The 65,365-nt window shown below is 37.4% G+C and overlaps 1 protein-coding gene across 1 annotated transcript; it reads left to right on the forward strand.

Moving 5' to 3' along the window:
- Window positions 1-25,483: 25,483 nt before the first annotated feature.
- On the forward strand, window positions 25,484-40,512 carry LOC107185482 (heparan sulfate glucosamine 3-O-sulfotransferase 5). Its single transcript, XM_015573172.1, has 3 exons — window positions 25,484-25,542; window positions 35,455-35,956; window positions 39,901-40,512. Exons 1-3 carry the CDS (start codon window positions 25,484-25,486, stop codon window positions 40,510-40,512), a joined length of 1,173 nt encoding a protein of 390 aa, XP_015428658.1.
- Window positions 40,513-65,365: the final 24,853 nt, after the last annotated feature.

Here is a 65,365-nt window from a genome sequence, read left to right on the forward strand (position 1 = left end):
AAATTAATGCATAGCTATAGAGATAGGTATACCACATAGAGAATTTCGAGGTTAGAAAGCATTCGAAATGCGTCAAAATGACACGTCCCGTAAACCTAATGTTAAGGTTTTAGTTGGGGGTTGCCGTTTGTGAAAAATTTATTATCAAAGAAATTTTATTTGCGAAAATTTCGCGAATATTTCGCGTTGGTTTGTGCGAGCCTTAATATAATAATTCATGTTTCTTCGTACAATGCAAAAATGTCCTCGTACAGTTATTATTGAAAAATTTCGTTCGCCAGAAGAATAAGGAACGCTCGAAACTTTTAAGCGACAACGAAGCTCCGTAGGGGATGGGACACGGTTTATTGTAACACGTGGCCGCCTTATAGAGATTGCTGGTCAATGCGAGGACCGATTCGAGTGGATACGGGAACTGAACAATGCAGGAATTCCCGCGGGCAAGTCGTGCCCGTTAGTAGTTAATCGAATATCGACTAGGTCGAACAAGTAGAATCTCAGGTGATTATCGAGTAGAGTCCCGATCGGTAAGAGTTTTCCCCCCTCTCCTCGATATACCTACGCGCTTTTCGGTGTAACTCTGAACGTTCTTTCGTGATGTCAGTGCATAATTGAACGACTTCAGCTTGTCAATTTTTAGAAATTTGGAGGTCTCGTAGCCATTCGATAAAAGCCCCCTTTCGATAATACAGGATGGTCCATTTAAATAAGGCCATCTAAATAGACCACTCCGTATAGGGAAAGAAAACAAAAAGGATACCTCCAGTTCTAGATTAAGGGAACGTTTTGTATTGTTACACTAGAAAATGAGAAATCTTGTGTGCGTTCTGTAGTTCCCTTAGCACATATTAAAAGTGCAGAACCGTAAGTGCCCGTTTTTGATTTAGCCAAGATACAGGGTATCGAAATTGGAAAACATGTTAGGGTGAAGTAATAATAATATTTTAGTTGCTGTAATAATATAAGTATGCTTATTTCAAGCAAAAAGAAGCAATTATATTTCTGAATACAACTAATATTTTAGAATTGTTTTAATACTTTAGCTATTCGATGCGACTATCCGTTAACGATTTACTCGCACTTAGGCTCGCGTGAACGTCGGAAACGACAAATCTCGCTTCTAGTATATTGAATCCTGACAATATTCATAAAATACAATTTTTTGACGGGAGGAATTGATTTTTGTTGGATATTTTTCCGGAGGAATTGATTTTTTTATGGTAATAGAAAGATCAAATAAAAATTGTCATTTTGGTTTTATTGTAATTCGTTTTTTGACACAGTCTCGCCCAATATTCCACGTACGTCATTTTTTTTATAAAAAAAGGAACGTGATGCATAGTACTTTTCGGCATTCGAGCCATGCACATTGTACGACGATGTAACGACGATTTCAGCGACATGTGATACTATGACCTTGAATTGACCTTAGATTCAGAAATCTGGGTTCAATCAACGGAAACATTAACGTATGTTATTTAGTTCCTCAAGCATCAGGTTTTATTGAAATTTGAATTGATTTACGCATTTGAAATTGAAACAACACCTCACAGCCATAGAAAATGTTTAACAGCACTTTGAACATATAATTTGATCTACATAAAATAATTTTTCGTATTATTGTTTATGTTGTTCGATCAAGCACACGAACGCATAAAAAGAAAAAAAAAATAAATTCTCAATCAGACCAGGCCCAGACATTCTTCGGTTTCGATCACATAATACTTACGATTGTTATAAACATTCACGCGCATCTTTCATCGTCTGCAGTTACAATCTGATGGCAATTTTAAACAGTCACTCGTGTTTCTGTTCACTATCGATGAATGAAGCGCGCCTGGACACCCGTGAGTTACGTTTTGTTAGAAACGATCTATCGAATCACGTTAATTATTGTTCACTTGACAGGAATAATTAAGTGAAAGAGAAGAATTGATAGGAATATTATTTACGGGTCGACTTTTTTGTCTCTAATGGGACGAGATTTGATTTCAGTGGTTAAGGCAAAGCGTATCCCGGTCAGTCGATGCAGGTCTGACATATGCCGGTAATTACTACTGACAGTGGAGACGAATGTCTATTAATCAGTCACTGAATATCTTTCATTTTCTTTTCTGCTTTTGTTTCTTGGTAATAAAATATCTCTAATTCATATACACAATCAGTAGTCATTTTTATCACTCTTAACAGAAGTTAAGTAGTCATTTTTATCACTCTTAACAGAAGTTAAGTAGTCATTTTTATCACTCTTAACTAGAACTACCAAACCCGTCAAATTGACGAATTTTAGATTTCTAATTTTACAATTACTGACGTAATAAATATTAATAAAAATTATATGTTCTCTTTTCAAGAATAATAAGGATAATAGTAATACCTGTTCATTACATGTATAGTACAACAGTTACAAAAAAAAAAAAAGAAGATTAAGAGAATATTAAAAATAGTGAAAGAAACGGTATTTTTACCCTACTACACCGATTAATAATTAATAGCAATTTTAGTATTTATGTACTGTAATTAGACACGTTTGAAGCAACCTTTATGAAAACCGGTTTATTATAGAATTCTTTGTAAATACGATACTTAACAAGAATTTGTACAAAATGAGTTCAGAAGCAATATTTTATCTATTTATTTATTCATGATGAACTGTACAAGCGAGGTTTATAGGACAACGACATTGCTCAGCCAATAATACCGTGCTACATGAAAGGAAAGTCGATCCTATTTGGATTTCTAGAGGCTGGCTATAAGCGAGGACGTTTAACAAGTCTATAAGTGAATTTCAAATATGTACTTTGCATACATCAGGGAGTACTTTGTAATAGTATCAGGCCAGTTTGTATGCCAACGCGCAAAGAAACACTTTCAAGTGCTCGGTTCGAGAGATGGTACACTTTTTACTTGACATTCAAAGAACACTCATTTATTTAAATCACTCTCCGGGTATTACTAAATATTCCGTTTGATAAGAACATCCACCTTACATAATTTTACAAAATGAAATATCATTTTCCAATTCCATATGGAGTGGAAATTAGCTAAGTAACAAGTAATTTTTCTTTTTTATTATTAAGTCCTCACCTGAAATATGATAAACAAATAGTCAAATGATTATTAGAAAACGTTAGGTCTGGGTTAGGTGCTCATTGTAAATAGAAACAGCGAATACGAATAGTTCAACGATTTTTATAAAATGAAGACTTAGTTTCACGTTATCTCGCTATACGGATATAAATTCATGCCAACGTCCGTAGTTTATTAGCGAGTAGACTGCGAATTTTAAAATTCTATATAGGGTAAAAGATCCATTTTAAGTAAAAGATCAATTTATTGCCATCTATCGAATTACTGTCATCCCGTACTGTATTACTTAAAATAAAAAATAAACGTTGTGAAGTTAAAATTATAATTCATACGATAGAAAATGCAGCACATACTTTTTTTTCCATTAATTTTTGTTTAACATACTAACGACAGAGAAACCAAGGTACTAAAGAAAAGGTACAATTGTAATATTTGAGCTAGTAACATAATAAAATGTAATGTTTTAGATAGTATAAAGATCATAGAAAATAATACCGATCAGAATTCAAGGTTTCGTTAAGTTTTTTAGTTTAATATTTGGGTGATAGTGATTAGAACAAGCGTTCAAGAATTTAGAAAACAAAGCCTTAGACTATTAATGTCACCAGTACCGTCTACAGTAACGTGGAACCTAACCTAAAAAAGTGACAGTATTTAGGGACATGAGGTGACATGATTTGGTAAGTTTTTTTTATTAGAGGGGGAAAATTCATTACGAACCATCAGAAGGCTCATGCTTATTACTTCGGGTTGGAACCATTTGGTTTCACTGCTAGGGTGTCATCAAAAATAACGCTGAAGATCAGCGCCTCCTCAGTAATCTTCTGGCGAATGTCTGTCTCGACAAAGACGGCAACCTTCGCCCAGGCGTCAGGACTTTGTGGCATCAGCCGGACAATGTTGTCCGACGTGACTTGTCCAATGTCCTCCTCGAGTAGTGGTCTATCTGTTTTCCACCTTTCACAGTGAAAGAAAGTGAAGAGAGCATCGTCTATATGCAAAGGGTTAATGAGTTTCAGCACACTGATAGTGCTTGAAATTTGGAAGCCAATGATATTTGTTTCAGCCGCATATGGCCAGTAGTTTTTGAAATATTTAATGTTCAGTGCCGAGGAGCCTTCGAGTACTCATCGAGGATTTACTGTACATTCACATTCATATCGCCCTAGCGTCCTGATCAGCTTTGAAGCCGTTCGAAACGTAAGGTATTTCGTGCCCACAAGTTCCCATATCCATCCTCCTGTAGAAACGAACGGGGCAGCTGAACCGTTCCAAGTAGAAATTCCAGAGACGCCTCGCTGTCTGCCTGAGATCCTTCGTCGTCCGCGACCTCTATATACACGACTGCACACGCACAGCCGCGTGTGTGGTACTCTATCGCTGTGGGGCGTGTGTGTCGATGTTTGCGCTGGTTTTAAGGAGCAAACCGAGGTCAGGTCGATTGTCAGCTCGCGGGACCTTGACTCGGTGGCCGTAGTCGAGGAGTGCGCGTGCGCGCTACCACGGCCGGGGTTCTCTTAGCAGTCCTTCGTTGGCGCCAACCGGGCCAGGTTAACCCACCTCCACCCCTAATCCCCGATGTTTCCACGCTACTACCGTTACTACACTACTACGTCTCTCTCGTCCCCCCTCTCGCAGCAACTCCTCTGTGCTCCCCTCCTAGCCAGGGTTTACTCCTTCCGTCCGATGGATGAATCCACCACCACCCGTCCCACGTGCACGGCTCGATTCTCCTACGCAACCGATTAATGAACATGTGACGTGGCGGACGGGACGCAAGGCAGAAGCTGCGCGCGCATCCGTCGCCGAAACCCGACGACGGACTAACATGCCGCCCGAACGTGCGTGGATAGCTAGAGGGATATATGTGTGTATGTTCGATTAGAGTTTTCGTGGACTGATTCGGTCGGACTGGTGATTCGAGTTCGGGTGTTCGGTTGGTAGGGTGACCCGTGAATGAATAAAATATTTTTTCAGAGGGTTGGCGAGGGGCAGCGGCATGTGGGTGTGGGGGAATTGTTTTGGCGGAAACGGGGGCAAGTCGGTCAGCAGGGCGACACTCGGAATTGGGACGACGAGGATCGAGAATGTATGCTGGGTTCATACTGGCGTGTTCGTAAGTATTGGAACCTGGTCCGTACGAAGAATGTACGATATTTCGTGAAAATTAGACGGGGTGTACCGTAATGTGTAGTAGTATCGAGCAAGGTGTGGCTCTGCATGGAAAAATTAATCGTAGATGATGAATGACATTTTTTTAAATAATGCCACGGTTTCGAGAAAATCGATTTTTAACGGGTATCAAGTATGGGTGCGTTTTATTTGTAACAAAGGAACGCCGCACATGCTGACTTGTGGATTGGAATGAAACTTTGTGAGTTTGTATATGGTATATTATATTCGGGCCCAATCACCCTTTAAGGGTGTCAAAACTAACCTCAAAGTCAAATAGGCACTGCCACTTTTTCGCGTATAACTATTACAGCATAATTCTTCATACGTTACGTTTTTATTCAGTAAAGTAAATAATTTATCCTCCTGGGCCACCCTGCATATTCCTTTTAATCATAAAGTTAAATGTAATAAAGAAATTAGTACAGTTCACCTCTAGGACATTTATTAAAAAAAAACACTATAACTGAAAATCTTGTATATTTATTTATAAATAAGATGCAAGTTCAATAGTCCCGTAGACTTCACCTCAGATTTTAGGTCTCGACAGTAGGGGTTTAACTTACTTTCGACTAACGCCATATGACGCAACTTCAAACAAATGTAGGAAGAATTTTCTTTACATAATATTACTAAATGCCGTAACTTGCACGCCTTACGATGCAACATTTATCCGTCCATGAAACTCGAGTACTTATTCGTCCGTTTCATCTAGGAAAGCCCCGGAACTATCACCGCCCGGCCGTAGTTTGTACGCACTGGCGGCGCATATGAATTAATCAAATGCACCTTGTTGAAGGCATTACACTCTTGAATAATGGTCTTTCGAGATACATACGTCTGCCACTCTTTAGGCTATCCCATTTGCATAGGAAGTAAACATCGTACATATGAATTAATGAAACTCGAATTTTCTGGAGTATCACTCTTTTCAGCGAACTCTGTAACTCACTGTAATATCTCCTGTTGAAGGAAAAAACTGAACTTTAGACGTTGGTCTAGTTGATCTCGACCATCGACGGACAATCTAACTAAGGGATGTTTATGGAAATTCACAATTTTATAAGTAAATTTGCGAAGATGAGAATTAAAAGAATAATTAAATTTCTCCATTTGTGGCGGTATGATCCATAAAGAGTAAATATTAATTTCTTTTTAAAAATACAAATGTATTTTAAATTACAAATTTCTGTTTTTGTAAGTAAGAAGAAAGGACAACTGTGGTTTTTTTACACGCAATTCGTTCTGTTATTTTATTAACTTCGAAGTAAGATAAATGATTATATTAATAATTAGAAGTTCCTACTTTTTTATGCATTGGATATTCACACTGTCTTCTTCAGTTCGATTGTCCTAACTACTATTTTCAAGCATACAAGAAAAATAAAGGTTTCATAATTATCTTTGTGTCGTTCCTATTTTTCATCACAAGATATATGGGAGGATGTATGATGGATCGAAACTTCGAGGAGTGGTTTCACCCCTTAAAGTCGCGTCTCAGCTAATAAAAAAAAATACGTATCCCCTATTTTTGACTGTTTAATAGACGTACGAAATTTCATCAAAATCGCAGGACACTTCCGTGCCTTCCCTTGTAAGTCCGTGTTACTATATTTTTTTCCCAGAAACAAAAAACCAATTCCGAGTTAGCCATTTGGGAACTGTAGACAATATTCGAAAGACTGTGACCAATCAACTAAAGACACTGTTTATCGAAAACTTCCAGCACTGTTCCTAGCGCTAATAACATCTCAAACGGTCTCCAGCTTCCTACGAGTATTATTTCGAACAAGATACACTGAATTTGTATATAAATTAACAATACATATTTCTCGTTAATAGTGACAAATTATCGTTATTTCATTCATATTCTGTCAAAAGTGAACAAGTGTCCGGCTACTTTCGAGCACTACCCTACACAATCTTCAGTGATCCAGTTACGGTATTTCATCAATTAATAAATCATCATTTCCGGTGATTGTCATAGTGTGGGAGGTATCCACGAGGTCCTGACAGCGCTAACAATAACGAATGTCCGATACGAAAACCGTGAACCGCGTTATTTCGCTGACCCGGCGTTGATGTTCGTGTTTTCAGGGACTCTTTCACCGGCTCGCCACATACATCCCACACGCCAATCCTCCCTTCCGCCCACGTAGGTATGCATAACCTATTTTTTCTTCCTCTTTTTCTCTGGCGCTCTCTATAGCCCCTTTTCGCCACCCTCTGGTTGGGTCGTTTCTATGCTCCCACGTGAATCGAATAATGAAAGCCATCGGCTGGAGAGCGGTCTGAATGTTTTAGCCGACGGTAGTTCGATGCTACGTGTGTATGTACATACGCGGGGCAGCTTCAATTTCTCCGATGCGTTACGTAACACCAGCAGAATGACCGGCTTTTGAAACAACCCACGTTATTTAATCTTTATCCTGTCGTTTCGAAATCACGTGGGTCGGGTTACGACGACATAATTTGGCTGCGCCTTTGTCGAACTACCTTCCCACGGGGGTTGACAGTAACGGGGTTGCTCCGTATAAAGACTCAGAGGGTAGGCACTTGTTAGAGACTTTTTTTCACGGAACTAGTAAGAGATAATTAGACGGGAGTCTTCAGGATCAATGAGGAATGTTTTGAGATGAAAATCATAAGACGGTAAATCTTCGATTAATGCTCGAAACTCGGGACCGATTGAAACAGTTATCGTAGAGGGACACGATTTCCGCAGCTCATAAATTTCAGACCGAGCCCCGGTAGTTCGCGTTTGTATTTTGCTGGCTGTCGACGAAGATTGAAAACAATAGTGTGGATGATGCATAAACATTTAACCTAGAGATCTTTGCGAGCATTTATCCGGAATTTACTGTATTAAGGTATGAAAAAGCATCAATTCATATATATTATATACAGTAAATTCGCATTCAGTGTTCGAAGGCTCCTAGGCACTGACAAGGAGAGGTCCCCAGGTGTAACACTGACTTTGTAATGAGGTTTAGGACAGTGATAAACTTGGAATTGTAAAGCCAATGATATTTATGTCAGACGCATATGGCCATTTTGTGAAATATTTTATTAGGATTTACTGTCACCGCAAATCTACAGAAACTTACGGAAATCCCTCGCGGCGTAGTAGATCACTCCTCCTGAAGAAGATATGGAAGAAAAATTCACGCGTTGTTATGACGTATACAGGGTGAACCACGAATCGTGATCAATAGAGATTATTCTGTTATTTGCAGTCCGATCGAAAATGTTTTTTCCACAAAGAATTGTGTATGCATGCTCAGCTATCAGTGCAGAGGTCATAGAAGGTGCTAAACACTCTTTTATTCACCGTCTACGCGAGTACATTGCAGCTGACGGACACCATTTTGAACAACGCTCAAATTAAGGTAAAAGTTATGTTATGATACATACCGAATTCGTCTTGAAATCCTATAACAGATAGGCGTAAAAAAATTATAGGTGTATTTGCAAAAGATTGAAGGTGACCTTGAAAAATCATGAGAAAAAAGAGGTGACAAAAAATTTGCTATAATCACGTTAATGCTCTCTTGAAAGCATGATATCGGACTGCTAATAACAGAGTAATCTCTACTGATCACAATTCGTGGTTCACCCTGTATATGGTCCATAATAGCGCAAACTAAAAAAATTGAAAGATCTTAATAATTATGGAAATAACGTCGGTTAAGAAATACATTCGTATTTCTGATAAAAATCAGACGCTGTTTCGAACACCAAAGAGAAGTTAAAGAAACGTAGCCTATACTTAAAATGGAACGATCGAGTAACTGATGCTCCATATCCTGATGTACAGGGTTCCAATAACACAGGCGGGTATAACAAAGCTCGTCGTATATTTGTAATTGCCCTGACGTTTCCACGAAGCCAACTATATCTGGTATACACAAAGCTGGACTGAAACCGTCCGAGTACATTGGGGGCAGCTTAGCCCCCTAGAAAGAGTTAGCAAGAGTCACTTGCTGCCGCCCTAAAGCACAGGTCCATTAGCGAACGAATCATGTCAATCGATTTCACGAGCCACTGAAGGCGCCTTCGCCTTTCCATCGAGATTGCATCCGACCTTGTGAGGGATGCATGACGAAGGAGACAGATTATGACAGATAAATGACTCGATACTTCTATAGGGAATGCAAACTGCGTCAATTAATGCGTTAAAAAACATTTGATTCCAATTTATAACAAAAGAATTAATTTGTTCGTCATATTTCACCCCCATAAAGAATGTGTGAGAATCATGCCGGAAATACTGAAGTTCGATTTATGACATTTTTCTGGACGGTGGACCCAGGTGTTAGAAGATATTTCACGCAATAAAATGAAAATTTAAAATTGTTTACTTGCGGCACTTTTCTTCATGGGGTGCGATATTTCCTCCACGCGTCCACCTACGAAAAAAATTATGTCCACCTCGAAACCGTTCAAGTTAAATTATTCTATAAACTCTCCCGAATAAAATGGTATACGTTGTTATCGCATTATCAACATTTAAACATGTTTAAACAGCCATCAAAGGGAAACGGACACCCAAAATGCACCAATTTTTACAGATATTTTTCAATTTATTGATTCTAACATAACTTATCGATTGAAAATTTGCAGTTCCTGAAACGATGTTTGTTATACAACAACGAATAAAACTGTTCACCAAAGAACTGTTTCCAGATTTTTTTAATTGACTACATTTGAAATTGTTTTAATGTAGCAATAAAAAATCTGTTTGTAGCATAGTCTTTTGGGATAATAAGTAAATGTAACAACAAAGAGTGTTAGGGTAGCAAAAAATGACGATAATAGAAGTTCAGCAAATAAAGGTTGTACCGTATTTTAGGCATTCATGGACACGCCTTGGTAGACAAAGAAGATATGTGAAGAAGTTCAATGTCGTTATCGAGGACGCTATTGTCCTGCGGTTATCGTTTTTACACCCTTTCCCCTTGACCCCGGTTCTTGCACAACGCATGATGAACCGAGTGTGCACTCAATAATGACAATGGTGACCCCGAAAATCGTGTCAAGAATACTCGATCGCGACATTGAACGAACAAAGACGAACGGCACCTTGGAGGGCACGGTGACAAATTTAGTAAGTAAGAATTCAGTTCGATCTCGCAAGGTATAAAGTATAAAGCCAGTAAAATTACGTCTTTCTTGCAACCATACCAATTTTGTAAATAATATTTTCGCCTGTTACTTAAAATAATGGAGACACTTGAGGTGGACTTCATTTCACGCAATATTTATAATTAATCCATTCACAGTTGTCCACTGAAAAATACAAAAAATTGGGTGTCTGGTTATAAAAAAACATGCAAACTACTGGGAAACTATCCACTGTATGAAGAAATGGTCTGAACAAGAAGTGAATGATTTTAAAGGGGACATAATGTGATATAAATAATTTTCTTGTAGATTTTTATATATAATATAAAAAAACAGTGGTCGCTAGAATATTAATTATTAATCTATTTTGGCGTAAACTCATCAGTTTAGAAGATATTTTCATCTCAATATTGCCAAGTAATACAAGTACACATGTTTGCATCTTTCCTGAAATGACAATCACTTTGCAATACATATTGAGATTAAGATCTATCCTAAACTAATAATTTTTCAACATAAATAGGTTAATACTTTTTTGTGGGGAGTGCCGAGGCGGGGTGACTACTGTATTTAAAACTATACAGGGTGTAACAAAAATGTTGGAGGATCCGGAAATGAGGGACTCGTGAGATTATTTTTAAACAATTTCTTCCGTAGCAGAAATGTTATCTCGTTAACAAAGCCTCAGATAACATTTTTGCTAAGGAAACACTTGTTTCAAATCACCCCACGAGTGTCCCATTTCCGGGTCCTTCAACACTTTTGTTACCATAGCGCTATTTAAAACTTAAAAAACGCGGTTAATTTTATAGTTGTGAATTCATGCGCCAGTGTATTTTTTCATATTCTGAATGTCAGTCGACTGGTAAACGCTCTATTGTGTAGTCGTGCTACTTATCAAGACATCTAATTGCCGAAACGTAAGACTTGTTACTTGTGTCCTGTAAAAAAATAAAAAAAAGCATCGCATGGTTGCATAACTTGCCATAAACCTGTGTGCTCACAATGCTCGAGACATATTTGCAAGGAATGCATATGAAATTTTCAGCTTTACCATTTTTGTATCTAATACGATTATGTTTACAATAAATTCTATAATTTTGACAATTTGTTCTATTTACTTATTTATTTCATCTTAGGAATGAAGGGGAGGGGTGTGGTCAAACAAATACATATTATAAGAAAAAATTTAAGGATGTAAATGATGGTAATTATTAACCTTTAATGTACTGAAAATACATATAGAAAAAATACGATTTTAGCGTGCCGGTCAATTTTATCGACTAGCAATGTGAACGTACCTATAATAGCTTAGCAGCAGGTACGGATTAAAAGAACTTTGTCACCGTAATTCAATATCTACCTGGCCATTTACAAAAAAACCAATTACACCAGATAATGTCCCCTTTGAAATCATTTACTTCTTATCTGAACCATTTTTTCATACAATGGATAGTTTTACAGCAGTTTGCACGTTTTTTTTATAACCGGACACCCTGTACGTAATGACCAGAAACATCTAGTATGGTAATTCGAACTCGTGGATCAATAAAGTACTGTTGTAAAAATAATAATCCAATTTGTCACCGTGATGAAACGTACGATTTTTACATATACCATAGAACGGACTGCACGCAAAAAAGGGTATTATAAAAGGCTGAAAGAATTGTTCTTCGGTAAAGTATGAACGTTAGGTACTCGCCCAGGTATGATGTAGTTCGAAGTTTCTTGGAAATTATCGATTCGGTTCAACGGGTTCGGCTGGCAAATAGCAAAAGTTTCCGCAAATTTCGCATGTTCCGGGAACATTGAACGTTAAGTCTTTAAAGTAGCCATTCTGCCCCTAGGAAAACGATCGAATCCCATCCTCTTCGGGGCTGAACTCTTTTTGGTTACGCTTCCTTCTAGCTGTACGTGTAAAACGAACATCGGTTGTAAAATCGGTATAGTTCGACAGAGCGCATATTACGGGACGATGGAGAATCACGTGATTTAACGATTCGAAAGGAATTTGAATTCTTCTTTCACTGTCACAAAAAAGAACTCTAACATTTTAATACTTTCCATTCGCATTAAGGGGGTATTCTTACTGTAGCCGATCAAAAAAACTAATTTTCATTTTCTTGCATTTTCTTATAGCTAGGGGCCCTGACAACTGATTCACGAAGCATTATGGCGAAATTTATAAAATTATCAAACCTATAGAAGAATAAGGAAAATGGTTGCCACGATATCTTAAATTCAACTTGACCGATCGGGCTCATCTTTCACACACATCGTCCTACACATATCGTCCCTACCAGAATTGAGCCAAAATATTTTTCTTTTTTTTATTTTAAAGCCTGAAAAAGACGACAAATAATCGCAAAAATCGATACTCAATTTGCAAATTACAGCCATTTCAAATATTGTTAATATTTTAACCTAAATCTACTACTGGCGATAGCCATATCCGAATAATTTATAAATCATTTTAGTTTCTTTTAGTTTAACTAATCAGAATGACCAGAATCATGGCAATCGATTGAGAAATTTTTTTCGAGGTGGTCAATTTTCATGAGCTGCATCGACATTTTTATTTCATATTTCCAACTAAACAAAAATGTTATTTATAGTTTAAAATATAGTAAATATACAGAAGAAACGTTCAGGACAAAAATCTTTCATTAAACCCTTAAAACAAATTCCTGAAGAAATTTACTAAGATTGCAGATCACAGTAGAATAGTCCCTTAAGTGTCGTACCACCTATAGAAAGTGAGTCTAGTAACTGGACCGGTCTATAAGTCTGTTCCGATTGCAGATGGAAACAATTATGAGGAGAAGTTTGCATTGTTTATCAAGTTCTATCATTGTGCACTGCGATTTTTTACAGAAGTGCATCGATGCATTTACAAAGTGCAATTGTACTTTTTTTATAAACAGAACACCACGATGTTTTTTTGCATTAATTGATTCCTCCTCTTATTAAAGAATTCGAAACAAAATATTTTTGTTCTTTTTATACGCATCATAAAAACCTTATTTTTAATAAAGTTCATCATTCATAAGGTGATATCTAAATGTACACAAACATGCTTGTCAACAAGCTACAAGACTGTACAGTTTGTTATGCTCACCGAATAATTGCAGTAGCGTACTAGTTTATGGATATACGTTTAACAATGCATTACTCCAAAAAAAAAAGAAGCATTGTCCTAAATCTGTTGGTTCAAGGTGATTTCAAGGTCACAATATCCATATCAACAAAAGCACCTTGATATAAGCTACTATGCTCTGAAGCCAAAACTATATCGCGCCATTTGAAAAAACAACGACAAAAGACAAACAACCATCTATTACCATTAAAGAACCTCGAAGATAACAACAATCAAAAGATCTGTTGATTTCATCATATTTGCCCCCTTGATCAGTACCTCTTTTTCCCTTAACTATTTTCTCCTCTCTTCAATCCTCACAGAGATATTTAGGTGTTCCGTTTCTCGTAATTTCTGTATATTCTCACCCTATGATAAGAAGAAGATGCTATGCCTATGATAAGAGCTCGGATTTTGGGCAAAATAAGGGTGACTAAAATTGTTCAGGACAGATCAACCCGGTCGTAGTTATTCATAGATTGAATCTAACAAGGAGTGTATTTTAGGTGTCCGCCTCCGATTGCTTTGGTTTTCGGATATGTTTTAGAGGACCGAAAAATAAGAGATACGTATTTTTTTATAGCGGCCCGTTTTCATATTTAGGGGGTGAAACCACCCCTCAAAGTTTCGACCCGGAAGTACTATCTCGAAAACCAGAGGAGATACATGAAAACTTTCAATTGGTGGCTTTCATGGTTTTTAAACAAAATTTTTTATAGAAATTTCGAGTGGTGGTTTCACCCCTTGAAGTCGCGTCTCAGCCGATAAAAAAAAATACGTGAACTTTATTTTTGACTGCTTAACAGACATACGAAGTTTCATCAAAATCGGAGGGGGACACTTCCGTGCCTTTCCTTGTGAGATATACACGTAGTTTCCTCCAAAAAGGTTCTCAAAATGATATTCTTTTGTTACAATAAATTGTATTTTTGACAATTTGTTGACACCAGTTTATTGTACATAAAAAACCATGAAAGCCACCAATTGAAAGTGTTCATGTATCTCCTCTGGTTTTCGAGATAGTACTTCCGGGTCGAAACTTTGAGGGGTTGTTTCACCCCCTAAATATGAAAACGGGCCGCTATAAAAAAATACAGTATCTCTTATTTTTCGGTCCTCTAAAACATATCGGAAAACCAAAGGAATCGGAGGCGGACACCTGAAATACACTCCTTGTAAGTAAATATGTTGGTCATCCAACAAGGAATCAGCTGCGAGGAGCGACGCATGGCTCCGTCGATCAAGAACGAAACTTTACGGGCAACATCGACTCACGCGTTCAAGAAAAACTTCCCGACGTGTCTCGCGTGTTACGGGCGCATCGCGGCTCGCATGGTCGGCCGTTTTAACACACCTAAAACCGGGCGCAACACCGTGAAACGTTGTTCCCCGTGCATTTGCTGATCGCTAGATAACGGTTCCAGTTTAGGGGTTTGAATAATGCACCTAGAAGTGTTCTTAAATCAAGGCAAATAAGAATAGCCCCCAGAGCCTTTCCCTCAATGCGCCACGCTACGAAACTCCGTTCGTGGCCTGAATCCTTATTTCTTGCTTCAGTACGACCCGTTGGTTGGAATTACGGACGCTGGACATTTTTTATTTAGCCCGCTGTTTTTAATTGATCGCATTAAAGATACTAGGTCGTTGCACGTGAAATGGGCGATTTTCCTGTTAGATGCGTTTTATAACAAATTTATTTTGTAAATTTACACACTGTACGCTACTCGTATCACGATACAGTGACTCCTCGATGAATGCGACACGAGTAACGATGTTATTCCGACCACTGGGGGGTCGCCCTCTGAATCCAATCAAAACAGAGTAAACAGAACTTAACCAGAGACTCGGCTTCGGGTAAAAAACAAAGGGTCTAGCCGGGTAAGCATGGGAAAACGGCCCCAGCATCAATTTTAGTATTTATGTTTATCAAATAATGCTCTTTGTCTAAAAAACAACTGTGAGTAATTTCAAATCTCTATTCCGCCTCGTAAGGGTGATATGGGGATAATAACCTTAAACTTTACCATTTTTTTTTCTCAACAATTAGTTAAGATATTTGAATACTTGAAAATGCAGAGAGTAGGTAATTTTAAGCTCTAAAACATATATTTTTTTTGAAATTGTAAATTAATTATTAAGGGTAGAAATAAAGGAATTAATTTTTTGGGGGTGGTTTTTGCAAACATCCCTTCGAGTGACATCTACCAAAAAGATCAGAAGTAACGCGTCACTATTTAGTTTATTATCTGTATAAGTTGCGGGAGGGTCGGATTGGTGAAACACATTTAAAAAAAAAATGAAACCAATATAGCACCTCTAGCAGATTATATTAAAGGGACCGCATGATCAATTCGAAGGCCAAAAAAACGTGCATGTTTGGGAATTTTTTTTAGGAAAACCTAGAAAACTGTATCGATAAATATCATTGCGTTGTAAAGTTACGTATTTAGTAAGTTTCAGCAATTTTTTATCCAACAATAATACATAGTATTCACGAAGCGCATTTTTGAAATGAATCATTTGAAATACAAAATTTGAAAAGTTTCACATAGATAATATGTTAAAATATTTAGGAGAAAAACTGGTTAAAAGTTTCGCGCGTCGTTTTCACTTTAATAAAAAAGTAATTTTTAACTTACATGTTATCGATTCTTGGTCTTCGAGTTCTTTAACTTAATCTTCTTTCGGCAGTTATCTTCAGTGCCTCACATAAATCCATCAATATTTCTGCTGGCTTAACAAATTTAGAGCTTATTGATGGTACAACAAACTAAAAACCACTGTTAGGTCGCGCAATGCTCGCACTTAATCGCCGAACTGTTACACGATCCTTAGAAATGAAACCAAAGATAAAGCACACTTTGATTGGTTCTTAATGACTGTATTTATGTATGTGTGATGTTCACCGGGTGAGTTCTGGTTTCAGTCTGATATTTATGCACTTCACCCTCGTTGGCGATATGCTTTATCAACAACGTTTTCTTAATGACGAATTCCTATTGGTTGAACCCTGACAGAGTAGGGATATACCTCGAATTTCCTTAGGTTTGTGGTGGAAGAAAAGGTTCCTTCAGGAAAAAACATACGCCTGCAAATAATTAATACCACGTGGCTAAGTTTGGCTTGACCGCGCCGAGGTTGCGAGAGTCACCGAACGGTAAAAGTTTATGGCAATATTGTTCTTCGCCTCGGTGGTACTAGGCGACCAGGACCGGCTACTGAGCAAATATTGGAACCATCGTCTATTGTATAAGGGTGTCGAAAAGATTAAAATCATTTAAGTGAAACGGACAAGAAATAAACGCATAGATTATTACGGGAAATTGAATAGCTAAATTCGAATTTTGTGGTACGGTAGGGAAACCGCCCTGGATAGCCATTGGCCCTGGCATATTCCCACCCCGTCTCTTGGTATGAAGAATGGGCAGTTGGAGGGGTCGTTCGGGGCCTCTCCGGTTTTTAGCTATTAAGAAGAAGGCAGAAACAAATTGAAAGTCAAAGAAACAGTACTAAGAGTCTGGAAGCATCATAGAGCCGTTTTGTTCACTTATTTAGAACCTGTTCGGTTGTGAGTTTTATTACCAAAATACAGTGTTAATAGTTTGTATTATAGTTTACATTATAGAGCCGTTTTGTTCACTTATTTAGAACCTGTTCGGTTGTGAGTTTTATTACCAAAATACAGTGTTAATAGTTTGTGAGCAATAAAATTTGTTATTTATTGCCAAATATAAAAACTCTCGAAGAACTTCGTGGGAGATTTAACAGCTCCTAAATTTCCACAAAAATTGTGTATTCTTACGCGATTCGCCACATGAGAAACATCTCGAAGCAGCAAGAATCAATATTCAAAATCAGTAAAGGTAACCAAAGCAGTCGAGTGTCGGAGTCGTTCATGGCTTTTCCAAGAGGAACACATTCGATTTACGAATATCACTCTGCTGGGAATTACAAAGTTGCGATTCAAAAAAAAAAAAACAAAAAGAAATTTCTAAACGCAAATTACCGAACGATCCGAAGAAAGAAGGAACCCGCAATCATCCTTGGTGGGGAGAAGGGAAGCGGATTGATCGCGAACTAAAAAACATACGGGGCGAACGTTGCGTGTTACGTTTGCATGTCAGGGATCTAAAGAGCGGACGGCTTCGAGGCGGGCGAGAAAACCGCACACGGCCTTGCGGGAGCAAGCCATTATGCAAGCGGAAGAATGTCGTGTGTTACATCGTACGGGGCGATCGTGTACACCGATTCTCCTCCACCGTGCATCATTAACCCTTCCTGCTCGATTTATCGATCTCGGTGTCCTGGGCTCTTCAGATAGAAAAACGGTACCGAACATGAGACATATGAAAAAATAGTGCTGGATTCCTGCATTATAGGTTATGCCTACCTATAAATTTGGAAAAAATCGATTTTTGGGTTTTTAGATTTTTTTTACAGTACGTCATTTTAGAAATAGTTTGTGGAAGTTTGAAGTTGATTCGACAAACATTGGCGGGGTTACGCCCGTTATATACGGCTTTGGAAGTTTCGGAGCAGATACAAAGTGGTAGAATACCTTTTTAGGGCTGCGTTTGTCATGAATACTGTGCCTCAATGCAATTTATGGTTGTGTTAGTACTACTAAGAATAACTATATATACAAAATTTGCATTGATTCGGTTGCAAACCTGACTTGAAGCTTTAAACGTGTTTTTCTGAAAACCACATTTTCCAAATCGGTGACCAAAATATCTCGGGAATCGCTGCACCGAATTGATTCAGCTTTGGTGGACTGATTCTATACATAAAAATCTAGTGCCTGATCGTGGCTTTTTATATTTCAGTGCGTATCTTTTATTTTATAAATCACAATTGAACGATTTTTTTTTTGGCGAAAATCGATACTTCGATTTTCAATAGCCGCCATTTTGTGGTGAATTAAGTTTCAGGATAGTGTCTTTTCGATACATTGACTTATAGCGAATGTTTTGACGTCTGGCGTGTTATACACAAATCTGTAAAAATTCATATAACTAATGTGTAGCATAGAATGCATTAAATAATGATGTATTAGAACATTTAATGACCGATGAACGAGATACCTTAAGAGAAGATATCTAATGAAATATCTCTTACTTTGAATCGTTTACCTTATAGGATGTGCCACTTACAAGGAGTGTATTTTAGTTGTCCGCCTCCGATTGCTTTGGTTTTCGGATATGTTTTAGAGGACCAAAAAATAAGAGATACGTATTTTTTTATAGAGGCCCGTTTTCATATTTAGGGGGTGAAACCACCCCTCAAAGTTTCGACCGAAAGTACTATCTCGAAAACCAGAGGAGATACATGAAAACTTCTAATGGACGAGGTCTGCGGTTTTTTATGTAGAATAATATGGTGCCAACAAATTGTCCAAAATATAATTTGTTTATAACAACAAAATTTTTTATAGAAATTTCGAGTGGTGGTTTCACCCCTTGAAGTCGCGTCTCAGCCGATAAAAAAAATACGTGTCCTTTATTTTTGACTGCTTAACAGACATACGAAGTTTCATCAAAATCGAAGGGGGACACCTCCGTGCCTTCCCTTGTGAGATATACACGTAGTTTCCTCCAAAAAGGTTCTCAAAATGATATTAATTTTTTTTTATAAACAAATTGTATTTTTGACAATTTGTTAACACCAGTTTATTGTACATAAAAAACCATGAAAGCCACCAATTGAAAGTTTTCATGTATCTCCTCTGGTTTTCGAGATAGTACTTCCGGGTCGAAACTTTGAGGGGTGGTTTCACCCCCTAAATATGAAAACGGGCCGCTATAAAAAACGGAGGCGGACACCTAAAATACACTCCTTGTTAGTGCCATTTAAGTTCCACGCCTCAAAATTTTCATGAAGTGTATCGTTAAGTCATTATTCGAGATGATCAAGTTAGCTGAGACACCCTGTATATCAGTCTCATAATTTTGAAATAACGATTTAAAGATCTGGGCGTTCACGTTAACGAGCTAAAGGGAAGCTCCTCAATTATGCAAATTCCTGCTCGACAGTGCGTTCACCTTTTCTTCGACTACGAACGAGCGTTCTTTGACATTTCATATCACGCCTCCACCCCATCCCACCGTGAAACGCGACGCCCTTTTTGGCCTTGATCTCCCTCGAAATGCGCCATACGGATTTCCGCGCGAGCTTGCGTTCCGCGGAACGCGAAAGGAATGCCAACGAGATTAACTGGTCGTGCTTGCGGATGCTTTTCGGCGGGGGTCACGAGGTAGCCGAATGGGTTACGGAAGATCGATCAGCTGGCCGGGGAACAATTTCCGTCGTGATAGATCGGATTTTCGCTTTGTATGCGACATTTGGCATCGTTTAGTTAACGTCGCAATAACGGACAGACGTGATTACTAATTACTGAAATGTCAATAACAAATGGATTTCAGATTGACGAAGGTACATGGTGGGTCAATAAAAACTACTAACTAAAATAACTAATTACCTATTAGTTGTATCAAAAAACGATTTAATGAATTATATGGCATGCAATGCATTTTTTTTTTTAATTCTGCCATACTATACGTCGTCAAATTCGTTCTTCTATTGGTAACAATGTGGTATTACAAAAAAAGGTGAATTGACCTTGAAAAAGTTCAAGGTCACCTTGATATTTCAAAAAAATAAGATACGTAAAAATAAAATTCTAGCGTTCGGTGCATCCCTCAAAATGCTACATAATTCATTAAAACGTTTTCTGATACAATCAATAGGTGATGAATTATTTTAGATAGTAATTCTTATACACTCATCCTGTATATAAAAATAAATGTTTAATTGTAAGTATATAGAGTGTTCACCTTATTGCAAGCCTGCGTTTTTTCATGAACAGTAATTATTAAAAAAAATGAAACAGGACAAAATTTTACACAGTAATCAATACAGGTACATATTCAATAACTGACAGACAGTAATGAATACAGGCATTTAGTAATTGATACACGGTAACTGAATTTTCTTTTTTTTTTCAAAAATTATATTTCCATTTCCATTACTATCGCACATTACTTATAATACTTAAATACAAAAAAAAATGCTACTATATAAGGTATATAAGAGATAATACTATATAAGAGGCATCAAAATATAATTTAAAAATGTTCCGAAGAGCAAAATATAAAAAACAGTGTTTTAATTGATGGAAAACTTTGAACTTCTTGGGAACTCTTTGAACCCTTAATGGGCACAGTAACCAACACACCTTACCCTATGAACCCCCAAAAATTTTGCAAAAATTCCTCAATAACTCCAAAACAAAAAGACACTATTCTGTATCGATGAACTGAAATTTACAGGGTGATACGATCGATTGTCCCGTTGGAAGATGGATGCACGTGGGGTTGATCGATTATAAGTTACAGAGGATTCGTTTTCGAAATGGACGGCGCGGCCGGAAACGGGCGACCGGAAGGGAAAATCCCGAGCTAAAGGCGCCGGTAAGCGATCGTCGTGTCGACGACGGTTTGCAAACAACGACAACGATGATCGATAACAGGGGCAAACAATGCTCGTCAAACTTTCTCTTCCGGCGCACGTATCACTGCGGAAGAACCCGGAGAAATTCTTCGCGTTCTGTTTCGAAACTATTCTCCCCCTGGTTCACCTTGGTATTGTCTCCGTATTCTCTCGCATCCAGCCCTCCCCATTGTCTTTTGTTTGCCTTATTTTTCCGAAGGTTAACCATGCCGACCAGCGAACTGTCTAAAGTTTTCCTCGATTCGTGGTTTGTAAACTCTTAGGCGAATCTATTATAAATTTTCCATTCGTCTTTATTCTTCTACAGGAATTCGTTGGTGAAATTTTATCAGCTGCAGAGAATAAATTTTTAATCATTTACTGACTATCCGAATGTTGAATACAGAGGAACATATAGGTACTACTTTAAACTTATTATGATATTAAAAATATTGATGATATTTTTATGCATGATTGCGTATAGAGGATTTGAATGTTAAAGGTGATTAGAACAAGATATTTCAAAATTTTTGCTGAATTCTGTATAGGAACTTTAATCAATGAGGGAGACATTTTCTGAAGAGGGTATTACAACTGTGAGAGTATAGTTCTCATAAAAATATTTGACACGTATTTTTTTTAGCTGCTCTTATCCACGTTAAAGGGGTGAAAACAACCCTCAATGTTAGGGGTGTGAACTGTATTCTGTCGAATATCTCGGAAACTTTTAGACATATCAAAACGGTACAAATTGACATATTGTGTGTTTTTTTATGAGGAATCCAGTTATATAATTGGATTTCAGAATAATCCATTTGTTTGAACAACACATTTAAGAAAGAGCATTTTTTGTTAATTTTTCTTGTCACATGTTAATCGATTTTCTTGTACATTTGTATGTGAAAAGTATATACCCAAATATAAAATACGAATAAATTGGAATTTGGATTTTTGCATTATTAAAAAAGTTAATGTTTTTGAAATTTTCTGACATTTTGTGTAAGAGAACATACTTGAATGCGTATAATCAAATAGATAGTACACTTTTACGATTTTTATGTATTTATATTACGATATATTTTGTTACGATAGATTTTAAAGCCTTTATTAAATAGACAGTTGAACCAGAATTACTTTGAATATTTAAAAAAACAAGAAAAATATACAAAAATTTTATAATTATAATAGTTTAATTATATATATAGCAATATTGCAATTTATACCATTTTTATATCTAAAAGTTTCCGAGATATTCGACAGAATACAATTCACACCCCCAACTTTGAGGGTCGTTTTCACCCCTTTAACGTGGATAAGAGCAGTTAAAAAAAAATACGTGTCCAATATTTTTATGAGAACTATAATCTCACACAGTTGCATCGAAATCGTCGATTGTCAATTCGGTATGTTTCCTTGTAAGAATTAAAAACTAAGAACTGTTTTATGTAATCTATTTATGTATGCGTAGGTTGATATCGGCATCATTAACAGGAAAGAAAATTTTACCTGGTCTAAAATAACTTATTAAATATATTTTATTATAAGAGTAATAAACTATTTGAAAAATAGCATGCAATCTTTAATTATTGCGAAACACGTTAGTTCATTGAGAAGTGGCGCCACGAACCGGTACAAATGACCGTCGGTCGGGATTTATTGCCATTTCTATTGTTTCAACATCTTCGTGCTATACTTCGACCAATCTATTATACATTCCACCGTTCGCCATCTATCGCTTTTTTTCTCCCCGATTTCACGTCGCGCAACACGACGGCGCGATGAATAGATAACGAACGAACAATTCATACTGTCGTTCTCGCGTCAACGGAATTAATCGGATTTCAAGAAACAGAACGAACGACGCTTTTCGCCCCGCGCATACGAAGATGCCGCGTATCGATCCGGTGGATTTTGTTAACGTTTTTTCTTGTATTGTTTTTGACCATTCCTTTTTTGTTTTTTAACTTGGCTCGATCGAATCCAACAATCCACACGCGTCGAACGGAATACATACTCAGGTGTTCCGGACGAAAATTCAATTTTAGAAGCCGTTCCCGTGTGATCTGACGCGAAATACCATTGAAACGACCTCTAAATAAATCCAGGAATATTAACCAATTTTTGAAATTGTGACTGGAAAGTTTCAAATTTTTTTAATTATCGAAAGATTTTGATTTTATTTTTTAACCCTCCGTTCAACGATACGTTCAATGTAATTGGGAGAAATAAGAAGTATATAAAACGTGATGGCAAGTTCCTTCCTTTCCATATACAGGGTATTTCACCTAACTTGATCACCTTAAATATATCGCTTATTTTGTATGATAGAAAAAATATCAGGGGAGAAAAATATTCTGTTCGAAGGCGCCAATACGGTGATGGGCCGAATTTTTTTCTAAAGGTCAGTTTTTTCGAAATTTCAAGGTCATCAAATTTTTTTTTAATGGGACTACATATTTTCACTACAACACTCTTATAGCATGTAAAAAAACAAATCCAACGAGTTGCAATATGTTGATCTTCACGTGACCTTTAGCGAAAAAATCATGAAATGTTTGTCAGTAAGCTCAGTACGCGTTCGGGGACGGTAAATGAAGGAATTTCAATTTCATTGCAACAGTTTTTAGTTAAATCTTTATTTTAGAAGGTGTTCAAAATGTGCACCATGAACCTGAATACATTTTTGGAGGCGGTAAATAAATTCTTGCTGTACATTTTTAAGTTGCTCTGCAGTAATTGATCTACATTCATGTAGAACCCTTTGTCGCATGTTTTCTGCTGTTGTGGGAACATCATTGTAAACTTTACTTTTTAGGTGTCCCCACAGAAAGAAATCAAGTGGCTTACCTTAACCCTAAGATTTACTTTGATAATAATGCTTGTAAACATACTTCAGCCGATGAAAAGAGAATACGAATGTCTGTTTACAAGCACAAGGGACAATTACACGGTAGACTGTTCCAATGAAATTGAAATTCCTTCATTTACCGTCCCCGAACGCGTACTGAGCTTACTGACAAACATTTCATGATTTTTTCGCTAAAGGTCACGTGAAGATCAACATTTTGCACCTCGTTGGATTTGTTTTTTTATATGCTATAAGAGTGTTGTAGTGAAAATATGTAGTCCCATTTAAAAAAAATTCGATGACCTTGAAATCTCGAAAAAAAATGACCTTGAGAAAAAAATTCGGCCCATCACCGTATTGGCGCCTTCGAACAGAATATTTTTCTCACCTGATATTTTCTCTATCATACAAAATAAGCGATATATTTAAGGTGGTCAAGTTAGGTGAAATACCCTGTATAATACACTTATGGTTGTCAGTGTGTTAAGAGTCTCAGCGTGATGCACACACCGTGAATGAATTAATGCCCAAAGGAACCAAAGTGTGGCCCGAAGTATGAAGGAACTGACGACAAAGACTTCGCGATGACGGTGAAAAGGAGAGGAGGGATTAGCCGAGACAGATTCAGTTAAAGACGTTCCGCGGTGAATTGTTATGCGAATTCGAAAGTTTCCGAGCCGTAGCGGCGTCCGGTCCACGATGACTGTGGCAGCGAACAGCGATGTGCTCTTAACTCTCGCGGAAACCGTTAGCGAACATCAAACCACAGAACGAAGAAAGTTGCATTGTTCGCCAGTGTGAATTTTCATTCTTCCTTGGGAATAACGTAGCCGACGAATTATTTTCGGGATCGTTTGATTTTTCATAACCACGGGAAACCAGCGTGCTTGTGAAACTGCATTTTCGTGGACCTACTCGACCACTAGTCATATAAGTGGTCTTCTCAAGTGAAGAATTATGGAATGACGTATGTACACTAGGGTGGCTTTTATTTCCGACTTTCAAATTTTTTTTTCTCACGGCACAACGCAGAATAGTTCCAATTAATAACAAAAATAATCTGTGCAAAATTTGAGCTCGATAGGATAACGGGAAAACATGCCCCCAGGCTCTTAAACATTAAAATAATTAATGAAATACACATAAAATCGGTTGGTTCGAAACTGTTGATTCTATCAGAAAACGTATGAGACAAAACTTGTAGATCTAGACAGGACGCATCTTTTATGTTTTATTAAATTTTTTTATTTTTGCGGTGGCTTACAAACCTGCAATGTTTAAAAAAAAAATCGGAATTTTTGAGTTAACGAAGTTTCCTTATAAGAACATCAACTACCACAACTTTAAATTAAACAATAGAACCGCCTTTTTGAGAATTTATAAAAAAAATGTTTGAGAGGTCGAAAGTAGGTTACACGCTGACTCCACTTGTCTCTGCATATTCTTTCCGCGGATATTCCTTCCCTTAGAATCAAAGTGGAAGCAAAATATAGTTAGGTAGCAATTTGTACCTACTTTCATCCCGAAATCCTTTTTCGAAAAATTTCCAAGCGACATTATCTAATATGTTTCTCGGTTTCTGCTTCGCAGATATATCAAGGATGTGAACAATTAAACCAGTGCAAATGCCCAACAAGGCACGGCCTCGTCGAGAGTGGTCTCCCCAGTCCCCCATAGATGTATTGTAAGTATTATTTTAATATATAAAGTTATAGTTTAATATTTAAAATTAACTTGTTCTATTAAAAGGAAATTATTCTTCACTTAATGTTATAGGGAAAATGGTACTGTCGATTCATAAAAAATGTCACTAGTGTATGAATACTTTTTTCTTGGACTGTACGTATGTACAGGTCCACACATTTATGGATTAGTTTACAAAAACACCAATTAAATAGACATTCATTTCCTATTTAAATTATGTTGGACTGAAAATAAAATGAAAGGCCTACTGGGTATTCTTAATGTTTTATTTTTCTCCACTTTAGTATTTTTATAGATTTCAAATAACCTACAAAAAGTAATCTATAGGAGTTAAATCATGACTTCTTGGAGGCCAACTAACAGTGCATTTCTTGAAACTATCCTTTCTCCAAACTGTTCTTGCAATATGTCGATAGTGGCAATAGCCACAAATCACGTTCTCAACAAATTATAACTAATTCCAGAACTTAAAAACGTGCAGATTTTTCCGCCATCTTGGATTCAGAAAAGTGCCGGAAAAATTTGGGAATTTATAGAACATTTAGTGGCGCCCCCACCACTTTGGTGGCGAAAATTGGAACGAATTCCAGAACTTCTTCCAAAACTTAAAAGTTTTAGAATGAATTATTTTGTTATTATTTATTATTTATTATTACTTTTTTGGTTAATTGATATTAGGAATAGGAGTGGAGATCGTGCGGGATTAAAATCGTAAGAAAATATACAATTTACAATAGTATTTATATAAATTTAATAACAATTGCTTTAAATACTACTTATACATATACTACTTAATGTAAAGGCACCATTTTCGCGTGGCCGACACAAGATCAGGATGCTTCTATCTGTTTTGAATAAAAAGAAACATAAATGATTATTAATCTATACGAGTGATACGCTAGTTTAGATAAAATGTGCGAGAAGGGTCAAGGAATCCCAATACGCAAATATCTCGTTACGTTTCCTGCCTCGGTTGCCCATGACTGAGTTAACCCAACGTTATAGCGATATAAAGAGCACTTGGAAATTTTTTTAAAGTTTTATTCTTTATTAAGATTGTGGCTTTTTATACAAAAAATTCTAGCTAAATTACTTATAATATATTTGACATCTAGTTAAAAGAACGTTCTGGGTTACGCCAACACATGTGCAGTCGAATTGGTAGGATAATATGTATAGCGTGGTCTTTGAGGATTAAAAACCATAAGTTCCCTATGCTCGTCGTTAACTCGTAACAGAAGAATTCCTCAGCTCGTGAAAAACTATTATCGTTACACGCGAGACGAAATCCACACGGTGGCTTTTCAGTTACACCGGCACTTTTCGATGTAATACACGGGCAAATTACAGCGGTTATGCTATAAGTACAGTTTTTCGGGAAAGCTGGTACACCGTTTCGGGCTTCAAATTGCGTCCGGTCCTCCGTCGACCGATTCGTGACTTCTCGCCATGTCCGTTCCGTTTAAAATTAAAGGCCTTATCTCACGAACTGGTTCAATAATTAGAATCCGCGGAAAGCGACGATCTTCTTGTCACGGAGATTCCACCGGGAACTTTAATTAGCTAATTACGTGTACCTGCATACTTTGGCCAACGGTCGCTTGTTACACCTTTACTCGGGCACTTTTCCCGCTTTCAATTTGTCGAAGAGGGTATCGGACAGGTACAGGATGTGATACAGGAAAAATCTGACATTGTATCGTGTCGGCTTGTTCGGAAAGTTTCTCGAATTTTTAATGTATAATTTTTTTACAGATATACTATTAGCCCCGTCTCTGAAATCGAGACGATACTAAATAATTTAGACCTTTCTTAGTGCCCTATAATTTTCGAAACTTACCAACTTACTTCACCAATCAGATACGATCACGAAAAATCACGAATCATTACACTATTATTAAATTATAAATATAATTATTAGTAGTCTACTATTCTGGAACAAAACCCATCGGAACTTTTGCACTCATATAATAGAATACACATTAAAATGAGAACTTGAACATGGAAAAATAAAATTTTTCTTTTATTCTTCATTTAACAAGTTTTGTAATATTTGTGCGCCTGCATAAATATCCACGGTTTATAATTACCAATACTAGGTGTGTTTCTAAAGTTCTGAGAATAAAAACACAAATTAGATAATAAAAAATAACTAAAAATAAATATAACTAATGCTTTCAAGTACAGGGAATTCTGACTGGTTCTCCCAACGATGTTGATCAATCTTGATCAGAATGATTTAGTCGCTTGACACGTACAGATGTCATTTTAAAACGTTCAATGACCTTGAATGACCTTCAATAATTATAGTCACTGAATTCCTAATGAAAGGGACTATCATTGTAGGTGTTTAAAAACGGGTGATTCTAATTTAAAAAATGAAGGTGACCTTGATATATCTAAAAGTGACAAAAATAAAAATTTTGTAGGTATCGTGTGAGCCCCATTGAACCATTCAACTTTGTCCATAAGACAGTTGACGTATCTTTAAAAAGAACAAAGGTATTTGCGGTACAAACGTTAGGTGACTCACCCTGTATATTAAAAAATTCATGATAGTTATATTTTATTTCATAATTTAATATACGTAGCCATATAACAACAGTGGGAACGAAAGGGTTAAACAGAAATTACATTGAAAAATTACAATAATATGTAGGCGAAAATTAATAAAATCTTAAATATATAACACAATTCCCAGAGCTTTGGAAACACTCCTCGTAGAATCGGTTCACCGCAAGAAAATGGCGTCCGAACACTTGACGATCGGTGGTTCGCGCGTAAGTTAACCCACGGAACTGCGATTTGTTGCAGTAATACGGTCATTGGGCTTTCAAAGAGGGATTCCGACGATGCAAGATAGGTACATAAATATTTGGCGTTCCGCCGAACGCCGACCGACTCTGCTCTATATTTCTTTCTATCTTTCGCTCGACTCTCGGTCGCCCAGAATCAACCGATCGAAACCAGAAAGCAGAACGGTACTGCGGTTTTTCAACGCCGCTTGTTACCCTCGAATTGCCTTCCAGCCGGCCAATAACATCCTTCTTGCCTCCTTGAAAATGATTGGCAAATTCTGGGCTTTTTAGAGAACCGGGGAAATTAGGATAAACTTAGACTTGCTGTTTTTTTCTGATTTGCGTTCGAGGGTATTGTTAATGAAATTATTAGTTGGAAAAATATGATAAGGTTCTCAACAGCTTATTTTAAAGTGATGTAAGTGTATAATAACTAGTAACAAAGCGAGAAAAAATTTTAACTGAAACAAAATCGTTTTGAGTTATAGGACGCTAACGACAGATTTGTATCGATGGATTTACTAAAGACAGGAAAAAGTGAGGTTAGAACCACGGTCATATACAGGGTATCTCGCTAAACTCTGCCACCCTTAATTATTCTCTTATTTGTCACAGTAGAAAAAAATAATTCGGGGGAAAGTTAGTGTATTTTAGGGGGGGGGGAATATGCTATGAGATTGAAGGTCATCTCAAAGTCATATCTTCTGATATTTGTCTAATAGTAACGTTTTTTTAAATGGAATGCTCTATTTTTTTGTTTGCCATTATAAAGAGGAGCTCAAAACGTTTCCAACAAAGTATCACACTATGACCTTGGAATGACCTTGGACTAAAAATTTCGCACGTAACTGGTTGAGGTAGAAGATCACAGAAAATTAATTGCATAAACAAAATAAACGCCATAATCGCATTTATTATTTTAGTGTATGTTCAAAGTGTTGTCACCCCATAGTGCGATACATTGTTTGATACGTTTTGATCCCCTTTTTGTAATGGCAGACAAAAAATAGGGCATTCCATTTAAAAAAAACGTTACCATTAGAGAAATCTCAGAAGATATGACCTTGAGATGACCTTCAGTCTCATAGCCTAATTTCACCCCTAAAATACACTAACTTACTTCCAAACGGTTTTTTTGTATTTAAGTGTGGCAGAGTTAGGTGGGAAACCCTGTCTACAGGTCTGGAAACTCTCGTTGTAAAAGTGATCCCGTAAGAAAGAACAAAAGTTTCGTGAATTTTCCGCTAGCCACACAGCGCTGCAATCGTATTGTACGTACATCAAATTTTAAAAGGAAGAATAGGCGCATTTAAATTGACACATGAAAATATAAGAACAAAGCATTTCATAGAAATGTGTTTTAGACAAAAATTGCTCGGTTTTGAGGAGAAAAGAGAATGGCATTATTTATTTTTAATCTGTTGAACGTTTCGAAGGTCATTCGAAGATCCACTTCGTTTTCTTAAATGGATAAAAAAAATTTGTTTAAACTAAAATAAAAAAAAACGTTTCAGACAAAAATTGTTTATTTTTGTTTGCGTGGATTAACGATCTGTTTAAAAAATATAGTGCACCAGATTAAAAATAAATAATGTCATTCTCTTTCCCCCTCAAAACCAAACAACTTCTGTCTAAAATACTTTCTTATGAAATGCTTTGTTTTTACGATATTTCCATATGTCAACTTCAATGCCGCACCCTGTATATATACATATACAGATTCTTTCAGCCAGGAGAACAAAATTACAACCAAAAATACACTAATATATTGCCGGCAATAAGTTCAAATAAAAATAAATAGATTATAAATGATTTTGTTACAATTAATACATTGTCGTCTATTTACATAAATCGTTTCTATTCGCCTTAACAATATTTTAACAAAACATTATTGATATGTCAAGATATCATCAACACTTCGATATTGTCGATACGTATCAATAACTTTATCGATAGTTGCACCCCTAATTCGAATAACTGACCTTCTATTGTGCACAATATCTTTACGATTACATGGAGGAAGAGATTCCCAGCCGCGGCAACCTAATACATTATCGGTGGAATTATCTAAGTCGATTGTTTTTCACACGATTATCCTCGACCGATACGGCGTATCCCGATGTAGTATGTTGCGGTTTGTTCTTGGTTCGCCCAAGGCGGGAAGACCGTACGATGGGGGGCTGATTTATCGATTCCAGCGGAAGCAATGAAACCAACGTTTCCCGAAGTTGCAGCTACCGTTCCCCGGGCGAAATGTGTTCGGTTCAGTTACGCGATCACGTATACTTATGTGGAAGTTCAGTTTGTCATAGGTTCCAGACTTTTCCCTTATCGGCGTCAAAGTGTCCGCATGCTGCAATATAGTTTTTTGAGCAATCATTTCTTCGTGGCCACACTGGACACGTTACGGGACACTCTGGCGGTATTACGAGCAATGTCCCTCATATTTCGTTGAATTTCTTGTCGCTGGTGGAATTTAACACTAGAATTATCGAAGTGACGGATTCCAAAGTTTTTATTTTACAATTATCAAAATTATAGAGATACTTTCATCGGAACTTATATTAACCTGTAACTTTTTATACAATATACAGGGTGAACCACGAATCGTAACCAGTAGATATCATTAGATGTGTTCCAATGTACAGAACGATATGTTTACAAACTATAGGCAAGAGCTCAACGTCGGAACGCGTACAATGGCGTAGCATACGATACTCTTTGTAATATTACAGTTCGAATATTTCTTTAATCTTTTCTCGACCCAGATGAAAAAAAAAGTAACACATGTTATGTTATGATACTTACCGAATTCGTCTTGAAATCCTCTAACAGATAGGCGTAAAAAAATTATAGATGTATTTGCAAAAAATTGAAGGTGACCTTGAAAAATCATGAAAAAGAAAGAGTTGACAAAAAATTTGCTATAATCACGTTAAAGCTTTCTTGAAACCATGCTATGCCTGATAAAAACATTTTCGATCGGACTGCTGATAACAGAGTAATCTCTCCTGATCACGATTCGAGGTTCACCCTGTATATTGTAGTATACTAAGCTGTTTTGCATTATACATGGTGTAAGAAAAGTATTGTAGGTCCCTGAAATGGGTCACGCCTACGGTGATTTGGAACAAGTTTTTCCTCGGCTAAAATGTTATCCGAGGCTTTGTTAACGCGATATTAACGAAAAATCCCGACCAATCAGAGCGGGAGTTCGGCGGGTCATTTTTATATAGATTAAGGTTATCTTTGATTTTCTTTCCAATGAATACAATAATGTACGCTACAAAAAAAACACGTAGTAATTTTTTTAATATGAAAGATAATAAAATTTTACTATACTTTCTTGAAATTTAAAAAAATATGTACGAAAACTTACAAGTTCTTTGGTCCATTGATTCTTAGCTTAAAAAATCACTTAAATATGACACCTCCAAGTGGGAATGCCCACCTTAAAAAAATGATGAGCGGCAGAAATTTGTGCTGTAAAATAAATGCTGGAATTTTGTTCCATTGCCTGACGGAGTGGCAAATACTAATAATCTACAGACCGAACTGGTATATTATTCTCGGTCTTGCGCCGTAATTTCGTACGAAAATGATTAATTAATCCCACTTAACAGACACTTATATCATGCAGCTAATGTCAGCGTTTTCGACGTGATTATTCTTATCTGGATGTACACTTTTCTTCATCCCGAAAGATTCCTTCGTTCCGCGTGAGTGCATGCGGGCTTACTCACTTGATTTATTGTTGCCAGCAATATCGATAAAACTTGCGCCGTGTTCGAGATGCAATTTGTGAAAACGCGCCACTATTAATTCCGTCGGTTCGTTAATCATTGAGGAGACTTCTTCCTCCATCCCTCCACCCCCTCTTACAATTAGTTACGTTAGATGTTTAGCCTTTCATTTCTCACGTTCGAAGACGTTCTTCCTATCGGCCCTCGGTGAAAATAATTGATAGTGAAACAGTGTTCGCGAAACGTGACTGATTTGCGACAATTAAAATTATCTGGATCGTGTTTTCGCAATGAGTGAACGATTCAGGTAACGTGTACAGTTTTGTTCTACAGCGTGCTAATAAAAATGTGGGACACTTTCACAGAGTGGATTCTGTATATAAGACGAATATCAACGATAACGAATTTGCGTTCGATTCACATTGCAAGCACTTCATAGATAGTTTCTTTATGTTTTTCGTAACGAAATATTAGGTTTCTAAACATTGTACATTAATATTTTTTCACGCAGGATGTTCCGAACTATTGTTACAAATAAAGAAAAATATATAATTCCATTTTAAAAAAGGGGCATTTGCATTTGTAGGGTTGCACCATTGTGTTAATGAAGAGAGTGAAATCTTAGAAAAACAGACCGTACAATACCATTTAATTATATTGTATACTGTCCTCAACCAACCAATGAATGTCCCCGTATCTAAAGGTCATTTGTTTTTGAACCATGCTATACCTGATAAAAACATTTTCGATCGGATTGCTAATGACAGAGTAATTTCTACTGATCACAATTCGTGGTTCACCCTGTATACATTTTTAAATGACTTTCAACCCACCATGTAGTTAGAGAACCCTTTCTTCGATCGTTTCCGATGACGGCAATTGTACGCGGAAGGCGAACGCGAATGAAATTCGATGAAGTTGTAGCTGACAGCGTGCACGCACACCGGACACATGCCAATGAGCGTGTAACCCGTGTACTTATCAGTATGCATGTAATGATCAATAAGTACGACGGTCTTAATAATTTCTGCAGTGTGGAAAGTATAAATTATAGGGGACTCGTGCAACTAATGTCGATATTGCGTGACGCCGACACACTTTGCCGCCGAATTTAAAGGAGCATAGGGTGTCTTGGAGTTGAATTATTCCGATGGTCTGACAAAAGGCATAGTATCAGGTGTATAAAATTTTTCTGGTCAAAGTATCCAAGTAATCCGACAAAAAAAAAATGTGTACTTTGGTCATCTGGAAACATTTGGTATCAATTATTTTTTTTTATTTTCAAACAATTATATTACAATATAATAGGAAATGAAAGTCGAGCTAGGCCTCATGGTTTCCTACATGGTTCACAATGAACTCATCTGAGAAAAGAAATTAAACAATTTTTTAAACCTAAGTGTATTAGTGCAGTTTCACTTAAGTTTATGAACACAAAATGTACTCATTTTTTATCGAAGTATTAAAATCTTTTGCTTCATAGTCTGCCATTTTTCTAGAAATATTAATAATTTAATTTCCATACGCTTAACAGAAACTGCGCTAATACAGATTTAAAAAATGTTTCAATTTTTTTCCAGACGAGCTCAACGAGAACAAAGTTACCACACGCTCCAAAATTAGCCAATTTGTACCATTGTCCTGATATAAAAGAATACAGATAAATGTATGAACACATAAAGGAATATGAAATGTCGATTTCGAAAAATTTGCAATAGGTCAGTTGGTTCAATCTAAGAACCATAGTGCTCACGGGGGTACATCTCACAGGTTCTTCTTGGTCAATTTGCAGCGCCATAGGTGACAAGGGCCAGTACTAAAACGGGTGCCGGAAATCCGGGACGCATTTGAATTTCGGAACGATTTATAATAGACAAGACAGTGAATGACTGGCGGCTACTGTATGAGATCGTGTATGATAAATTTGAGTTATAATAAATTTGATATTAGGTGTTCACAATTTAATAAACATGTTTAAAACAGCAAACTAACAAAATTTATTACAACACAAATTTATCATACACGATCCCACACAGTAGTCGCCAGTCACTCACAAGGAGTGTATTTTAGGTGTCCGCCTCCGATTGCTTTGGTTTTCGGATATGTTTTAGAGGACCGAAAAATAAGAGATACGTATTTTTTTATAGCGGCCCGTTTTCATATTTAGGGGGTGAAACCACCCCTCAAAGTTTCGACCCGGAAGTACTATCTCGAAAACCAGAGGAGATACATGAAAACTTTCAATTGGTGGCTTTCATGGTTTTTTATGTACAATAAACTGGTGTTAACAAATTGTCAAAAATACAATTTGTTTATAACAAAAAAATATCATTTTGAGGACCTTTTTGGAGGAAACTACGTGTATATCTCACAAGGGAAGGCACGGAAGTGTCCCCCTCCGATTTTGATGAAACTTCGTATGTCTGTTAAGCAGTCAAAAATAAAGGACACGTATTTTTTTTATCGGCTGAGACGCAACTTCAAGGGGTCAAACCACCACTCGAAATTTCTATCCGAAATTTTGTTGTTATAAACAAATTATATTTTGGACAATTTGTTGGCACCATATTATTCTACATAAAAAACCGCAGACCTCGTCCATTAGAAGTTTTCATGTATCTCCTCTGGTTTTCGAGATAGTACTTCCGGGTCGAAACTTTGAGGGGTGGTTTCACCCCCTAAATATGAAAATGGGCCGCTATAAAAAAATACGTATCTCTTATTTTTTGGTCCTCTAAAACATATCCGAAAACCAAAGCAATCGGAGGCGGACACCTAAAATACACTCCTTGTCAGTGTCACCACAGACGAGGTATAGGAGTATAGACATTTCATTCAATGTATTTTTGCGGCCCACTTTTCTGGGGTTACGTAGCCCATTTCCATTTTAGTGTCACTACCCACCGCAGATTCAACGTTCTCAAAACGTAGAGGTCGCTAAAATCATAGGCTTTTTAAGGTGTCGGTACTAAGTTTAGGTGGGCCACCAACTCCCATAAGATAAAAGATCTATTCTTATACCTCGTCAGTGGTGTCACGCTAAAAATGTTCCATTATATAGGGATACAGCATACAATAAATTTAATAAATATTGATAAATACCCCTCCAACGCCAACATGTGTTGTATCCGTCGACTACATAGCACTACATAGAAGTATACGTTATCTATCGAAAAATGTGACATTAGCGCCATTGGTGACGAGGCTCGGTAGCTTATGACTGACCATACAATTCTAATGAAAGTTAACAGGCCCTGATAATGCTAGAGATTTTCTCATGAGCTGGACACCTTTGCGTTAGGCGGTTGGTCCTTCAAATCTTGCTAAACATTACCTACAACCTGTTAACAGGTGGATGTCCCGCTCTGCCATGAGGCCGGCTGAGGGCGACGCTTCAGACTGTATCCTGGTGGTCGGCATATCCAGACCGAAGATGGCCGCCGCGTTTCTCACGGTCGTCCTCCTCTCCCTCTTTCTGACCTTCCATATACTCTACGACAGCGCTGTCTACAGCCTGCACGCGGCCTCGGCTGTCGAGGGTCGTACCGTCGAGCTTGTCTCCCAAGTCCGAGCCACACCGCCCCTCCTCTTCTCCAGCAAGGTCCACTTCCCGCGAACCAGTCGACATCTACCTCAGGCGATCATCATCGGCGTACGGAAGTGCGGCACCAGGGCCCTACTCGAGATGCTCTTCCTCCATCCGCAGATCCAAAAAGCAGCCGGCGAAGTACACTTCTTCGACCGGGACGACAACTATGGGAAGGGCCTCGAATGGTATCGACGGAAAATGCCGTACTCGTTTCGGGGGCAGATCACCATCGAGAAAAGTCCTAGCTACTTCGTCACGCCAGAGGTGAGCAGAGGTGGAGAAGTTGGTATAATGTGCTAAAAATATTAGGGCCTTTGATTTGTAAAAGAACTACGCTCCTTCGAGGTTCTCGGGTAAGTTCCTTGCGGTTAATGACAGTCCTCTTACTATGGTCTGTTTTTCGAAAGATGATGCCTGGGAGGTAGGCCCGAGTTTTCGCGGTGTTGCCGCGATCGCGAGACACCTATGGTACTTGTGTCTCTCTCACTTCTCGCATCTTGGCCAATGACGTGCGACCGTCGACGTGAGTCCCTCGCCTACGATCGTCTGTCTCTATCACACGTATTACAAACCTGTCGAGAAGGACCTACCTACAATCTCAAGGAGTGGGGCCTGCGTTCGGCACGTGGCCGCCAATCATCCATTGTCTGGAAATGGCGGAGAATGTTGACGAGACGCTGAACGTTTTCACACGTCAAAAGTTAAAATTCATGAATAAGGAAAAGTTTATTTCTTTTAAAAGAATGTGTTGTACCCAAATATTGAGCAACATATTAAAAGGAGATTAAATTAACACGTAGGTTATTAAACGCTACACGTAGAAATCGCAGGGTAAAGAAGGAAGTTTGTTTACCGAGCGTCTGAGCGAGAGGCTCTCGTACCGAAGTGCCGGAGGATGGAAAGAGACACACAGTGGCATTGAGACCGTGCAACGTCCCACGAAATACGCAGCTCGCGTTGGATCTCCGCCAGGCCACGCGCCGAGGCAGGCCAATCTCCCAGGCATCATCTTTCGAAAAACAGACCATAAAAGCCATCGCTGCCCTCCCCACTCCTTGAGATTGTATTTAGGTAGGTCCTTCTCGAGAGGTTTGTAATACGTGTGATAGAGACCGTAGGCGAGGACTCACGTCGACGGTCGGACGTCGTTGGCCAAGATGCGAAGAGTGAAAGAGACAGACGACCGTAGGCGAGGACTCACGTCGACGGTCGCACGTCATTGGCCAAGGCGGGAGGAGGGAGAGAGACACAAGTGCCGTAGGTGTCTCGCGATCGCGGCAACACCGCGAAAACTCGGGCCTACCTCCCAGGCATCATCTTTCGAAAAACAGACTATAGGAACGATGTCCTTATTCGTAAGGCAACGTAACGTTGGCCTGATTGTTATCTTTAACCCCTTCGTATCCCTGGACGAGATATCTCGCCACCCGGTACTGTCCGATTAACGCTTTTGACAATAAATCCTGCTAACACTAATGTTTTGACACTATAGACGAACATATTTTTGTGCAGCTTTTTATATAAAACGGGAGATGAGTACCAGTTGTCGAAAAACGTAGTTCTTCCTTGATGTAATATATTTTTAGATAAATCCATTACAACTTCCCTGCAACAATACGACAAACGGTAAAGAAAAAATCCACAACAAAACGCGTCGTGTGCAAACAAAACGGAGAACGTAGAAAACACGGTATTTTTGTCAGAAGTGTAATGTTGCTTTATGTGTACACCATGTTTTGAATTATCGTGTCGAAAGTAAATTAAATTAATTTCAACAAATTAATAAAAATATTTATTTCTTCCTTTTAGCCGTAAGAATAGAATTAGTTGTGTAAAATATATTCGTCTATAGTGTCAAAATATTGGTGTTAGGTAGCGAGATTTATTGTCAAAAGCGTTAATTGGCCAGTAATGGGCCAGGTAAGGTAAAATAAGTAAAATAGGTAAAATAGGTAAAAGGGGTAAAATAGGTAAAATAGGTCAATATCCTTGTTTTTTGAGAAAAATAAGTTCGAAAACTTGATTGAAGAGGATTCGGCTAATGTGTCTCTTTATTACCTGCCGTTTCAATTTATTGCACGTAGAAATATACGCGTATCAGATAAATATTGAAATTCTTTTAAAATTTATTCCGCATTTTCAATTTATTTCTTCATGAGTAATCACACCTCGGCCAGTTGTGTTACAAATACCATTATTTGTAGTCGTATTTTATTCATCGGCATACCAATTACTTATTATTAATATCGAACAGATATAAGTCGTTCTGATACGCTTATTTTTATCTATTCTAACAATGCAGTTTTAAATAAAGTGAATAATAAGTCTTGTTCGTTTTGTAATGCAATGAATTATATTTAGAAAAATTAATTTCTTTCGTTTGGTGTACTTTTCCGAACATTATATAGGTAGCAAAATAACTTTTGTAGATAGTTTATATGAAGTTTTATTCCAACATTTAATCTGTTATTCATCTGTCAAGTTGTACTTAGGATTCAATTAAAAAAGGAAAACAATAATTGTATTATCTATTTATGAGTTTAAACAATTTTAAGCATATAGGAAATCGATGTTTCTATTTGAAAAGTTTAGTCATAAAATTCTGTGGTAACAAAATCCATCTTTGCGTTACTTATTTAAATATTTGTTATGGAAAATTTTCATATTTGAGTTGCTTTCAACTATTCTTATTAAAAAAATTCAAAAAGGAGGAAAAACACTGTTTTGTTCGAGTAATTATCATCTCATGCAATCTTATAATTAAGTTAATATCCTCAACCCAGGACAGCGGAGGAACACGGTAATGGTAGCGAACACTTAAGGGTATGCATTGGTAATTGTAATATGCATTACTACGTCAGTAAATTTAAATAAATGCCACTTAAAGGCTCGTTATATCGATTCAAGTAACACTCACCTGAAAACGTAGTAGATTCTTAATATTTCTCACTTCCACTTAACTGTCTATATTAATCATCATTTTGCATGAAGGCACTTAAAAAATTATTTAAAGCTCATAATATAATACTATATGAATTGATAATATTTTGTGTTAACAAAAGTTTTAACACTTCACTACCAGTGTTACGTACAGTAAATCCTCGCTAAGTGTTCGAACACACCTCGACACTGACAGAAAGAAATTTCAGGGTGTAGCATTGACTTTTTAATGAGGTTTAACACCGTGATAGAGCTTGGAATTCCGAAGTCAATGATATTTGTTTCAACCGCATGTGGCCATTAATTTATGAAATATTTAATATTCAGTGCCGAGGACCCTTCAAACACTCATCGTGGATTTACTGTACTTAACACTAGGTTTACGGACACTTATCGTGTAGGTATCTCCACGGCACGCATCAACGAACCCGCAGATTTTCTTTAAAAAACAACTTATTTTATATAATACACAATTTATGATCTCTGAAATTAATGCATAGCTATAGAGATAGGTATACCACATAGAGAACTTCGAGATTAGAAAACATTCGAAATGCGTCAAAATGACGCGTCCCGTAAACCTAGTGTTAAGTATGTATGACGCTCCAATGTCTAAGTTAGCATACTTTATTCGATAAAAACAGAATGTGTTTTACAATATTCAATATTTCGGTTATTCCTTATCTCTGTTATATGTCTTTTAAATACTTAATCAAAAAGATAAGAACATTCTACTGAATAAAATTATAGAAACCTACGGTGGTCTATGATGAAAGTTTTCGAAACAATGCGATGGTAATGGAAGTATTAAGTCAGGAACCATCAGAATCTGTACAAGTACAATAATTTCAATTAATACAGTATTCAGATAACAACAAATTTCAATAGAAAAAAATTGATAAAAAACGTTTCATTCAATAAAAAATTAAAGATCGCCTCAATTGTTTCAATCCAGTAGTATATTTTGTTATGCACCCTTCAATGCATCTTTGTATACTCTCTAAGTAGAAGTATTAGGGTATAAAATCGAAAATTAGTTAAAAAGTTATAATTTTCATCGTGAACGCCCATCTACCCAAAGAATTATGGGACAGCCTGAAACGTTACCCGTAGCGTTAACTGTTAAACAGTGCTGTTCTAAAAAGAAACAAATACGCCCGATTTAGAGTCATTCTAAAAAAAAAAAACGGCATTGTTCCCTTTCGATCGCGTCATAAACCCAAGGCACGTGGCTCTAATAACCGCCCTTATCTTCCCGGCTGTTTCAGGTACCTGAAAGGATTCGCGCGATGAACGCCAGCGTGAAGCTTCTCTTAATAGTCCGAGAGCCTGTAACCAGAGCAATATCGGATTACACTCAGCTACGAACGCACGCTGCAACCGCGTCCACCATAACGAACGGTACGCCCCGTAGCGTGCAGCAACAGCAACAGCAACAGCTGCAACAACAGCAGGCCGCCCGAAGTTTCGAGGAGCTGGTGATACGACCAGACGGCAGCATAAACGAGTCGTACAGGCCAGTCGCGATCTCCCTGTACCATACGTACATGCACAGGTGGCTGGAGGTGTTCTCCAGGGAGCAGATCCTCATAGTGAACGGCGACCAGCTAATCGAGGATCCGGTGCCGCAGCTACGAAGAATAGAGAGCTTCCTCGGCCTGGAGCCCAGAATCGGTAGACACAACTTCTACTTCAACCACACGAAGGGCTTCTACTGTTTGCGCAACGAGACCTCGGAGAAATGCCTGAAGGAGAGCAAAGGCAGACGCCATCCACGGGTTAGCCCGATGGTGGTAACGAAGCTGAGGCGGTTCTTCAACGAACACAACCAACGATTCTACGAGCTCGTGGGTGAGGATCTCGGCTGGCCCGAAGAATAACCATCGTAGAAGGGAGGGGGCGGTTCGATCGTCTGACGTGGAGGGAGAAGAAGGTCCTACGCGCAGACACGATGGATCGTCGAGGCAAGACTGAATGATCCGTTCCTGGATGAATCGGTTCTCATGAAAGTCTTCAACGTTGCTATTTCTACCGAACCAGTTTAGTTGATTTCTGAAAGGGATTTAGAAGATTATCCCTTGCCCCTGGATCTGTAGAAAGATACGATGAAGGTAGATCTGGTAATCGAGGTGGTGACGTTTGGCGACAACTCGGCTGGCCCGATGGATGTCGCTGATAATGTCAACTTGAACATGGTTCCTGTGCCCGACAAGCTCGAAGAAAGGTTGTGATCGCCATGTCCGTGCCTCAGAAAGCAAGATCTAATCGTGGATACAAGAGAATATGTAGAATTTAGGGAAACAGATTCCAGGGGAAGGTATCGAGGAACATTGTTGCTTCGGAAGATTTAACAGCGACCGAAGAGGATTGAGCAACATCGGAGTATCTTCGTAGTTCGAAGACGAGAAGATCTCGAGGAACAGGTTTGGATGGAAGAGTTTCGTTGAAGATGATTAATTGTTTTCTTTTTTTTTTTTTTTTCGTTCGAAAATTGGCGCGCTCGCAATTGTGACACCCGGAAGTGCACCGTTGCCCGCGCGCTTGTTGTTTTAACCGATGAAGAAGATTCTTGAGGAACGGAATACTTCGCAGCTGGATTGCCTCGTCGTGGAGAGAATCACAAGGCTGATCAGGATGAGTACCTTTTATATTTTACTGGTTAGCTGTAAGATCGAAATGGGTAACAGATCGATGGGTGGCTGGTGATGTTAGCGGTAGATTGTCAATGTGCTCGAAGACGTTACACTGTAGATACACAGATGATTGAAGGAATCATATGATGATATCTCGATGATAATGGTGACGGATCGATGATAATCTTTAAGATTACGTTCGCAAGAAATCTCTGAACAAACCTACATTCGTCAGGGAAATGAAACGTACCCCAATTTCAGGCAAATTTAACACCGTTCGTAAAATGCTACTGCTACAAATTTAGGAATGTTTCATCTATTAGCAAATTTTTAAATTGAGCTTTCGACACGTTTTCAGAGGCACGAAAGTTTAATACTGAATTAACAATTTCATTGTGAGATAAATATCGCCGTACTCAGGATATTATTCTTGAGAAAAATATTCAGGGTAATTAACTACAACATAAATGGACTTATCTAGTTTTGGATATGTTACTGCTACTATCTTAAGAATTTTTCCATTTTAGGAATTATGTTGTTTACGTATTTTCATAGGCACGAATGTTCAACATTCAATCAACAGTTTGATGGAAAAAGAGAAGTTGATATTGTCAGGACGTGTTTTATGAAAAAAATATTTGGATCTGATCGAGTGAAGAGTAACGCGATATTTTACAATCTGCAGCGATAGAGTATTAAAATTCATTGGTGTTTTACGTTCAATTACGCAGACTGTATTAATAGACTCGAGCGTGCACGGTTCGATATCTAATTAATGGAAGGAATCTGATATTTAATTACACTGTCAAATGAAGAGTTACTCTTTAGCGAATTAATGAAATTACAATTTTTATCTTTCATCGGTGGCTGCAATGTATTCTCAATGTTAATATGATTATACAAGGATAATGAATTGCAAGTATTTAAAATCAAAGTCAAATCGTAAGATATACATTAGGATTTGAAAAACAGAATAAAATTACTGCAGACAAAATAAAATTACATTTGGTTACACTTAGATACCGAATGAAAAATATCAATACTAACATTTAAAATTATATTCGATGTTTATATAAATTCATATCTTTCAAGAGTCACGAATTGACAGAAGTCGAATTAAAGGGCGAATTAACTTTTCTATTAACTCGTTGATGCACAAATTTCTTCTTCCAACAAAATTTATTTCATATTTTATATTCAAAATTGAGAACTAAATGAATTTAAATAGAACCAACATGCCTAGGAGTATGCAAGGTTTTATTAGGTTGCAAAGAAAAGACAAATTTTATAATGATTCATTAAGACTTTTTTAGTTATCAGAAACCTGTAAACTGTCATTTTTTTTTAAAAGTGGACTTAGTACACTCTGGCTCTGGGGTCAACAGTAGAAAGTCGCAAAAGGGCGGGAAAATATTCAAATATAAAACGCAGATGTAACTGTTCAATTATAAAGGCATCAAATTAATTTGTACACCTAATATCTAATTATTTCCTCGATTATACTCCGTTTTCTGGTACGTTCGGCAGAATAATACACGAGGAACGCGTGAAAGGCTCAATCGAATCGGGGCTGCGAAAGGGACAAGAGGGCGGAAACGGCTCGATTCCTTAAAAGTGCAACAATCGTGTGGGCTCCTCGTGGAAGGGCGCTCGAGCACGCGAACTCGAGCGCTCGGCGAAGAGCTCGTGGCAACGAGTCAAGCCATTAAATCGAGTGTATGGCGATTTAATTGATATAGTATGACCCGGCACAGGACTCTCTTCGTTATTATTGGAGGATCCTGGGTACCCTCTCGCGTCCACTTGCTCGTCCTCGCGTGCTAATTCCTCGGAATTGCTCCTTCGATGCAGCCTCGAGGTTCGATCGATCCTTCTGAGAATGATTTCGTCTTTGAAACGGAGGAGATTAACAACAATCTAATAACTGATTAATACCATCTGGTTATTGCACATGAAATGGCCACTCTGGTACCAATACGTGATATTATATTAAACATTATACGAATTTTCTTAGAAGGAAAGTTCGGTAACCCGAAAATTCCGATTTTTTTTATACTTCGCAGGTTTGTAGAGGGCCTCAAGAGAATTATAACGCCATTTTTATTTTTGGTCCAATTTCAGTTCTTCAGGGTAAAAACAACCCTTGAAGGTAGATATGTGTTTCCATATTTCCCTGTATATCTTCAAAATTACGGTAGATATAAAAAAATGGTTATAATAAAAATTGAACGGTTGTTTATGCTCTATAAAACGACGCAGTTAAATTGATAATTAATAAAAGTGGGTGGGGATGTTTTTATTTAAACAAAAAATTCTTATCGTAATGTTGATCGCGGTTAGATGTATGCCGTCTGGTACGCACGGTTTACGTTGGAATAATTCAGATTCAATCATCCTTCTGTCCGCTATAAACAGCAATATCCATCCCTAAACACGCATAAATCAGTAACAGCAACGTGTTTTTTAATTTCGCCGTGTACTTCCCAACGAAAATACAAAAGAGTTCAAAAAGACGATATCGTCACATAAACTCTATCTTTCGCTTGAAAGTATGGCCGTTACCGAATTGCCTGTCGGCTCCGATTGCTTTGGTTTTCGGATATGTTTTAGAGGACCGAAAAATAAGAGATACGTATTTTTTTATAGCGGCCCGTTTTCATATTTAGGGGGTGAAACCACCCATCAAAGTTTCGACCCGGAAGTACTATCTCGAAAACCAGAGGAGATACATGAAAACTTCTAATGGACGAGGTCTGCGGTTTTTTATGTAGAATAATATGGTGCTAACAAATTATACAAAATATAATTTGTTTATAACAACAAAATTTCGGATAGAAATTTCGAGTGGTGGTTTCACCCCTTGAAGTCGCGTCTTAGCTGATAAAAAAAATACGTGACCTTTATTTTTGACTGCTTAACAGACATACGAAGTTTCATCAAAATCGGAGGGGGACACTTCCGTGCCTTCCCTTGTGAGATATACACGTAGTTTCCTCCAAAAAGGTCCTCAAAATGATATATTTTTTTGTTGTAAACAAATTGTATTTTTGACAATTTGTTAACACCAGTTTATTGTACATAAAAAACCCTGAAAGCCACCAATTGAAAGTTTTCATGTATCTCCTCTGGTTTTCGAGATAGTACTTCCGGGTCGAAACTTTGAGGGGTGGTTTCACCCCCTAAATATGAAAACGGGCCGCTATAAAAAAATACGTATCTCTTATTTTTCGGTCCTCTAAAACATGTGCGAAAACCAAAGCAATCGGAGGCGGACACCTAAAATACACTCCTTGTCAGACGGAGCAGGGTGGCGGACGGTCTGTCCGTCGATTCACGATGGTGAACGAATTCGAGCACATTGTACAAGGTATTTAGGCCGATCGATCCCGGTAAGAGAGCCGAATGATCCATCGATGATGTTACCCATTCCTCCACGTGGCTGCGCGCAAGACCAACTGTCTTGCTCCATGGCACAGACCCGCGTACACACGGGTAGACAGGCAAGCGGAGCTTGCACAGACACAAAATACAGTTATACACGCTCATATCACTCGGTGCAGACTGTTCTGGCGAGAAACCATCGAAGTTTGTCGGTATGTTTTATAGTTGGAAATAGGAGGAAAGAGATATTTGCAATTGGAAAATCTAGAAGCAATTTGGAGTAATATTTGATACTAGAATTATTGACCAGCTTTTGAAAAAGTGTGAAGGATTTAGTTTATTTATTTGTTTATGTATTTAGGTGAAACTAACCCGATGATTGACACCGAGCTGATTGATTTGTTTAAGAGATTTCAGAAAGCACACTGCTCGAAAGACTTAGGGGATCGCTAATGTGGGTGGTCCTGTTGCCCACTATACGAAAGAAACTGAATAAATTACCTATATAGGTTCGTTGAATTGATATCTTTTCCGTACAATACTGAATCTATTAACACCTAGTTATATTTGAATAAAAACGTCGTATTGATAAGCAAAGCGACTATAATACATGATCCTCTGGTTGCTTGAAGCAGGGTAGTGTCACAGCAACTATTATAACTATTATAATTAATATTTCATTTAAGTTATTCCAATAATGCTTACTTCGATCAATCTCTCTTGGCATTAACTCTCTGTCTTTACTTCTGTCTGCATAATGTACTGACAAACCTCCATGGTTCAACGTGGAAACAGTTTACACACACATACACACACATACAGAATTAACACGAAGTAACAGTAACGCCGGCCAAAATAAAGTAAAGACGCGGGGTCCACAGGAGACGATCGTTCCGGGATCGATCCTCAATCGTCCCGGGATCCGTCCCCTAGGACGCCCGTCCCATGGATCACATTGGTCCGTGTGTTTACATATCATATAGGTTAACTAGTTCGTATTACAGAAGATTTAATATTTTTATAATCCACATTGGAAGTTGTTATATCGAGTCGTTAAGCTTATTGCGTATGGGAGGAATGAGCCGCCCGGTGGGGATCGGGACCGATTGCTGGGCTGGGCTGGGATAGCTCTGTAATCTTTGGTTTCGTCGCTCCTGATCGATCGGTAGATCGTTCGATATTCGCCGAAAACGAACGAAGCAATACGATGATTCACATGGAAAACGCGAACCGACGTACGAAGCGGAACGATGGATTTATTATAAACCAACCATCTCGACCTTCGCGAATTTAGACGTTTCAGCCAATCTGGAACGACGGTTCGGTCGTTCTCGCGCGATAATAAGGACTCGGTTAAAGGCTTCAAATACGTTGGGCGAATTTTTTTCGGGTCTTTATCAGGACAAACCGCGACAGAACAACGAGGAACAGTCGAAGCCTGGATCGATCGATACTCGTCTTTGTGCCGTATCGAGGGTACGTAATGGGTTCTAATTGATTGAATTCACGGCGCTTACTCGCTATAATTATCACGTGTTTCGCCGGTCTTTGCGAATCGGAGAATTTTCTCGGTACAAGTGATGGAAAGTGAACGCGTAACGTATACATATCAGAAAATGTGATACATGGAGGTAAAGTTATTTTATAGATTATACGTAATATACGGGTTATTGCTATAATTATCCATAATTAAGATAACGGTTAAACACTAATATATCCGCCGCCGTGTCGGTCATTGGTGACCCACACTGAACTTGACGTTCACGCCATATCGGTTACACATGACCGGCACTCAACTTTGCGTTCACACAGTGTCCGCTACAGTGCAAACGACACTGTCACTGTCGGTCACCGGTGACCGTCGCCAAACGTTGAGCCTACGTCATGTCTGTCATCGGTAACCGTCATTGGCATTTGTGTTTGTGCTATGACGGTCATCGGTGACCGCCGTCTAACATTTAGTCCACCCAGTGTCGGTCACCGGTGACCGGCGTTGATAATGTCGTTTGCACTGTTGCGGTCACCGGTGACCGTCGTCAAACATTGGGTCCACGTCATGTCTGTCATCGGTGACCGGCATTGGCATTTGCGTCCGTGCGATGACGGTCATCGGTGACCGCCGTCTAACGTTTAGTCCACCCAGTGTCGGTCACTGGTGACCGGCGTTGATAATGTCGTTTGCACTGTTGCGGTCACCGGTGACCGTCGTCAAACATTGGGTCCACGTCATGTCTGTCATCGGTGACCGGTATTGGAATTTGCGTTCGTGCGATGATGGTTATCGGTGACCGCCGTCTAACGTTTAGTCCACGCAGTGTCGGTCGCCGGTGGCCGGCGTGGACATTGGCGGTGGCGGTCACCGGTGACCGGCGTGGAGCCTGAAATCCACATCGTGTCGGCCACTGGTAGCCGTCATGTAATACAAATTCACATATCAGATAATACAATCGGTATGAACGTAATGTCAATCGAAACAAACTCAGTGGAGAACGTGTTAAAGCATTAAAGATTTTACAGTTTAATGCTCACTCGAAGTTTGGTGGGTTTTGGATTAGAAAAGATTGAGTATGCCTTTGCTTAATGGATCTTCAGAAGATTCTTAAATTTCGAGGAAAGTAATTAACTTTTAAGTAATTAAATCTCAAAATCGTATTTATTCAACGTTCACCTGAAACTAAGATTTTTTAATGCTATCTAAAAGATTTTTTTTTCTGATTTTTAAATACTGTTCACAAATCATGAGACATTTAGAATCAATAAGTAATACATTTTTGTCACTGTTATGTTTATAAAATACTTTACTTTAATGGTATAGTGAAGATATTGTTATGCAAATGACATTGATAAATTATTAGGGAAGTAAAATTATAATATATTAAGTATTATTAAAATTAAAATAATTTATTCTAATTAAGATATGCATATCTTACCGTAAATTATATGAGGAAATTAAAACAATAGACATAAGAGTTTGACTATCAAATCTGTTTTGTAAAATACAGTTTGTATTCGAACTTGCTGTATATAATTAGCAGCCGCGCTTCGTATTTTCTAAATAGCATTTGTGTGTATAAATTCTTGGGACGAGTAAGATTTATATTCTAGATTACTGAAAATATAGCAGACAGAATATCTACAGCAAACTAATATAAAACATGGGTTTATTTTAATCATACGATTCACTACCAAATCGAAATATGTGAGCTGTATTACTTTAGAAATATTCATTTATATAATATTCTATAAATTAATCGTTACATTAATGAGTATTACATCACATGAAAGAATATTTTCCAATTATTGCAAATTATATTTATGTAATGTTATGATATTTATTTAATATTGCAATATACAGGGTAGTACATATATCACTTAAAATATTATCATAAGCTCAAGTTTTAATTTTAACAAATAAATTTTAAAAAATGATTAATTCCATATTACAATAAATATAACCATCAAGTCTGCTTTAAAAATCAATTTTCAAAATTTCGATTTCCCGACATTTAATAAAAACATAAATTCGGTCTCATATTCGGTAACGTTACTCTATTATACAATCTCATTTAACGTACAATGCAGTGTTCGCAGTTTCTAGAGTTACAAAACGAGTTGTAGGGACGTCAGTGCCCGTTTAACGTCCTCGACAGATCTCCCGGAAGAATCTATCTGTCCGTGACGGTAGCCATTCCGTCTCCGCCTTAACATAAATCTACAAATGTCCCGTTGATGTTTCCATTCGGGTTGGATGTAATGGACCTTGTATCGCGGATCCTCCGATGCGCGCACCTATTTCGATACCCCGGACGCCACGAGATTGAAGTAGGAATATATACAGGGTGTCCTAAAAAGATGGAACAATCCGCAACATGGATATTCTTCATGCGAATACAAATTGAAAATTGGTTTACCGTTTTGTAATCTGAAGCTCTATATTTTTTTTTATTTGCACACAAAGGAACTCTCAATGAAAGTTATATGGGTTTTAATATAGATTGTTAAATTACATGTTTAACTGCCTATATCTCAAAAATGGAGCTTCAGTTTACAAAATGGTAAAAAACTTTTCGATTTCTATTTGCATGAGGAATATCCATGTTGTGGATTATCCCATCTTTTTGAGACACCTTGTATATGTATGTATCGGAGGCGCCGCGAAACAGCGAAAAGGGTGGAACGCATGGGGACGGGCCCCCGTATATCACGAGGAGATAAAACTTCCCGATAAACTTGACCATTTATTTCTGCAGAACGGAAAAAAAACAGGCTTCCATCGATCGGACGGAGAACGTCGCGTGATCGTTCGATGAACGAATTCGGGGTGCGTATAATAGGGCGGGAAAAGATTGCCACAAATCTTTGCGGACGGATCCTTTTATATTTTCCCTCGTCCTAAATTCTCGAGCTATCGCGATAGATTTGCGTCCATATTACTTGGTAGCCGATTTTCGCATAAATTACCTGAAACTGGGGATAAATAATAATTTGGAGAACCCTTTTTCTTATTTGTATAGGGGGACCTAACCTGCTTATAAATTCAATTGAAAATAAATAAATTGTTCGTTAATATTATGATAATACGTACGTTAGACACGTCGCCACTCTAGGTCGTTACACTTTCGTAGCCCATACTGTTTTATTTGTTCTTTAGTTGTTATTGTCACATAGTAGCATTCCATTGGCAACAGTATACTGTGTATATTAATTCATATAATGTAAATATTATTATTATTATATTATATTGTTATTTGTTAATACTAATTATTTATTATATTATATTTTTATTTCTTATTAGAAAACATGGAACTTAAGGGGTTAGCCCACTCTGGAGCCCAAAAATAAAAGCTACTTTTTCGGAACTTTTTTCGAAAATGATGAAGTAAATGAAAAATCTATTCAAAGACATTTATTGCACATATCTTCGGATACGCGAAAAAATTTTTTTTATAGAACAAAATGGCGACGCCGAGGCTTAGCCTCGTTTGAATCCTAATCGTCGTGCAGGGTACCTTGAAAACAATTTAACCTAGGACAAAAAGCGAAACACTTTTGTGTTCTACATGAAACCTACTAAAGACACATGTAGAGATCATGCAATATGCTAAAAACTGTCTTCGCTATGGACATTATTATAGAAAATTTTTCAGTTAAAAACCATACCTACTTTTTTCTTCAAATACTCAACATTTGGACAGAAAATCGTATTTCTGGTATGCATACTTTGATTTCAGTGCGTTTGGTGGTATTTTTCGGGATACAATAAGTAAAAAATTTTTGTGTTTTTACACTTATTTGTAAATTTCTTTCCATTTAAATATTTTGAAGTAATTTAAAATACTAATCATTCAAATTAAATTGGTAAAATTATAAAAGGCCATCTGGAGCCCCAGCTAGATACGACACCAAACGCGATGGTCACCTTAATTGAATATTTGATTTATCCTATCTTTTCGATTATTTTCACCAAACAGCGATCGTCCATGGTTACTTGCAGCAGGCAATCTCTGCGAAGTACAAATATGAGCACCGAGTGAGTCGGTAATTTAACAACTTAACCGATCCACCCGTTTAACTAATCAAAGCGGGGGTTGAAGCCTTGATCTTGTTCGAGTCTTCCCGAATCCCGGAAACCGGCTTTGATCCGCTCGAGAATCGGCTACGTGAATTTACGCTCGGGAATTTACTACGTTTACTTAAGTTCGCAATTCCGACGCAATCTTGTATCGTTTCGGAAGATCACAGGCGAAAAGTTTATACCTACCTTGCGCGCGTTATAAATTAAAGCCGGTGCCGTTTGCCTGATGGCGTTCGTAACGGCCAACGTCGCCGTACTGAAACACTGAATAAATCCACGCAGATCCATTAGCTGTATGATACATCGACAGAGAAGGTGGACCTTATACAAATTTTCGCGATTTTATAGTAGGCGGGTTCAAAGGGAAATTGGTTTGAACGTGCAGGAGCGTGTTACACTCAAGTACTCAACTACACAGAGTTTTCAGGATCTCGAAATTTATTAAACTGGAGTACAGGAATCCGGATATCGGCGACTGTTCCGATCGAACGTTAGTGGCGAAGTGTCTTCCCGACGCTCCGACTTTTTCGAAGAAGCTCGCACAACCGGAAATTAATTGTCATTGGCTAATCAAGCGCGTAGGCGTCAGCCAATGAGACGCTTCCTATTCGTCAAATCGCGCCACCTATTCCTTGCGCCCTTGGCGCGCTTTTCCAGGAATAGGGGGTGCGACTTCGCGGGGGAGACGTACCTGCTGGAAATTTGGCAACTCCGCGGAATTCCCTGCAGGCCCGAGGCGCGTGACGTGGCCGGTCGCAAGCCGCCGAGCCTCGCATCGTGGGCCCTTCGGAAACCCCGGGTTTATGACACCCGCATCTGCTATTGAGGCCGAAAACGAAAGTCTCGAAAGGAAAAACATGCGTTTACTAAAATTCTAAAGAATAACGGCTTTCTCAAAAATAGCATTGCTGGCGCGCGTGTCATAAACCGAGCCGACCATTTGCACGCCAAATGTTCGCATCTGTACGTACCGATGGTCCCTACATCAGCCCCTCGCCAGTGCAATCGCTATTCTATGCTTCTTACTAGGTGACACTATATCTTTAATTACCTCAACTATTGGCATATATTCTTCTTAGAAAAAACTAATGAATCAGTATCTGAAATATCTTCTGCTGCGCTATAAAATGATACTTTACTTTCTGCTGATTCGGGTATACCGAGTGAAGTATCTTTGCCTGCATATCATTTCTTGGATGATCCTGGTGCAATCACCACAGACTTCATTAAAGTTTCTGCCTCCATTTTCTTCAGTTGGATTGCTGCATATGACTTCTGTTCTGTTTTAATCATTTCTGCAATACTCTCCTATGAAAAATCTGATGGTATTCCTCCTGTTGCATATCTACTAATAATTTTGATTCTTTCGCGATTCGGTTCTTTCCCTTGTGTCATGTACTGCTTAATAATTTTGACTACAACACTTTTCTTAAGATTCTCGTCCTTCACGTTTTTCGCAGCAGAATAAGCAGCACATATGGGAAAGTCTATGTCACTTTGTCCTAGATAATGACCTCCATCTTGAGTGCTTTGATTGATTTTATTAATCACTACCTCTATTGGCAATGATAATTCGTCACATAGTTGATAAATATCATCTTTACAGAAACATGCACCTGCCAAAGGCGTCATCAATATCGTTTCCTCTTGTAATCCTAATTCTACTGAACGTGCTAAGGTGTCATGTACAATTAAAGCTGCTTGTTTTAACGATAATATCATAGTGTTAACTGTATTTGCAGGCTTAAATTCTTAATTCTCCTGTTTGTATGTGGCTATAAACACAAAATAGGATTGCTCAACCTTATCAACTAACTTCTTGAACACAAATTTCCAAACTTTGTCTCCTGTACCTTTCTTAACCTTCCTAGACTCAGGACCGACTTCGTATATAACTTTAGAGCAGAATTCAACTGCTTTGGACTTTTTATCATGCTCTAGTGGTGCAGCATAATCATCACAATGCTCTTGAAATGCTGCCTTTAACTCAGCCAAGTTGAATTACATTCCAGTGTGTTTACCCAAAAAGTCCTTAACTGTGATACCAACAATATTATACTCTTTAGCTACCGTATGAGCCATAAGTGTGGCAGGCTTACTACCACTAACGCTGTAGTTCATTGTAGCGGCAGGAGTAGTCATATTGTTTATATATGTTGTTAAAATTTGTGTAATTAAATAAACTATACTCGAACAAATGCTGTAACTCTATATAACTACCTGAAAACTCTTGTAACGCTAAAACTATTTGACTGTTATCATTAACAATTGGTAAATTAACTCTAATACTAAGTGAGTCTGGGTTAGGTTTCTAGTTCTTAGTTAGCTTTCTCAAAAATAGCATTGCTGGCGCGCGTGTCATAAACCGAGCCGACCATTTGCACGCCAAATGTTCGTATCTGTACGTACCGATGGTCCCTACAAACGTTTTAAAGTCGCGTCTACACTATACAGGGTGAACCACTAATCGTGATCAGAAGAGATTACTTACTCTGTTATTAGCAGTCCGATCGAAAATCTTTTTATCAGGTATAGCATGGTTTAAAAAGAGCTTCAACGTGATTATAGCAAATTTTTTGTCAACTCTTTTTTTGATTATAAAAAATGAGAACTGAACACAAGTTTGTGTTCTTTATTAAATATTCTATTAAATTTACGCTAAAATAAATTTTAAATTTAAAACATCTTTCTACCATTTTCTTCTTTCAAAATGGTGGCGAAAATAGAAGAACGAGGACAAATGTTACTAAAACGGTGTAGGTTTCTGAGTTCCTCGAAAACAAGTATCGAATTTGACAAAATACAGGGCTTACTTGTTAATACACCTTTCATTTATGAAATTTATAAGTTTCATTCTATTCGTTATTTTCAACTTATTTTTAACTACACGATGAATCATAGGATGGAACCGTTATTTTAGAACTCCCTGTATGCAATCTACACGGTTCTGGATCGTCAAGAAAGAAAAAGTACGTTTAAGCTGGAATAGAAACGAATTGGCTCGGTGTGCACAGCAAGAAACTCGTTGTTTCAGTGGTATAAGAGAGTCATAGTCAGCCGGCTGAAAAGGACATTCGGTATCGTAGTGACACGCGAGCGTCATTCACGGAGCTCATTTAAATGCGGAAACAAAGTAATTTCATGCAACAGAAATATAATTCGTGGGTGCTGGCATGCATCCCGCAAAGTTCATGCCTTTCCTTAATCCTTTGGGTACTAACCAACATTTCCATAAACATACGAGTAAGTACTGTTGGGGCGTCTACGCGTCGGATACGTGGCTTCTAGAAACAATTTACGTTTTAGTAGATTCTTTATGGGTTCACAATCTTGATGATTTCTTGGACTAAAGCTTCTAACAACGTAGTGAGGTGAATGATCACGAGGTGAATCAGGTAATTGTTGAAAGATCTAGTTTCTGAAATATTCCATAATGTTTTAAAATATTTTTTTAGTATAGAAAATGAAAGTTTGGTGGTTTATTTGTTGGAACGTTCCTGGAGGATACCTATTTGTGAATGCACTGTAAAAGTTCTTTTATACAGTAAATCCTCGATCAGTGTTCGAAAGCTCTACGACACTGAACATCGAATATTTCATAAACTAATGGCCATATGTGGCTGTAACAAATATCATTGGCTTCAGAATTCCAAGATTTTTCCTTCAATTAAATATACTAAATAATAATTAATACAGTCAGTGTCATTTCTTAAAGTGTTAGTAATTGGGTCTTTTACCCTATCTGTAATTTTCTTTCGTGTGGTGCAACCTAATATCTAAATTGTTCACGTTGCATGTTTTTGTAAGGTCATATGCAAGGAAATGAGCTTCGACTGGAGTTTTTATGCCTTCTGTAATGCCGTTGATTCCTATCAGAAATAGTGTGACACTGAGAACTGAACTTTGGGCTACTCAGTTTTGAATTTTTCTAGGATTATAAAGTGTTCCACGACTCTGACTCGGATATTTCGTGCGATGTTATATGGGAATGTTAATTATCTTAGAAGAAACAGAACGAAAACAGTTCGGATAAATTAATCCTCCAGTTATGAATCATCGAGAACGTTTTTACTGCGGTAATTTTTCTCCGTTGTACCCATTAAGATCGCTGTTTTATTGAATGGGCTGAAATGAACCTCGCTCATCACCGTTACGATCAAGTCCAGAAATTTAAGTTGAAGTACTTGCGTAATTGCAGACGCAGTAATAAGTAAAACGATAACTTACGACATTAGTCTCCGAATAACTATGAATTTATTGAATTATTAATCAAGGAATATTAGAATAACAACTTAAATTTAGCGTCTATGAAATTGGAATTAAACAACAATTTCTCAGTTTCGTAAGAAAAAATACCGGTTGTCCAAGAATATTAGTAGAAAAGGTACAGAAAGTTGCAAAAACTTTTCAAAAGCAGCACGTTTCAATTAGTACGAATCTAATTGTGACAACAATAAGACACAGATTATTAAGTTATTAGGTCATTGCATGAAATGTCGCTTTTATTAATTAGTGCATTTAATTTCATGTTTATAAAGGAAAATTACTAACAGTAGTCGCCATTTGTATCTTAAATTAAAGCTTCGTCTGTATTTTTGTCAAGTCCAATTAACCGATTTGTTGCACAACCAAGAAGAATTAAAATTACACATTTTTGTCTCCTGTCATCTACGAATTTCGTTGTTTATTTAAATAATTCGTGGAAAATACAGAAAACCTTCGGAGAAATTCACAGAATGTAGCTCCAGCTATAAAATACACCAAACAAACCAACTGTGATAGGAATTTGAATAATTTTCTGATGTCAAGGGTTATTTAAGGAGGCAAGCAAGGAGTTTGGAAACAACAAACAAGAGTTGATCCTGACCCGATCTAGATTGCTATCTGGGTTAGGTAAATAGTATTAAAACGTGGCTTCGATTGTTAAAGAGGGCAAACAGAAGAAAGAATATTCAGCTTGGCTGATTGGAAACTGGAAAGAAGTGAATAAGTGGGCCAAAGAAGTGTCCTAGAAATGTTATTTTCTGGAAGAGGTGTCACGTATCGTTTAGAACAAAGCTTAAAGTATACAAAAAATGTGAATAAAACATCATTATTAACAGAAAAATTATTTAGAACTAAAGAGAAAGTTACACAGATTTTATATGAATATTTTTATTGTAGATAAACAAGTGTAGCTATATGTGTCATTAAATTAATTAATTCGATATTTAATAATTACACTCATTTTTTCAACTAACTTTGAATATTATTTCTGACAGATTTTCTTACTCTTTTTAAATATTTACGTTTATGGAGATGAATATGCTTTCCAAATACAACTTTCTCGAATTTGAAGAGGAAACGAAATTTGAATAAGACACTAAAAACGACTACGAAAATTGTGTATTGTACACAGTTTTAATATATTATATATATAGATGGGTTTAATAAAAATGTGGAACATTTTCACAGGGTAGATTCTACTGCCATACTAAGCCGAAAATCAAGAACGACTAAGTTGCGATCGAGGTTTCGTTTCCGAGTTATTAATTGTTGAAAATATTAGCAAAATATGAGTGGAACACGTCTAACGCAACGGGTTACGCTACTGGAACTGCCGCTGCTCAGCTGATACACGTTCTCGGTCGATAACCATAATATAATAGAAAGAACCACATACCTCCTACCAATTTACGTTCATAAATTTACAAAACTTTAGTGGCTTGTTTATTTTATATAAAATAGTAAAAACAGCATTTTCTTTACTATGTACATCATAAGATGTAATAGTAATATTAATTTAAAATCACCTTATATACTCGTAGTAGTACATGATAGCAGGAAAATACTGGAGGAGATGGACGAACGTGAAAATAAATTTTTGCGGCTATTAACACTAGAACTATCTAAGATGACTATATTTCTATTTCTACTACGTTGATAAAAAAAAGACAGCTTCTTGAAAATATACAAATCGATAAATTAACAAACTCCTTCCCTTATTGTATTTATCACTTATTGCAATACAAATTACGAATAATTCCCGTTAAATACACTGTTATGATATTTAAATAATTTTTATAAAAGTTTAGGAACCAGTCATTTTGAGCACTTTGGTAAGTAGTTCTAGTATTAATACTTCTTTATCCCTTGTGGTTATTCTTTATATTTTGACGTTACAAAATCGTGATTTAGTTTTGTCGTTATAAAATTGTTATAAATTAAAATTTTGTAGTCACAAACATAGTCAATTTTTATAGGATAAATGTTCGATAAGTCAAGGTTTTTTGTTCCGCTGTAACATTAAAATATTGGACCTGTGTTAGTCTGGCTCTAAGGTACGAATTTAATCGGGTCGCTGCGGGTACAGTAAAATTCCGGATCGATTTTCCATTAATCGGCTATTACTATGCGATACCCAGTTTGTCCGTGTACGGGAAATGACTTTGGCCTCCTGAGATAGTAATAAGGCAGCAATCGTCCCGCGAGAATGGACGTTCTTCAATAACAAAGCCCGCTCCTACTTACCTGAGATCCTTATTTATGGAATCATGGTCCGCATAGTAAATCGCATTAATATAAATATAAGTGTATAAAAGAGTAAAGACCCTTTTAGTATTCTTAAATAACACAATAATTAATAATCACCCTTTAATATTCTTAAATAACACAATAATTAATAATCACTCTTTTAGTATTCTTAAATAACACAGTAATTAATAATTAGAACACATTTCGTGGCATATTTATCATTGCCCCATTCATAACACGAAACCAGGTGAAAATCGTGAAACGAAGCCGACTGATTGCGAAACGGTATGATGCACGTCCGAGGCAGGAAAAAGTATTTTAAAGGGATATCGGGTGCCAGGAGAATAGAAAATTGAAACATCCAGCCCTCGCCTAAATGCTATGCTCGTGGAAGTGTTGACATTTACTACCCCGCCCCTCATTGTCAGCGATAACTGTTCCCCCCACGGTTTTTGGCAATTGTCCAGCCGAGCCGTTCGCCGGCCAACTCGCTCTTCGCAAATCGCTCCGCGGACAGCGTGTTAAACAGTTATGCCAGACAAATTGCTTGGCATAATACGGTCCGTTATCGCGTGAAATGATGAACGGTCCACGGCAATTTATATTTTAAGCGGGACAAACAGTTATTTCACGCGTGACCGAACACTCTTCACGCGTATTGGTCCATGATGTTTTGCATAACTTTTAAATTTGAAAGCTTCCTTTTATTAACCCCTTAACCCTTCCGAGACTGACGGGACACTACGTCCCAAAGAAACTCTAGTTAACCATTCACTCGCAGACTGACATTAGGGGTCAAAATTTTGAAATCACTGCGTGAATTAAGAAAAACAGAAACTTTTTACGGAAAAAGTGAACGCCTTTAATGTAATTGAGGAAGTTTCATTTGCCAAAAATTTAATAAACAATATACAGTGAATTTTTACGATATTACTGTAAGAGAGTAAAATTCTCGGTAACGGCAATGTATCGAGAGCCCCCTTCGTGGCAGATTACACAAAATCGTGTGTGTGTGCGTGAAAGTATATGTACAAAAGTGTCTTACGTGGCAATAGGTCAACCGGCAATATCGTAAGAGTACACTGTATTTTGCATTTTTGCCATTTTTTGAACAGAAATAGGTATGTTTTCGAAATTGGCCTTTCTTTGAAAACTCCGCCCTTAGTTTTAATGACGACCTGGTATATTCTGGACATTAGGATCTAATATTGTAGCACTGGTCTCTCATTGGATGAACAAAAGAATCGAATAGAAAAAAAATGGAATTTATGGAAATGGAAAAAATGAAATTTCTTTCGAATGGAAAAAAAATATTTGATTACACATTTTAACTCGATAGACTGTTTAAACGATGTTTTGTTAAAACAAAATTGTGTTTTAATTTATTTATAAAAAGGTTTGTTATTTAATTCTGAATTCACTAGGCCTACTGAAAACATTCAGAACATGAAAAATTTTAATTCATAAGAAAAATATGGACTACAACACACTATACCTAAGGCTTTGTGTGAGATTGTAAGAAACTTCATGTACACAAATGTGACCACGAGATCTGGAAGGGTTAAATTGAAGTTATGACTTATACATATTTGTATAAGAGTATTTTGGATATAAGACGTCCTAAAATTTCTTTAAATATATTCTTATTAACATCTGATATATTAACGACAGGGTAGTACAAGATGGATATTTGACTTTGGGAGAAATCAATGAGTAATTCGAAACTTTCGACCGGTAGTGTATATCCTATTTCTTTTTTGTAAGACATGCTACCTGCATCACCAATCGACAGATACAGAATGGCGATCTATGTTTAGCTTGTGACACAGGTCTCAAAGGGAAATTCCGCAACATTTGTTACTTAATTTTCCTCGTGGCGCGAGAACTTTTCTCGGAACTGTCGCTCGACAGAGAAGTTTCAATGGGCTGAACAATAAAAATGTAGGGCGCGTCGAGCGTTTTTCCACGAACGGGAAGTTTTTACGAGACGCCACGTAGGATCGAGCTGTCCCGAGCTTTTTCGGAAGTTTACGATCATCGACTATTTTGTTTGGGGACCATTTCCCGACAGGCTTGAAGAACGGGAAAGCGATTTATCGTATGCTCTTTCCAGATGGTAACTCCTTTTTGGAACGAATCAAAGACAGCATTTGCTCGCTAAGGCGTTCGTAACTGCCGGGTCTCGAGGCGTTTTTATTTTCCCGCGTAGATTCAAATGACACGGGAAAAGATGGAATTCGCAGTGTTCGCCGGAAATGTCACAAAAGTTGCGACGTAACGACTGCTTTCGCGAAATGGTAATAATTTTTATTATCCCCTTAAATATTATGGTTCAGCACTGAAAGTGCAATCAAAACTTTTCTCCACTAGCGTATACATATAGAGGGTGTCTCATTTTAATCGATCCCCTCGAATATCTCCGAAATTATTAATACTACCGGAAAATGTTTCGAACGAAAGGTAAATGGTTTCGAGGGGGACATAATTCGAAGGCAATAGATTTTTTGTAGGTGGAAATATAGAGGAGATATAAAAGTGAACTTTAGTTTTTTCAATGGAACCATATACTTTTTAATACGCTGATCGTTGCAGCTCATTATTCCGTGTAAAAAAGTATTTATTATATCGAAACACTTTAGTCGATATTTTAATTTCAAAATTACACGTTACATCGATGGACGTTCTTTTGAACATGAACTTTCAGAATGAAAACATATTACTAGTACCACTTTGCCATTTTTAAATTAAAATATCTCCTAAAGTAATGGTTTTTCGATATAAATAGCGTAATAAATTATGAAAAATACAGGTAAAATGATACCTTCTGAACACTGTTATTTTGGAAGAATGAAAGGAATTCAAAAAATCTGTATTTTTGAGTTATAAGGAAAAGAATTAAAAGCAAAAAGAAATTTAAACAATTATTTCAAACAATTTTTGTAATACGAATATGTCCATCATTCTTGCTGTCATCACTATTGATTTTAGTGATGACGCGTAAACAGGGGAGTGAATAAAAAGTGCTATGTAAAATAACTCGTCACCTATTAGTTGTATAAAAATACGTTTTAACGATATACAGCATTTTAAAGGACGCATTGGATGGATACAATTTGATTTTTTTGTATGTTATTTTTTTAGATATCGAGGTTACCTTGAGTTCCTTTTAAGTCAATGCATATTTTTTTAATATGCTATAAGTCGTTGAATTCGTTCTTCTATTGGCAACAACGTGGTATTCATAACCTAAAAAAAAAACTCAAGGTCGCCTTGATATTTAAAAAAACTAAGATATAAAAAAATCAAATTGTATCCATCTAATGCATCCCTTAAAATACTACATAATTTATTAAAACGTTTTCTGATACAATCAATAGATAACAAGTTGTTTTCGATAGTAGTTCCTATTGGCTCACCCTGTAATACATAGGAGTTAAAATACTGAAATGTAAATCTCACGAATATCAGAATTATACAAAATCGCATTAAACTGACAAAAGACAGAATTTTTTCGTCGATTTCAATATTATTTCCTAAATCATATTTTCTTAAGAAATTCAGAATTCTGTTATGCCACGGAAAAGTTCCATCATCGAGATTTCAGAATTTCTCCTTTCATCGTCCTTCTTCTTTTTTTGCACGTATTCCATCAAGCGGGCTACTTCCAAGGAATAATCGCCGAGAGTGGTTCGATTTTCATTTAACCGTCGCGACGTTTACGACGTCGTTTTTCATTACCGATCATTTTCTCCCGTTTTTACCTCGTCCGGTCGTTGACTCTGTAAATACACACGCTGAATAAACGGCGAGCGATTCGGAGAAAATTATTCCGCATGTAGATACAAGCACGGAGATTCCGTTCCTTCCTACCGATGGATTTGCATAGGCTACGTAAATCGCTTGTTTCCCGTGAGATCGATAAGAAAATTCCCCTGTAATGGCTCTACATACCGTAGGAATTCGTCGAAATTTAAACGAAACCGCATAAAACTTGAGAATCTTTTATGTGCATTTTATTTATTTATTGTAATAAACCATTATAGATTTATACAGCACACAATTATAGCAGTTAAATTTCATGGCATTTCAACAATCGTGCCGTAATAAAAATTGAAAACAAGTTGTACTCTAATTTGATAGTTTCCTATGAAACTGCTGTACTGTAAATAAGGAAAACCTTGACAACAGATTCTCTTGCCCCCTCGAAGGATGTACAACGCGGTTTCGAACACAGATAGAGTAAATGCACCAACGAATAAACACAAGTGATTTTGTAAGTAGTAAAGTCGAATTTTAAGAGATAATAATATTACTAAATATTTGGCAAATGCTCTTTTGTATATGCAAATCTTGTAAGTATTTCTGTACTGATCTTTTAACTGTTTCTTCCATGTAATTTCGTTTAATTTTGTTTGGTATAGTTAGTTATATAGTACAGCTCTTTGATGGGCATTTGCGGTGTATTTATGACCTCTCTGATGAGTACTCGTCGTATATGTAACTGCTTTAGTCAGACATTCCATGTTTATATACGGACTTTTTAGTGGATATTCGGTACATACATGCTAACTTTTTAATGGATATCCCCTATGTATTTGTGAACTTTTTATGAATACTCGCTGTGTGTGTGCCAAATTTTTGGACTTTGACCTGTGAGGATATCATTGAGTAGGTAGATTTAATATTGTGCAAAAATTATCAGACACAGATTGCTATCGCAGCAACGAATATCGACAAAATTCTCTAAAAGGTATGTTTGTGATCCCGATTGAATATTTACAGCACTGTACTTCCCCCCCCCCTTCTGCTGTCCTGTGCTTGCCGGTTGTCTGCGGATTGCCTACTTCTAGGCGTTTCTCACCCTAATTTTCAAATGCTTATAATTAGAAAACGAAGCATCCAACACTATACGTTATTCTTAATTTTCGTCTTATTTTGACGCGTAGAATCACTCTCTGCAGTTTTCTGACACAAGTGGCCGAACACTTTGGCAAAAAACACGGCATTTAGCGCGCAGGAAGCTAATAAAACGAGACACGCTCGTTTCCACGGGCGCCTTTTTCGAAATAATCACACGTTGAAAGGGTTGAAAGTCAAAAGCGAAAGTTCAAGTTCCCTTAATCGTATTACAAGCTCGAGAAACACTCGAGAGCTCTTTCGTGTGCACCGGTTCTCAGCGCTATAAGGCATTGTAATTAAATAGCAGCGCCGTAGCCACTTCCCCCGACAAATCGTAATCACATTACATCTGCTCGAACATTTAATTAACAGAATTACATCCTGGCAGCCGCGGCTGACATTATCTTCGCGAACTTTCAGTTTCTCGGAAAAGCCGTCGTTGCTCCGGCGACCATTGGACAAGAAACTCTTCTTTTTTTCCATTCAACGAAATTAACGAACGCGAGTTGTACACTGCTTCTCCCACTCGACCCTCAGAAAATCAATGTTCAACTTTTCCGCAAAGAAATTGGACAGTCTCGGCGGAAGCCAATGCCAGACGAGTTTGACGAAATACTTTTTGTCAGAGCTAATATTTCTTTCACATTATACACAGTTTGTTCTAGAAGATTTCGAATTGAAATTGTTCCCAATGGAAAGACCAGTTACAACAGCTTTACACCCCGCTAGTTTTTAGATAATGAGGTGTGGGTTCTTCCTAATAACTATGCGGAACCATATTCCTAAGATCCAATCGCATAATTATTTATAATAAATAAAATCTTATTCGTTAATACGTTCAGGCTCGATCCACACTATCACATTCCTCAGTTTATGTATTCCATCTTCCTACTATCGAGTTCGTAATCATTTTATCAACTGACTATAATTGCTGTCGTACTGGACGACGAAGATAAAGAGAGTGAAAAGTGTCAAAGAAATGAAAACAATAGGCGAATGTGGATTCATCCCAGTTTGATGATGAGAGAAACTGAAGAGGAATATTTCACATTGTATTCCCATTTAGTGGATGATGACGACAAAATCGTGAAATATATTCGAATGAGTTTGCATATATTCAAAATTGAAAAGAGAATTTCGATAAGAAAAACCAGATTTCGTGTGAGAGACATGACATTTTAGGGATAGCTTCCCCTTAGGAAATAGGCAACCACTAAGAATGGATTTTTTTAAATTCAACCCCTAAGAGGGGTGAAGAAAAGATAAATGAGAAAAGTTGTGGGAATCTTCAATTGTATTTCTTAATCCCGATGAGATATCCCACTGCTTTTTACTTTAAAATACTACTTACACAAATGCCTAGTAGGTAATTTCAGGACTTTTTGAAATTCCATCTAGAGAGGGTGAAAGGGGGTAAAATTTGCTTCTATACACTTCTAAACATCTGTTAATCCATACGTGATATTGTACAAATTCCTGAAAATTAAAGTATAGTAGTAGTAGTACGATTCGCCTGACGACTATATTGACAGTAACTTTTAAAATCAGACATTATATGTGAATAAGTTTAACCTAAACCATGGTATAATATTTGATCGAACCTAGAACGGAGCGTGAGCGAACCGAGAGCGGATTGATAGTCTGGATCCAGCCTTATTCTTTCTTGTTGATTGTCTAATTTTCAAGCGTTCCACGCCTGAGCAATGAATTGGTATCTTTTAGGGAAAGGGAAAAAGGTGAACAACTTTTTCCTTAGCAACAATGTAATCTGAGGCTTCGTTACCGAGATATTAACGAAAAACCGCGACCAATCAGAGCGCGAGTTTGCCAACCGAGTTCCCGCGCTAGCGGTGGCTACGCGCTACGCTTGTACTACGAAGCTCCAAACAAGGAGGTCAGCATACATCGCAGGAAACTGCGTATAATATCAAATAAAAAAGACGTAACAAATAAAATCATACTTTTTATCATGTGCTGTTTGTTATTTAAAGAGATTAATGAATGAAACGTAAATGTAGGCAAATTATGTGTAACGAAAAAAGACAAATGCACATTTACTTGTTTGTAAATTCCTTTTTACGAATTTGTAAAATTCCTTTTCATATAACGTGTGAACGAAAAGGTAATTTAACAGAGAATGAACGAGAAGTAATCGTAATTCGGTATTGGTATAAAAATTCGTAGTTTAACCCTTTTAGTGCCAGGCGAAAAAGAGGTGCCTATGCGAAAATAACCGGCCGAATTTCACGGTTTTACTAGGGTTTGGGAAAATGGTCATAAAAACCAAACAAGAAACAATATTTACATGATTCAAAAAGCAGTATATTAAGGACGAAATAGAGAACAAAACAATGACACTAGTTTTTCTATATTCATTGCAAATTATATAAATAACAAAGGTATAAAAGATCATAAAGAAAGTAAAAGTCCAGTTCTCTCTTACAAAACGTATTTGCACATACAAAAAGTCATCTTTTCATCATAATTTTATATAGACCATTTATTACAAAGTATATACTTTGCATTTCCGATATATTTTGTAACAAGATAAATAATATTACATAACAAACATAAAAAATAACTCGAAGGTACATGGTAAGCGCCGGACGGATTATCTCTTCCGAAATACGTAATTGTTATAGGTAATATAACATTGCTGAAACAAAATTATGTTGTCATAAATATATTTGTGATATAATCAGACTGTCACTGGGACAAAACGAAATATACTGCTCACGACAACGATCGAAGAAAAACTAACCGATCCTACGTCTCGCTGCGGCAATGCGATCTTATTTCGTGAGAGTCTTCAAACAGTTGTTTATAAAACGCTGTCGATATGTTCCGATAAGGGCCCAACGACACGGCGATTCACGCCGCAGGTCGGATGTCGCCTGAGCGGCGATCATCGGTGTTTATGTTAGATTTCGTTAGCTCCAAGCGATAGGAAAAAGTCGTCGTCCACAAAGAGTTAAAACGAAAAACTATTTTTTTTAATTCTCTCGTAATGAAATTAGACCATTTATAACGTATTATAAATTTATTTTGAGATAGAGTTCTCCCGCAATGCGAATAGTAAAGCGCTATAAGTCGCGGGCCGATATATCGGCTCTGGCACTTCTCGCCAGTGCAGCAAGAGCCGATATATCGGCCTCCGGCACTAAAAGGGTTAATAACGGGCAACAATGTTACTGATAATGAATAAGTCATAGCTTCCGTTAAATTAAAAAAATAATAATCAGCAATAAATTGATTAGAACTCACCCTTTCGGAAATTCACTGAAGTTAAGGGTTGTAACGTCAAGTGCGTACGGGTTATTCCACCGAATATTTACTCACTTCACTGCACGACCAGTAACACTGATCACCCGACACAATCACTTAATGTATTTTTAATCCAACGTGTTGTTCCTACGTTACGAAAATTCGTGGCACCCGCATATCCGTTATTCTGTACGTACCACCATAACAATGCGTAATACTCCCGTGAACTGAACATCTCTGTCGCCCGATTGGTAACCGACTGACAGAATTTTTCCGAAAGGGCTTCCTCTACCCCCAAGTAGTTTCCCATCGTTAAATTGTGAGTTCACTCCTACCACAACAAGATTTAGGTAAAAAGAAACCAACGGATCTAGAATAACACGTGCTTTGCAGAAGTGCAAGGGAAGAACCGTCGCACAGTTTCACCAAGGCGCGTAGCCCGTTAATTTATTCACCCCCCCCCCCCCC

This window comes from Dufourea novaeangliae, unplaced genomic scaffold (genome assembly GCF_001272555.1).
Source record: "Dufourea novaeangliae isolate 0120121106 unplaced genomic scaffold, ASM127255v1 scaffold57, whole genome shotgun sequence".
NCBI lineage: Eukaryota > Metazoa > Arthropoda > Insecta > Hymenoptera > Halictidae > Dufourea > Dufourea novaeangliae.

Bases quoted from the DNA above. Each gene is read 5' to 3' on its own strand.
- LOC107185482 (XM_015573172.1), top strand. From the start codon at position 25,484: ATGCCCAACAAGGCACGGCCTCGTCGAGAGTGGTCTCCCCAGTCCCCC. The intron at 25,543-35,454 runs GTAAGTATTATT...ACCTGTTAACAG, and splicing joins CAGTCCCCCATAGATGTATT to GTGGATGTCCCGCTCTGCCA. The intron at 35,957-39,900 runs GTGAGCAGAGGT...CGGCTGTTTCAG, and splicing joins GCTACTTCGTCACGCCAGAG to GTACCTGAAAGGATTCGCGC.